The sequence below is a fragment of the Elgaria multicarinata genome, chromosome 9, assembly GCF_023053635.1.
Source record: "Elgaria multicarinata webbii isolate HBS135686 ecotype San Diego chromosome 9, rElgMul1.1.pri, whole genome shotgun sequence".
Lineage (NCBI taxonomy): Eukaryota > Metazoa > Chordata > Lepidosauria > Squamata > Anguidae > Elgaria > Elgaria multicarinata.
The window spans coordinates 32,333,201-32,405,289 of NC_086179.1; the positions used below are offsets into that span (position 1 = coordinate 32,333,201).

The 72,089-nt window shown below is 43.3% G+C and overlaps 1 protein-coding gene across 2 annotated transcripts; it reads left to right on the forward strand.

Moving 5' to 3' along the window:
- Positions 1–20,468: 20,468 nt before the first annotated feature.
- On the forward strand, positions 20,469–31,386 carry RASD2 (RASD family member 2). 2 transcript variants are annotated; one of them, XM_063134572.1, is made up of 3 exons: positions 20,469–20,776; positions 28,306–28,585; positions 30,330–31,386. In XM_063134572.1, the coding sequence occupies exons 2-3, from the start codon at positions 28,315–28,317 to the stop codon at positions 30,857–30,859; spliced, it is 801 nt and encodes a 266-aa protein (XP_062990642.1). In that variant the 5' UTR covers positions 20,469–20,776; positions 28,306–28,314; the 3' UTR covers positions 30,860–31,386. The 2 variants fall into 2 exon arrangements, with proteins under 2 accessions (XP_062990642.1, XP_062990643.1); XM_063134573.1 differs by lacking the exon at positions 20,469–20,776 and adding an exon at positions 23,432–23,454.
- Positions 31,387–72,089: the final 40,703 nt, after the last annotated feature.

The window sequence follows — 72,089 nt, forward strand, 5'->3', positions numbered from 1 at the left end:
CTGAAAGTACTCATGCCCCCCCCCCCCCGGAAAGTATCAGAAGACCTAAGCCAAAGGGAGGTGAACGATGAAATGAGCAGCCCTTTCACTCCTTTGTCATCTAATGGCACAAGTGCTTATCTGGGTTAGTTTCCTGCTTCTGTTGCATTTAATGCCAAGGTTTTGTTTTGTTTTTAATGGTTAACTTAGTGCTTTTAGCATTATACTCCTCAAATTCTTCTGTTTGACTGCTTTATTGTCAACATTTTGCCAGAGCATATTGTGTTCCTATTTGTTTGCCTCATTTGGGGAAAACTTCAGGTTTTTAAAGGAACCACAACTGCTGGGATCAAACCCTGATGCCTACCAAGCCACTAATGGGTGGCATTTCTTAAATAGCTGGGCACATATGAATGTTCATCATTTTGTTTCATGTGGCAATGGACATTAAAACTGAGAGGGGTGAATAATTATGTATGCTTCCTTGAATAAATTTCCTAATTGTCTCTTCTTCAAACAACTCTTCTGTAATAGGCAAAGCATCCCTTTGCACCTTCTCTCCTTAATTGCAGAGAGTTGAATCTGGTCCACAGAGCTTACAGTTGCTATAACAACTCCCATTCTCAATCTTTCTTCCATTCTCCCACATTTCTGGTGTGTGTACAAGACAGGAGTTATAAGAGTGATGACAATATTACTTGTCTATTTTCTTCTTTACAGTGATTATGTGAGTTCTTGGCCTCATCACGGTTAATATCTCCATCCAGCACAAAAGACTATCCCATAATATTCATTCAATCATTATATTTCTATATAGCCTGATGCTTAGTTATTTAGGATTTTGGGGGGAACATTATGAATATGGAATGTGATGGCTGGAAAGAAAGAGGTCTCGGACAGGGGTGGGCAAAGGTTGGGCAGATGTTTTGGTCTTCAGCTCCCAGAATCCCCTGTCAGCACAGCCAATGGTCAGGAATGCTAGGAGTTGAAGTCCAAAACATCTGGAGATCTACTTTCTGCCTGCACCTGATCTAGGAAATGGCAAAAGTACAATCTAGAGCAGCCCTGAAAGGCACCAGGGCAGCATAGCAAGAGGCTATTGAACAGGAATGAAGGATAATAACAGCAGAGGGTGAAAGGGTGCTTTCATAGGTGGTGTTAACCTCAGTGGTGTCAGGGCCAAGAGAATGTGCCCTAGCAATATTCTGACATCTCATGGTATGGCCTTGCCCACAAAACATTCATCTTTCTCTGCCACATTTTACACTGTATCACCAGTATCACCCTGCATGTCTGAACAGATGATGTTTGCCACATTAGCTATTTCTAATCCAAGAGATCACAAAGAGAGATGGCAGGGTGGACTGTGGCTCAGTGATAGTGCACATGCATGGTATGGAGAATGTCCCAGATCCAAAACCTGGAATCTCCAGGTAAGACAGGAAAATTCTAGCCTGAAACTCCCGAGATCTGTTGCCAATCATGTCGACAGCACTGGGTTTATTAGAATGATGCATAAAATTATTAAGATAAGGTAATTCTATATTGCTAACTGCCTTTAATCCCCCCAAATGTTTTTTTTTAAATTACATATGAGGAGGACTTTCATATAAGACTAGGGATGTGACATTTCTGGAAATGTTGAAGGCATGGGAAGAAAAGGTGTTTAATTCCCTCTGCAAGATTCCAGCATAGTTATTTCTTCCATTCCTTCTTACAATTATTGATCTAATGTGTCTTTTACTGATAGACATTTAGCAATGTACCAAGTCATGCTCATTTCCCCAAAACATGTAATGTGTGATTAGAATCAGCGTATCATAATAAGTGAAGAAAATGTACATGATTGACTGTTTGAGTGTTGTTGTATTAGAATCTCATGTTTCTGAGCTTGTTACATGCTGTAGCCGTCAATTAATGCAGTTCTAAAACCCACCCGTGAGAGAAATAGACTAACCCACCACTACCACCACATATGTTGGAACAACATGTAAGTCATCCCACTTACGTTTCTTCTTTTTCAAAGAACTCACTGCCACTATGTTTAATATACAGTAGATCCTAATTAGATCTCACTATTAAGTAATGTTGCCTTGGCTATAATTCCTGTAACTCCTGTCACCAAAATAAATGCTCTAGACCTAAATGGAATTCAGTAGCCTGGTTCCTATAGCACAGACAACCTTTCAATATGATGTTATGGGGAATTATTTACAAAAGGGAATACAATCTCACGCTTCAAACAGTAGGTTCAAATTGCTTAAATATTCTTCAGTGAAATATGCTTGGTTACCATTCCTCATAGGCAACAGAGTCTTCCCCAGCTAAGTAAGCTCATAAACTTTTCTTTCAGATTAGATTTCCCTATACTCCACCCAAACCAATTCCTTAGAGACAGAAAGAGATGCTGTACACCAGTCCTCATTTGCTTCCAGCTCTTCCTGTTTCTTCTGGCTTTTACGATGATTCAGATGTTTCAAGGACACTTGCTGAGCAGTGTCAACGGGTTTATTGGAGGACCCTTGGGCAAGATACCCTCAATGGGCCTTCTCCTACCTTCTCACCACCACTTTCACCAGCTGCTATTGCTCTTCATCCAGTGAGAGAGCCAATGAACAAACAGGCAGTGGAATCTGCTGCTTCTGCATCACCACTCCCATTTTCTGGGCCAGAGTGAGAGGCAGCAGGTTGCAGTTGTAACGAGGAGGACCAACTCCAAGGGGCTCTTGTCAGTGGGCCTCCACTGAAGCATGGGCCTTTGGCAATGCCCAATCATGCCTAACCTTGATGCTGGCCCTGTTGCTGGTGTTCCTAAAATGTATTACACTTGGTTTGATCATAAAATTATCATGTCTGGTATATCAAGTGTAAACATATAGCTTATTCAGACAATAATTATAAATTTACTTGAATTTACTTTTAAATGTTTTTAATTTTAATGTTAATTTTATGAGCAAACCAAGGCCTAATCTACACCAAGCACTATGATAGCGGTATGAAAGCAATATATAAAAGGCAGGAACCACACCAAGCAGAATAGAGCGGTATGAGAGCGGTATATGGTATGTGTCAATGGGCCCCAACAGTTGTCAGTGCACTTCAAAAGTGCTTTAAATCAGTAGTGTGGCTCCTGCCTTTTATATTCCACTTTCATACTGCAATATAGTGTAGATTAGGCACAAGGCAGGAGACAAAAAGTATACAAATACAATACAAATACTAAGTTACTTTTGTGACTTTGAATTATGTATAATTTGATCCAGAAAGGTGGAGTAGAATTTATGTGGAGGCCAGTCTATCTCTCTGCAGTACTAAGTCAGACATGTTATGTTACGATAGAAGATTAATAGAGCATCCATATTGAGCAGCAGTATGCCTCTCGTTATTAGTTTCTGGGGGTGCCTATCTCCGTCATGTCCTGCTTTTGAGCTTCCTAGTAGCATTTGGTGTATTCTGCTGGAACCATAGAGTAGTAAGGTACCTCAAAGGTCATCTAGACCCACCCTTGCCAATGCAGAAAATTCTCTACCCTGCACCCCAATAGGTGGCCATTCAGACTCTGCTTAAAAAAACCAATGTCCACCACCTTCCAAGACAGTCTATTCCACTTCTCAGACAGTTCACAACCTCAGAAAATTCTTCCAAATGTTTAGTCAAAATCATTTGAACCCAATGGTTTGGGTCCTACCTTCCGGAACAACTGTAAACAACCCTTCAGATACCTGAAGATGGCTGTTATATTGCATCTTAGCCATCTTTTATCCAAGCTAGACCTACCCAACTCCTTCAACCTTTCTTGGGCAGGATTTACACTATTGCTTTAAAATGGTTTATAACAGTATTGACAACTGTTGGGACCCGTGACACAGTCCATATACAGTTTTCAAACCATTTTCAAAGTGTTATATCCTGCTTGGTGTAGATCTACTTTGGTCTACAGCTTCCTCATCACCTTGGTCACCCTTCTTGCCTATTTTAACATACCACAGTAGCTGTGGTTGGCCTGCAATAGAGAGGGTATTGAGCATAGGAAGTTTGTATTCTGATTCTTCCTTAACCTTGAAGAGCTGAGTAGCTTTATGTAAAGTCACTGAGCATCATCACACAAGGGGAAATCATGTTTCCTTACCATCGCTTATCCGCCCACACATTTGTCCCTCATTACTTCCTCATGCTCAAGGGAGAGAAAAGAGGACATAAACAACTTGCACATGACCCTTCAGTGGGCAGTTTTGATCATGTTGCTTCTACTGCACACAGCAAGAGGTAGCGGCAACTTCCATCTCAACAAAATAAGGGTTTTTTTTGTCACACGAAGCAGGCTAGAAGGGGCGGGAGGGGTACAGGAAGCAGAGGGACCCACAAAAATCTGTGAGTTCCCAGTAATGAGCGTGCAACAAAACATTTGTCTGATGGAGCCCACTGTCTCTCTGCCTCAGTTCTGTCTGATGTGGGTGTGGTGGGGGGAGCGGTTACTTTGGTTTATTGCATCGAATTCTTGTGAGAACAAACACGATGGATATTTTAAAGACCCTAACACATGAAGAGTGCAATATAAGCCATAATAATAGTGGGCAGAACTGAGATCTAGGAAAGTGAGCTGTGATGCAAGATGAAAGCCTGTGGCGCCATAAAAGGGCCCCAGGAGTAGAGAACATCAGGGGATCCAGCGTCTTGGTTTGAAGTTCCCTGAATCCAGTGCTAAGTTTGTTCAAAGTCCTTCTATTTGGGCTATTTGTTATTTCACTTTAATGAGCATCAGTTTCACCTCAACATTGAAAACAGCATGACCTGCACACAGCTAGCTTTGGTACCCGTCCTTAATCATAGCTTTCAGTTGCCGGGTGCTGCTATCAGCAGCCAGCCAAATTACAATGCAGAACGTGCCTCTCTGTGTTTTTCTTTCTTTGGACAAGTGGAAGGAAAATGCTTTTCACAAAAGCTGATGGTGATGGAGGTTAGTTCTGTGTGGTTATGTAAGCTTTCTTAAGACATCTGAGAAAACAGGCATGCTAACTCCCCCACCCCCAGCTCTTTGAAGGCACATTTGAGGGAGCAATGCTTTTTCCTGCAGGTGAAAGGAATTTGTATTTTAGCTCCACCCCTTTTGAACATAAGAAGTACCATGCTCGATCAGACTGGTAGCTTCATCCCACGTACCTGTTTCCCTTGAATTATCCCCTACAGCGTTTAGCTGTCGTTGTTGTTGTTGCTAGCTAAATCACACCCCAGGCGGCAGCGCTCCTAGGATCCTTTGCATACCAGGAAATGGGTTTAAGGGGGGAAATGTAAAAAACCATTAAAAAAATCAATGGATGACCCAATCTGATTCAAATTTGCTATGTGTCAAGCTCTCCTTAATATCTATTACTGTGCCAATTTTGATGTCTCTATCTTTAAAACTTATGCAGATGTAAGCATTTGTTTATTTTTTCTTTAAACATATCAAATCCTTCTCCTGCGCAGGATTTGATATGTTTAAATCAAACAAATGATTCGCTCCAAAGATAGTACCAAAATAGGTCGGTTCTTTTGCCTTTGAAGTACAATTAAAGCAAGATGCATGGGAGTACTTCACAATAAAAGCAGATTATAAACTGGAAAACTTTGGAGTCCTTTGCACGCAATTCGCAGTGATTGCACAGTATAACCCTGGTGTGATAGAGCTCTGAGCATCCATCTAGTCCAGCACCACACAGTGGCCAACCAGTTGCCTTTGGCCCTGCCCTGTTTTGCCTTCAGCCCCACCCACCAGAGGAATGTGGCCCCTGAGAGCTTCTCCAAAATTGAATTTAACCCTTGGGCTGAACGAGGTTCAACTCTCCTGGTCTACAGGTTGTTATGTTGTAAAGTGAAGTATCCCATCAGAGGCTACCTCTAAAAAGTTGTGAACAAACATGATAAAAGCGTAACTGCTGTTGCTGTTTGTATCTATCCAGCTGTTGAGGTTAAGGCACTCAGGGATTGCCAACTATGTCATCCCAGTAGCTTCATTGGCAACTGAGTTTGTAACAGGCCAGAAGGCCTTGAACCCCACTTAGAGGAAATCCAGAGAGCTGTGGAAGATGGTGCCATAGAGACCGACATTGTCCTTAATAGAACTTTAGCACCAATGAGCAAATAGGAAGGCCTCTATAACGAAATCCATCAGGCCTATGGAGAAGCACATATGAAAACCCTTATCATTATGATGACAGATTCTGATTTTAAGACTTCCACAGGAAACAAAGCTTATAATTCTCCTGCTCTAGTAGGGTTGGTCATGAAAAGATTGATCAGAGTCTTCAACTGGAAAATGTATTCATTCATTCATTCCAAGTGTTTTCTAAACTGCTTTTCAAGACTTCAGTCTTCCCAAGGCGGAATCTTACAATAATAAAACAAACATACAATTTCCAATATAACAAATTATTATAACCACAAATTACCACTGATAAACAATTTAAAATACACTAGCTATAATAAAATACAGTTTCAAACATAACCAAACCCAGAAAACCTAAACAAAGTCAACAAATAACATATACGATAAAAATACCCTTCAGTTAAAAATCAGAGAAAACAAATATCTTTTAAGGTGGCTACAAGATTGAGTTTAAGCCTGTGGGATATACTTGTACTGCCAAAGCTGCCCGGATCTGGCTCTCATTGATAAAGGAGGGCAGGAGTGAGGAAGAAGGGTGAGTGTGGCTAAAACTAAAACACTTTCCCCTGGGTGCCAGTACTTTGCTGGGAGCTACTGAGAGACTGACTTACTGCTAATTGATCTGTGACTGGCAGATACTGTATGTGGCTTACTACTATGACTTGCCTATGGCTTAGACCAGTGACTAATTGATGATATGAAAGAGAGTCTTTACAACGAAGCATAAGGAGCACTTATGAAAGGATTAAAGTGCCAATGCTCACATTTCATGGCTTTACAGTGCCACAAATTCTAAGGGTTAAATATCGAAATTCCTGGATTTTAAAGATTTGCAATGTTAATTAATTTACGTAGCTGAGTCTCTTTCATGTGTATTATTAACCACAACATTAATACCAGAATACACTTTGTGAATTATCATTTTGACTTCAATTTTGTATTTTTCCTTTCACAAGCCACCTTGGGAGCCTTTTTGGTCACCTTGGGATTTTTTTTTTGGCATAGCATATTACGGATTTCACCTTTGCTAAATGTTTTCATTCTATAGTTTCAGTATATAGGAAGTCTTTGGCTGCCAATTAACAACATATAGCTGATCAGTACACTTCAAACAAAGCATACACCAAGAATTCAATTTTGGTTTTGTAGTAACAAGAATTCAAAAGGGAACAATTGTTTGATCCATTTTTCACTTTTATTAGAAATATGCTTGTAACATCACACTGTAAAAACATTTCTTGTTGTTAAACAGAGCTTTGCTGAATATTCTTAATGGCTCAACTTAAATAGAATTTCCAAAACATTTTTTGTTCCTGGGCTTTTAGTCCTAATAGCTTTAAAAGGAAAGGTCACATTCTAAGTACCAAGTTCCCCATTCAATACTGAATAAACTATTCCGCTAACAGGTACACAGGCCTGGTGAGCTTCTAATAAGAAGCTTTCACATTCTAAAACCAGCACATATTTATATGATTTTGTGTAGAAATTACCTCATGGCTAATATTATTTTTACTGCCCCATAAATTAGGGTTCTCAGTCTTAATTATCTCATTGTTCTTAAAAAAATTCTAACTAAAATTCTAACTAAAAAATTAGAACATACCAAAAAAGAAAAGAAAAAAGGCTTGTACATATACCTTTTAGGCTAGATAAGATCAATTTTGAATCATACCTTTGAGAAGATAACACACACACGCTCAGTCGTACAACAATATGCTTGAAAGACAAATGGGAGGCCAGAGGTCAGATTCTTCCTCAGCCTTGGACTCCTGACTCTGGGCAAGGTATTTTCTAACCATTGCCTCACAGGCACTTCAGATGTTTGACAGAACAGAATAAATAAAATCAAATTTATGAGCTGTATTTTCCAACTCAGTGACACAGTGAACAACCAGCTGTCGACCAGGGACCCACAAGAAGGACACGATGCAACAGCACCCTCCCACCCATGTTCCCCAATAGCTGATGTATACAGGCTTTCTTCCTATGGTACTGGAACATACAGAAATGGGCAAGTCCTTCATTCCTAGGGGGCTGGGTAAGAATTTTGCTCACTTCATGTTTTGATAGGAACTTAGCAAAATCCACACATTTCTTCATAAACAGGATGAAAAGAACTCAAGCTGAATGACGGATTCATTTATCCAGGTTGTGAGATTTGAGTACTTAGCTCTTAAAAGTCTAGGTTTGAATCCCTGTATATTCAGTCATATTTGTGATGCTGAATTGGGGTTGCCAACACTTTTTCTGACAGGCTTTGCCTATGAGGTCCATGCGACTCAGCTGGCACATTTTTAGCTTTTCTACATGAGGTCATTAATCTGCTGTGTCTACTTTCATTTCAGTCGCAGAACTGAAATCCGATCACTACACAAAGAGCTTTTCCTTTCCTGCTTTTCTGCTACATTCTTTCCTCTTTTCTTTTTTATTGTGAATATTAACAAAACAGAACAAAAATATATTGTGAAAAAGAAAAATCATTACATCTATAGAAATATCATTGTTTTTATCAGGTATACTATTCATAAAAAGGGGGGAGTTATGCATAAGTTTCAAGAAAAGCAGACCATATAGCTATGTATTTAGCCACTCGCAAGTCGCACCTATATAACACCCATTCATATGTTGATAGTGTTGTTAAATCCTCAATCCATTGCATTATGGGAGGTGAGCATTTGTCCTTCCAATGTGATAATGTAAGTCTTTTAGCTGTCATAAGGGCTCTGAAAATCCATTTGCACTGACCATGTGTTAATTTCCAGGAAACCTGTAGGTAGTTTAGGAGGACATGTACATCATTCCATAATAAAGATTGTTTCAGTACAAAGTTTATCCTTATTATAACCTCCTCCCAAAAGGGGGCAACTACTGGCCGTTGCCAAAACATATGAATTAAAGAAGCATTAGGTGTGTTACATCTCCAACAGTTATGTAAGTTAGACAAACTCTGCCTTCTTTTGTATCTGATAACGCTAGGCAGGGCTCCTGCAGCTTTAACTGTTGTGATGAAGAGGGAATTTCACCAGGTGCTGCATGCATACAAATGACACCTGCTGAAATTCCCTCTTCAGCACAACTGTTAAAGATACAGGAGCTCTGTCCTCCTTTGCATATGGTTACCCTAACATCCCTGTTCTAAGATCTCTCTGAAGCCATCCAAAGATGGTGGTTGCAATAAGAAGACCAGAGGAAACTATTAAGGGATAGTTTCTCCATTATACACAACCAATTAGCAAGATGTATTTGATTTTACCAAGGATCAAAGAGGAGGCTTTGAAACACTCCCCTATTCTGGATCCCTTACCTTTACTGTGAGGATGTAGAAAGTAGGGATGTGCTCCGCTTCTAATCAGACCGGCGAATTAGAAGCGGAGCGGGGGGCTTCACCTGCCCTTAAGGCGGAGGCGAAGAGGATTGGGGGGCCAGCGGAGCGTGGCGAAGAGGATCAAGGTGAAGGTGGATCCTTCGCCTCGATCCGGAGCTCCGCCGGAAAGGTAAGTGGGGTTTACCGGGCCCTGCCGCTGTCGCTGTCGCCCATGCGGCAACAGCGGCAGGGCCCGGTAACCCCCCCGCTGTCCTCTCCCTTACCTGCCTCCGTCCGCGGTCTGTCGGCTTCTTCAATTGAGCCCACGGTTCAACCAGGTTCAACCTGGTTGAACTGCGGGCTCAATTGAAGACGCCGACGGACCGCGGATGGAGGCAGGTAAGGCCCCCCTCTCCCTTGGTCCCTTACCGGGCTCTGCCGCCATCGCCGCATGGGCAGTGATGGCAGCAGGGCCCAGTAACCCCCCCCCCGCCCTCCTCTCCCTTACCTGCCTCCATCCGCGGTCCGTCGGCGTCTTCAATTGAGCCCGCGGTTCAACCAGGAAGTCTGGGCCGCTTGCCCAGTTCAACCAGTTCAACCTGGTTGAACTGCGGGCTCAATTGAAGACGCCAACGGACCGCGGATGGAGGCAGGTAAGGCCCCCCTCCCCCTTGGTCCCTTACACGGGCGGCGATGGCGGCAGGGCCCAGTAAACCTCCCGCCCTCCTCTCCCGGCCTTACCTGGCGCCACTCCCCTCCACTGCGGAGCTCCGATTCGGAACCGGAGCTCTGCGGCGAAGAGGAGCGGAGTATGGGCGGGGTGGGGCGGCGTGGAGCAGGCCGACCCGAAATTTTCGGATCGGCCCGTGGGGCAGAGCGGGGGGTCCATGCACACCCCTAGTAGAAAGAACAGTGTTTATTTTTTAAAAAAATGTTTGTCCTTTCCTCTTTCTTGGAAGCACAATTGGAGATGGTGCAGTGGTTTTTAATTAGATCACACGATAGCACATAGGAGGTTATTTTAGTCCCGTGCTTCATTGCTCAATCTATTTTACAAGCCAGATGGAGCCCCAGCACACGAATGTGTTTACATTGTCCCAGTTGATCCATCAGCAGCTGGAAGTGCCTGGGCTATAACAAGACACATCATAATGGAGACCAAAATAAAACTACCTGCCAGAGACAACATCACATGCACTGCCGAGAGTGGCATTGTTAGGGTCTCTGATTCATACATTTTTCATATGTCCCAGCTCATTTCTAGACTTTTTGATTTGCTTTTGCTTCTGTTTTCCCCCAGTACTCATCTGCCTTCATTATCCTTTTGCTGAGATGCTTTCAAATGATCATCTGCAAGCCTTGCAGCCTCTCTTAGCTCCTTTCTTCGCCATTTCCCTTCCTTTCTCCATTCAAATCACTACAGTTTGCGTGGAACTCTAAAGCCATGGGCATTGACCTATAGTTCTCTGCAAGAAGACATCTGCAGTTTATTTCTTCTCTCTCTCTCTCTTAAACACACAATCTTTCTCTTGCTTGCTATTAACTTTTTACTGGGTTAACAGTACAACTATTTGTGTATATAATACAACGAGAGAGACCAGCATCCAGAGCCAATAATAACAAATTAGGTATCTTGCACGTCATTGCTTGAAAATAGCCTAAACTCAGCCATTTTCTCTTTAATACCCGCTCTCCATCCATTTGTTCCTTACCACCATAATGTGTACATCCCTGTGCACAATCTGAAAAGTCGAAGGTGGAAGAAACTAAGATCACAAGTTTCTTTTGTTTGTATGGCAAATACAGGGCTGGCTCAGACAGTACATACAGACTTTTTATCATCTCTTATCTTCCCAAGTACAGACTCACATGAACAAGTGTAACGTGTGGGACAGGGAATCACAGATACATTCTGGACTGCACTGTCCATCACAATTGCTTCACCCATTATGTTTGGCTATGGGTTAATCTACACCAGCAGGCATTTCAGCCTGGAAGAGGGATGCTTCTGAATGTTCCCCGCTTCTGTGATCAGCCCTCATGAGGCACACATGACTGATGTTTACCACAATTTCAGGACTGTGTTGTGGGAGCATATGTATCCCGTTGCACTGCTTGCGCATGTGGATTGGCAGAAGTGGGTGGTGCTGGGCAGATGACATGGCTACGGGGGCAGAGATAAGTCTTTTAATGACTTGTGAGGCCTGCACACAAGTGAAGATGCACAGCAATACATGGGGGTGGGGATAGGAACTCCTAGTTGGCAGGGAAAAGAGGCACCACTGATGTTTCGGATTAGTTGTAATCCTTCCTCAGGAGCTGATGCTGGAGACAGGCTACTCTAAAAAGCTTTTCCTGTATGTTAGATATTCCCTGGAGCCCTTTTCTCCTCTGAGCGTTCTGCTGCAGAACTGCATCCAGTCAAAGAGTTCTGGTTTTTTAGTAGCCTGTCTCCAGCATTAGCTCCTGAGGAAGGATTACAACTAATCCAAAACATCGAGTATTTTGCATACGGACAAGAATTATTAAAGATTTTAACTATTTTCAACAGCACCAGAGCTAGTCTCTTATTCATTATCAGGATACAGGGCCAGTGCTACCACAGAGGCCACTCAGGCGGCCGCCTAGAGCACCAAGCTAAGAGGGGTGCCGGGCGCAGTGTAGCACTCACGCGTGTTGGCTGTGAGCTGGCCCAGGCTGGGGATTCAGCTGGGCCTGGGTGGGCGAGATAGCACCCCGCGCCTGCCCAGCTGAAGCGAAGCTAGGGACGCTGGGGTGGGGTGGGGGCTCCACGTTTGGACTTCTGCCCAGAAGCCGCCCTCCCAGAGCCGCTTAAAAATCAAAGTAGGCATTTTGGGTGTGTGTGTGTGAAAGTAGCTCACCTTGCCTAGGGCGCAAAATAGTCTAGCACCGGCCCTGTCAGGATAGGAACTCCATCAAATATGTGCTCCTGAGCAGGGATATGTTTGTATTTTAAACACACACACATGCACAATCACTCAGTGGTAAAACACGCTGATACCCATCCAAAACACATGGCAATGGCGGACAGGTCCACTCCCTCACACCTCCGATACCCATGCACACACCCCTCACAGCTGATTGACTGTTCACTGACTCCAGAACTTGCAGCGAACAGCAGCAACCTCGCAAAGGGCGGGCACACAACAAACGTTCTTCGGAATGGAAGCAAAAGAGCTTGAAAAACCATGACAAAAGCAGTCAGTGATATTCCAGGAAAACTGAGAAGTGGAGCCAAGATCACCATGGGAGCAGGTGAACGTCATGTGCCCCATTAATGATGACTGTGATACAATCCTGCAATAAATGGCTGGTGTAGACACCCCCTAAGTAGTTTAGGAAGATCAGCGTCAGATCGAGACCAAGCAGGATATGACACTTTGAAAACAGTTTGAAAACTATCTATGGTGTTAAAACTATCTATTGTGTTAACTGTTATCTAAAGCAGTAGTGTAGATCCTGCCCAGGACTGCTCATGTGGATGAAAAATGGATTGCATGAACCTGCCTGGAACAAATTGCAAGCAAAAAAATTGTATATGGTATATCTAGACATGTTTTCAGATAGCAGCTTGCTCAGAGATGTAGGGTCCTCCAAGATGAAACTTTTATCCTGCCTCATTCATGGAATTTTACCAGGGTGTCCAGAAGACATCATTTTCTACTTGCAACCCTCTCAAGGTTTCCCAGTGCGTCTTCCATATTTTTTCTTACTGCAGAAAATCTATTAAAATAAGACAGAATAGCTGCACAATGCCTTCTGACTGAGAGCACTAGACACCCTCCATTTGGACGCACCATTAGCGAGGGCTGCAGGGGATGGTCCTGTTGCATCACCTCATTGGCCCTGTGTTTGCAGCCTAACAAAGTCAAGTGCAGGAAAGCACAATGAAAACCCGAGACCTGTGACACTGGGCAGCAACAGCCAGTGGGGCTTTGGCTCAGCAGGAGCAGTCTGTCTGAGCAGTGAGAACTTGGAATTTCAGCAGCAGCTATAGCCTGGAAGGTCCACAGCAATTCTTTCTTCACCCCGAAGCCAGTTCCTGATGAAGGGACATAGAACTGGGAGCCTGCTCCAGGCAGAGAAATGGCTAGTTGCAACACTAATGATGCTCACTTCTCTTGAGAAACTGCACAGGACACAAATCGACACCCAAGTGGGTCAAAATTAAATAGAGCCCTTTTTGACTGGCTGGCAGTACCTTCATTTCAGCCATTTGAATTAACAGCAAAGAATATAGCCCTGTGCTGATCAGTTTGGAAGCAACATGGGACAGAAAAGAGGGAAGCACCTGCATACCTGAAGAAACCCTGGGACATGCAGAAGTACAGGTGCTTTAAAATTAGGACTTCCCCACCCTAATTAGGGCATGTTTAGGGCATATTTAGTCTGGAGAAGAGAAGATTGAGGGGAGACATGATAGCACTCTTCAAATACTTGAAAGGTTGTCACACAGAGGAGGGCCAGGATCTCTTCTCGATCCTCCCAGAGTGCAGGACACGGAATAACGGGCTCAAGTTAAAGGAAGCCAGATTCCAACTGGACATCAGGAAAAACTTCATGTTAGAGCAGTACGACAATGGAACCAGTTACCTAGGGAGGTCGTGGCCTCTCCCACACTAGAGGCATTCAGGAAGCAGCTGGACAACCAACTGTCAGGTATGCTTTAGGGTGGATTCCTGCATTGAGCAGGAGGTTGGACTTGATGGCCTTATAGGCCCCTTCCAACTCTACTATTCTATGATTCTATGACTTGCAACAGAATGTTGCCATGTTCCCTCACCTCCTAACAGGAATGGTCCTGTTTATGTTTCTAGCCAGCTATGGCCTTCTCTACAATACTGCATTTCATTCCCCCCACCTCCAGTTATCTGTGGGCGTTACTAGACGAGGCTGTAGCGCACGTTACCTTCTGCAGTCGTGTCGAGGCTTCCAGATGACGTTCATCAGGATCCGTTGTTATCCTGTGGTGAAGCCTCTTTATCCCATCTTTAAAAAAGCGAGTTCTAGTGCGCCTTTTCCTGCCGGCCCGCGCTAATTCGGAGTAGGTGTGGGAGGATGTGAGGTCACTGCGGTCCGCACTGGGCAGGAAAAGGCGTGCTAAGGGGAGTGGCCAGCGGCTTCGGTCAAGCCGCCTCCGCCATTTGCGCCCAGCCCGCAGCTGGGGCAGCGCAGCTGAGCAGCTTTTTTTTATTATTCCCACAGTGACAGTTTGCGCAGGAACGGAGGACCAGAAAAGTGGCTGGTGTGCTGCTAGGGGTGGTTGGGGGATGTGCGCCTGTTTTTTCTACTTCAACCTCTGCGTGGGTCACTTTTCGGAAAGGCGGGCATCCCACAGTAATGGGAAGTTGGTGACTCCTCACGGTGGGCAGCCACAGCGGCCGCATAATGGCAGTGCTGTACGCTGCGCCGAAGATGTAAAGGCTAGCGGGGACTGAGGGGGACGGTCCAGGCATGAAGGGCTGTGTGCCTATTGGTGTGGGTACGCGGCTGGAAGAGGGCCCAGCTGTTTCTGGGCTGCTGCCATGCCTACGCCCAGATGTGGGTTGGGTCCGTGGGATGGGGGGGAGGCCACAGAGGCGGTCATTGCCACCGACACTTCAGAGGCATGATGGGAGATGTAGGCACAGAGTGCCCATGCAGACGACTGACCTCGGGTCATATTACACCCGCCACGACCCCCATCAGGAAGTGACCGCATCAATGTTGACCCTCAACACCGGCACTCGCTGGTGCCTGAGGGGGCTGGTACGCAGCAGCAGCAGCAGCAGCAGCACTTCAGCTGGCACTGCCACTGCCGGTGCCGCCGCCGGTGCCGCGGCGGCATCGCTGATGGCTGCGCAAGCGATCTACGCTGTTTGCGGTCTTTTGGACTTGCGCAAACCGTGCGGCGAGCGGAAAAAAAACCCGCGGAAATCAGGCCGGTGTGGCTGCGCAACCATGCTAGAGGTGGCAGCAGCACAACCGGCGCAAACTTCCACCACAAATCTAAGGAAGGTGTGGATCATGAGGCGTCACGGCTGAACGGGGAAATCCGCTTTCACCGCTCCTCAACGACGGAACACCCGGTAGGTCTAGCAAAGCCCTGTGTCTCCCTGTCCCACCTGACACTCAATATTCTATGGCTAGTAAATATGAACAACTGTTTTCTGGGTTTCTCATACGGTCCTTAGGATTCTTCTGAGCATGCTGATATCCCTCTCTTGTTTCTCAGTGGCTCCATTTTGGCTTCAGTCTTGTTGGCACTCACCAGCTGAATTGGTATTAGAGGGAGTGGTGGGTCTTTGAGGACTTTGAATGCATGTCACAGCCTCATTCTGCTCCAGTTCCATTTGTATTTTCTCTGCTCCAAATTTATGCAGGAAGTCCACAAGACTCCCCCCCCCACATTCCCCTCAGGTGGACTGCTGAGACCAGAAGATGCTCATAATGATGGAGAAACATGGCACCTCATCACCACCACGATTTCCCAGCCGTGAGGAACCACAGTCACTGTCTCTCCCTCTCTCCCTGGACATGCTCCTGGTGGTCCCACATGGACCTTTGGCCCAATTGGAGTCCACCAGGACAAGAGCCTTAAATGGGTGGGAAGGTGCTCTTGCACTGTGTTCTGCTTGTGGGTCCCTGGTCGACAACTGATTGGCCAATCTGGGAACAAAGAGCTGAACTAGATGCACCTGTAGTCTGATTGAGAATGGCTCTTCTTATGTTCTTATGTTTTTAGTGTGATAGTCCCTTCCAGGAAGCATTCCTCAACTGGCCAACTACCGTTTTTATTGGTAGTCTGTTTAAATTGAAGATTTTTAATATACTGTTTTAATCTTTTTATTGTTTTTTCTATGTTCACCACTCCAGAATCTATTTTAGATATGGAGCAGTATATAAATATTGTAAATAAATAAATAACAACCATTGTTCTCACAGAGTCTTTTTTAAAAAAAAAAAAATATTATGGTCTTTCCTTGGATGGCCACTTACTTATTGCCCAAAAGGGAAACACGCATCTCCAAAAGAGGACAAAAGATGATACAGTTTTGAATAATATCTTCATATGTTAATAGATACTGTATGTATAGACAACAATCTCTCTCAATCTCTCTCTCTCTCTCTCTCTCTCTCTCTCTCTCTCTCTCTCTCTCTATATATATATATATATATATATATGCATGCGTGCCACAATTCTGAGGAAGAACTTTGTGTTGCTAAGCAACAGAAAATATAAAAGCAGCTGCTACAACAGGCATTGAAACATACCGTTGCCGAACCAGCACAGAGGCCTCAGGTAAGTTCCTCCGTTAAGCTCCACGCTGGGAAGGTGAGAGTGGGTGGAAGCAGCTGGGAGTGAGTGGAGCAGAGTGGCTGGGGGGTGGGATGGAGTCTAATAGACTCCCGGTTGGCCTCACACCCAGCAGGCACCCAGAGAACCGCAACAGCCACCCCGATACTGAGTAATAGAGTATTAGCGTGCAAATGGTCTGCGAGAGTCAAGCTTGTTTAGAAAGAATTACTCTGGGCTTAGCTAGACTAGGCTATGTCCCGGGGTGATACCCGGGATCGTCCCTGTGTGTCCACATGATGCACAGGGGATCCCGGGATCCCTCCCTTGCCCCGCAATACAGCCCTTCCCTTTGGCCCCGCTTTTTCCGCGGTCTCGGGCTGAGCCCAAGACTGTGGAGCATGTGGCCCTTTTCCGCGGGTTTACCCAGCTCCATGTGATTACTCGTGCAGAGCCGGGAGCCGCGCACGGGGCGCAGTGCTCCTCAGGAGTGCTGCACCCATCAGGGGTAGGGTGGGAGGAGCGGGGAAAGTATTTTTTAAAAAAACAAAAAACCTTACAGTTAGTCGCTGGAGCACTCCTGCGCTCCTTCCCCTTTAATTTTTTTTTTTTAAATGGTGTGCACGATGCCTCTCCTTCCGAGGTCATCGCGCCTCACGTGTAAATGGGGGCGAGATCTCGTGTTATTCACAATGTGAGGTCTCCCCTCCTCTCCCCTGGACTTTCAGGTAGGTCTAGCTAAGGCCTCTAACTTAAATAGAAATTCAATATATCTGATGACGGTAGGGAAGTCTGTGATGAAGTGCTCTGTGTGCCTACTCATCCTGCTGTCCAGATATTCATTGTTGTTGGACAACTTCAGGGCTCCTTCTGGCTCCCACTTCTGATGGTTCTTGGTCTTTAAACAGGATTTGGAATGCCCAGCTCTTCAAACAGAAGAGGATTCCTTCAAAGAGAAGACTGTCTCCTGTAAGGTAGAACACATGGCCACCTTAGTCCTTGCCTGTCTGTTTCCCTTTCTCTTCCCTCATTAGTGAAATTCTAAAAACTCCTGCTTAGACCACCAACAGCTACCAGATGGTTAGAGCTATTGGTGCCTTCTCATCTGAGCTGGCATCCTACGGCAGGCTTGTAGTAAAGGAAGTGATCGACTTTTGCTATTTCCCTCTAGCTTGACATCGTTTTCAGCATAAACGATCTTTGCCATCATGCAGCTAATTAAAGAGAAAACATGGGTCTACATGTGCCTTTTCTTGCATTTATTTATTTTGGAGGCTGAGCCCCATCTAGCCCTGAGGGATCAGGAAAATACCAGCTAAACAGTCAAAATCAAAACACATAGCCTGTTTACATATTACATCAAGATATTATTAATACGTTATGTCTATACCCACCATCTTCAGTTTCATCAAGGAAGAAAACGGAGATAATAAAATAGCACCTAAATAATATACATTAAAAATATTCAGTTGGATCCAGGTTTAGTTCTGCTTAGAGCAGACCCATTGAAATCAATGCAACGTAAGTTAGTCATGACTTAGGAAATTCATTTTAAATCCATGAGCCTTAATTCTACATAATGGCCCCAATCTAGACAAAGTTGTTTTAATGCTGCAATTCTATACCCACTTACCTGGAGGTAAGCCCACTTGAACTCAGTTGGACTTACTTCAGAGTAGAAATGCAAAAAAATGAGCTGAAAGATTGTAAGTAATGGGACAAGTTAAGCATGACTAACATAAGCCTCATTGATTTTACTGGAACTTAAGCATGTTTTATTTGGTCTGGATGGGGGTGAATGACTGTAGAATCAAGTGTAAGTGTTACCCTACCCTGTAACTGCCTCAATAAACTCCCCCCTCCATTTGCTCATTCACCCCAGGATAACAAATCTCTTGCTTACTCAATCCAAAAAAGAAGGGAACGGTTTTGCGTACCTCTAATCGGAGATTGGGCTCACTTGAGTCATTGAAGCTACTTCTGAAGTGTACTGGCTTTTTGCCTGGAGCACACTCTGGTCTCCTCCCAAGCAGTTTAGGGCTTCCTCACATTGCTCTACCCAGGAGAATGGCCCTGCAGTCATTCCCATACCACCAGTGTAACACAAGAGCCCATTCTAAGATTCTATATTCAGCGCCTTAGAAACGCACATGTCTCTCCTCAGAAGTGTGCATGTTTATTAACTCTTCCTAAATCATGTTTAAGGAGGATTGTAGACAAGTGCATCATTTGAGGGAGTCCTTGTCATGTTGGTTTAACATGTGAGTGAAGCACCCTGAAGAGTGGAAGCCAGTGATTCATATCTTCTGCAGTGTGGTACATCATGGAATTTGTTCTGTGATTATATTCTATACATTGAACAAAAAGTGATGGAATATGAAGTAGCATTGTCGGAGCCAGCAGTGCTGAGAAGGTGATTGACCAAGCATGCCACCAAGGTAGTCTTTCCCCAAACTGGTGGTCTCCAGATGTGCTAGACTATTTCCAATGGCCATGCAGGGTGGAAGCTTATAGGAATTGCAACCCAACAAACCTAGAAGGCTCCCGGTTCGGGAAGGCTGTACTAAGGGGGAAGGGGGAAATAGGGAGCAAGACAAAGATTAGAGAAGAAATGCCTTTGAAGGTTTCGAGTGACATGCAGGCTTTTCTTGCACTGTGAGACAAAAGTCTAGTCTTTAACAGTAATGAGTTGCAGCATGGATTTCTCATGGGGAAGCTAGCACTGGGAATGAAGTTCCAAGTCATTTATGATTGTCAGTCTAATCTAGCTCTTGGTCAGACTTAATCAGCCAGCAGGGATAAACACCCAACAGCAGCTAAACATTGCAGGAGGAGATTATCTGCCTGAAAAGAGAAATCGTAGCTCTTAACTACAGCAAAGCAGAATGTCCTTATTAGGTTCACCAGCCGGTTTGTTTCCCTGTAGCAGGAAAACACTGGAAGGGGGTTGATTCTCTTTTGGAAGGTTTATGAATTTTTAGGGTAGAAACAAAATCAAGAACCATAGTGGTGTTTCAGTCAAGTGGTTGCTCACGCATAATAACAGATTCTCAGCTCCTGTCTTTTGGGATAAATGGCTGGGGCAGGTGGGGAAGCAGAGAGGAATAACAATCCCAAATCTGTAAAAACTTTGTTTTGAATTAAAGTCTCTTCCTGTCCCTTCCAAAAGATCCCTCCCCCTTGGCAACTGTCCTTTAACAACAATTGACACTAACTTCAGGGGAGGAGTAAGGCAATTATCTTGTACAGAGAGAAACCTTTGAATTTACCAGCTGCTGAAAGAAAAAAAGAAAGAAAGAGGGAGGGAGGGGGAGCGAGAATATCTACAAGAAGTAGATAAATCACTTTTAAGCTGAAAATCATAAAAGAAATCTTATCTTTAAAAACAATCCCATGTTTATTTTTGCAAAGACAGACAAGGGCTGCTTTTGAGGAATTATTATTATTATTATTATTATTATTATTATTATTATTATTATTATTATTATTATTATTTAATCCTTTCATCCCTCTTGCGTTTTATTCCCCTCTGGAAGCTGTGCTGTGAGATGCACTCACCAGTTCCTATGGATAGATGTCGCAACAGAGCCCCCAAAGGAGTTTTTTGGATTTCGAGTTACAAGACAAGCAAGGGACAGGCTTGAGAGGGAGACTGTCAGCGCTGTTCTGGAGTGAACTGAGACCAATGTGAAGAGAGCGATCAGCTCGCTCGCGCTCACACACACACACAACACACACACACACACACACACACACAACCTCTCAGCACAGTCCCACAGAGAAGGGACAGCTACTGATTCTTCGAAGCAGTAACTTTCAGCCATGTGTGTCTTCTGGCTCAGCAAAGACTCTCGCTGAGGCGGGACAGCCACTGGAACCCAGCTGCTATCCAGAGAGCCCAGGGGTAAAGAAACCGGTGACTGGGGCAGAAAGCATCAATCCAAAAGCTCCAGCAGTAGTGGCTGCTGGTGCTGCGACTGCTTCAGTCCACTGAGTCAACGCTGCTAACTGCACTAGGATCCAGGATTTCCCGTCCAGAGAGAGAGAAAAGGTAAGTGAAGAGCGTTATATGCCTTGATACAGAATAACCATCGCCCCGAACAATAGCCCCAAATTAAAGATGGTTTTGGTTTAAAAGGAAAGTGATCCAAGGACTTTGGAGTCAGGGAAAGACTGCTGTTCTGCAGAATTTGTCCTTCTGTCTTTCCAGCCTGGCTACGCGGGGCTCGTCGCTAAAGTAAGAGAGAACAGAAGCTTGCACTAACCGACACTATAGGTGCTGTGCAGCAGAGGGAGGGGGCTGGGCACGAAACCCCAAGAAGGTGAAAACCACAGCATTTGGGCACAGGGACGAGACAAAGAGGGCTGTTGTTTTTAAAGCACCCAAACAGCAGGTCTTAGATACAACTTGTGATGTTGTTGTTGTTGTTGTTCTGATGTCGTTCTTGTGATGCAAGGAAGAAAGAAGGGGGATGTGTTGTGGCATATACTTTTAAAAAAACAACACCTGAAGAAGCAAGCAGTACAAGGCATGGAATTTCAAAGCTCTGTTGGTCCGCGAGAAGGTTTAGGGGCGGAACAGGAGTAGAAAACAGACCAGTTCAGACCCGCTGATCTCCTGGCACGTTTAACATGAAAAAGTATGCGGAGTTAGTGAGCGGCTCCATAAGGGGAGAGGCAATGGGCATTTTGGCCGACCAGTTCATTTAGTGACCTTATGATCACCATTTGTTCTCTGAGTGCCTCCCATCAAAATATTAACAAGCTGGAAAACTAGTCGAAAACGAGTATTTGGTCGAAAGGAAGCACTGACATGCAAGGTGTGGGTATGGGCTATATGGACTTTAAGATATAAGCAGGAAACAAATCTGATATTAAAACTTTTGTAGTTATGAAAGCAGATGTTTAAGTTATGCAGGAGAGAGAGAGAGAGAGAGAGAGAGAGAGAGAGAGAGAGAGGGACCAGGTGCAACACACACACACACACACACACACACACACACACACGAAAGGTGATTTCAGTGAGTCAGAAAAGCTGCACTAAGGCAGGCAAAGAGACGGTCTGCAGGATGAATGAAAGACAACCACTCTGAAGTGCACATCTCACTTGGCTTCGGACGTTCAGAGGCAATTAAAAGAATAATGGCTGCAGAAATCAAAATGCCTGAAGGAACTGAATCACTCCGCTAAAAGCAAACACGATGGAATACTCAGAAGCCCTTTAAGAATCAATAACTAGGGGAATGGAATTAGATTGTCAAGGGCAATATAAAGTGACAAGAATAAAACTAAAAACTGGTGAACAGTTGTTTCTCCACTCCCTTCTTATCTCAATCCATCTACGACTTTTCGAGTGGATGTGCCCATGCCTCTCTATAAGATAACAGGTAGCACAGTTTAGTGGTTAGAGTTTGAACATGGAGAGGAACCAGAAAATCCAGGTTGGATTACCAAATACCATTGACTTATTTGACCTTGAGTAAGTCATTCTACCTACCTGTGCCTTATTTCCCAGCTCTGGAATATGATGTTGCAGGGGGAGGCTGAAAAGGAATGGGTTTTTAAGAGGTGCAGGTTAAAACCTGCACCTCTAAAATGCAAAATGATTAATAATCATACAACCTACTTTGATTGACCTGGAATATGTTCACAACAATCGGATGTCCAAATCTATGAAATTAAAATGGATTATAAGCACCTGATTATACATGAAGCACAATTATATAGTGAATATACCGCTAGTATATCCACCAGCCCACAGACTCACAACAATACAGTCACACTGTGTATGTCTTGTGATATATGTATAATTTCAGCATGGAAATACTAGATTAATGAACTTGTGTTTTAAACTGAGCATGTAGGCTAGCAAGGATCGATTAAATGTTACAATTTTATTGATTTAATAGCTGGTAATAGCTTTAAAATGGACCTTTAAATCTTTAGGATCCACCTTCTAAGTTAATCAACATCCTCAGGCTGCTTAAATGAGGAACAGAAGCTCCTTCTACATGACATATCATCAGGGATAAAATACCTTGACACAAGAAATGCCAGATGTCCTGATATAGATATATAGATATAGATATAGATATATACAATATTTTCTAAGGTGTTCTGTGTTTCACTTACAGTTAGAGATGTATGGATTTTGTTTAATCCATTCCATCTGTGTTTCATGGACTGTTAGGCATCTTTTGTTCCATCATCAGCTCCTTGATGGAATTGCTTGTGCATGTGTATTTTACCAGAATTTGATTCTATTTGCAGTAATTTGCATTTTACACTAATGTGCAAGGGTGCAGTAGTGGTAAAGTGCACATGCACAAATGCAATAGTAGGCATTAGTTAGTGCAAATTAACACTAATGGGAATTCATGCAAATCCCCACCCCAAAGTCAAAACCTGGCCCACAAATCTGCGGAATGCATGTGACTCAGGAAAAAGCTGGTTTGCTGCAGAATCCACAGGTCAGACTCATAGCAAACTGAATTCATTGTGTATTTCTCCAACATCCCTACTCACAGCTTGATCCTAAACACTTTTATTCTGAAGTTAATTTCACTGAGTTGAATGGGAATTGCTCACAACTAAGGGAAAGTAGGATTACAATCCAGTGTTAGATCAGTGTTAGATCACAAGATGCGTCCAACCAGTTCAAATAAGTATTGTGATGCTGCAGATGCACCTGCCTGCCCAAATGTGAATCATAGAAGGCTGCTTATCCAGGTAAATCTGTTGCTGAACTGTAACAATTGTATATTTTATACAGCAGAAAGAGCAGCAGAAAATAAATCAATTAGTTACTCAGCACGTGTGCAAACTGCAGATGGAAAACCAATTATACATGTTGCTCCCAGCTCCTCCTCAAGCTTATTAAATAGTTTGTGCATGAGGTTTTGTATCCTTGTTTAGGAGATAGTGGTCAGCAAACAGGCTTCCATTTGAGGAAAGTAGCTCCCCTCAAATATCCCCCATTGCTCATAGCCGTGGGTGCAAAACTTCCCCTTGATTAGAAAAGAAGGTATATTTTTCTTGAGAAAACCATGCTGACCTATTTGGGGATGGAAAGGCAATGTGCTACTGATTAAATGGTATCATGCATAGATAGACTGGCATGGGAATTGTAGCAGTGGAAAATGTAATCAACAACCTTTTGTGAGGGTTGAGCTCAAATGAATCTGCTTCCAAAATTTCTCCTCAAAATTATCACATTTGAATGTTGGCATCACATGATTTCAGAACAGCCACCAAATATTTGATACATGTATCTGATGAATGATGATGATTGATTTAATGTTTGATTTGATTTGATAGTTGGCTTACAATGATAGAATTTGACAGCATATGATAGCTGACATGCAATTGTATGCATTATTTGATATCTTATGCCTGCTCAAATCAAATCAATCAAGAGAGATGGCAATAATTCATATATACATTATATGTCTCATTAAGTTCAATGTGACTTACTCCCATGCTAGTGTGTATAGGAGTGCAGCCCTAAGCACTCATGTTTTGAAGTAAAAATATCACTTTCAAAACTGAAATTTCACATGCAGATTTTGAATTGCATGTGAAACTGAATGGAGAGGGAGGTGATAATATTATGAGCAAATATTTGTTTCTACTAACATTTTTCCAGCCAAAGAAAAAGGGAAAAATCATGTTCAATTATTATTATTATTATTATTATTATTATTATTATTATTATTATTATTATATTCAGCTGTTGAGGGGGAGCCTAGTGTCAGGGAGTAATCAGAGTCAATCAGAAAACCAGGAACCAGAACAAACCTAGATACAGTGAGACAAGTAACTGCTCCTCGCTCTATCTGACTAGCTTGTTTCCTAAATTTGAATGGGTGTATCTGCAAAGCCCTAGCCTGAACAGGAGGTGAGCCGATGGCTAGCCTGGGTGGGTGGAGCCATTCTAGTGCCTGGGAATCCTTCACTACCATGCTCCAACCTTGAGCTATGGAGGCTCACCACATGGGGCAAGTGTGCGCAGATCTCCAGATTCCTGATTCTAGCCCCAGAACCTCCTGATTCTTGCACAAGATAATTTTCTGGTTGGTTGCAACTAGAAAACCAGATCTATCTGTTGTGCTATTACGTTAATCTACACTTGGTGTTGCTGTTGCCTCTTGTGACTAAACAGGGTTTTTTAAACAATTAATTTAAAATAATACCATTGGTTTCAGTGAAACTTAATTTTACACAAGTGTACCTAGAAAGTCAGTCCAATTCACACTGCAATTTTGAATCTAGCTTAGCCTGGAATCTTCTCTGAGGCAGTCACCATAGGGTTTTTTCCACCTCCTATGTTTTTACATAGCATTGAGTATGCTGTTGCATTATACTGAACATTACTAAATAATGTTCTGTCCTCATTCAGGGTTATAGAACAAAGCTTGTAGGGGCATTAGCTTGTGTGTGTGTTTTCCAAGAGAGACGCCCTAGGCTTCTTTTCTCAGCAATAATGACTGTTTGCTATTGATACTTAGAAAGCTTAGAAAATGAGTCAAGATGTTTTAAAAGTGTGCTTTAAAAATAAAAAAGCTTGGGAAATAAGTAAGGATGGGCAATCAGGTCTAGGAATATATATAATCCAAAACTTAACACATAAAATAAATAATGAACACACATTGGCTTTCATAATAGCCTTATTTGAGTTTTACACAGCGATGACACAGGCTGTGTGTATGTATAAAAGGTTTGCAGTAACAAGCTAACATGACAACATGGCTACTCCTCCAGACAGGGGCAACCCAAAACATTTTGTTGCCTGAAGCAAAGGACAAGAAGGCCCTCTTACACTCCGTATACAAAAGCTGACTGGACTGGCAGATGATTCTGTCTTAACACAGATGATAAGACAGCATCCTCCACTATACCTGAAGGCACCAGAGTAAATTAGGAGGCCAGCAGATCACATGGCACACACAGGTCTCTCCTCCAATGCTTTCCTTCCATCTCCCAGCATCTTCCACCTGAGGTGAATGCTTCAGTTGGCCTAATGGTAGGGCCAGCCCTTCCTCCAGAAGAAGAAGAAGAAGAAGAAGAAGAAGAAGAAGAAGAAGAAGAAGAAGAAGAAGAAGAAGAAGAAGAAGAAGAAGAGGAGGAGGAGCCACCCTATAACAAAATGCCCTCAAGGCAATTCACACAACAAAACAGGTGAAAAGCAAGTTAAAAATGAGCAATGCAATAATAAAAATCTAAAATGCCTGGGAGAAGAGAAGAGTATTTTCCTGGAGCCAAAAAGACAGTTGCATGGGTGCCTGGTGAGTTTCCTTGGGGAAGGCATTCAATAAATGGGGCATGACAACTTGCAAGCTCTTTCTCTGAATCCACCCACATAACTTCATTCAGTGGTGGCACCTAGAGGAAAACTGCCAAAGATGACTAAGGGTCTGGACAGGTACTTATGGGAGGAGGTGTTCCCTTAGATGCTCTGGCCCCAAGCCAGTTAGGGCTTTAAAGGTCAACACCAAAAGCTAATGAAGCATTGTCATTACATGATGACATCTGCCAATCCCAGGTAGCAGTCTAGCAGCTCTATTTGGACTTGGGTGACCACTAATGAATCACCAAAAAAGAGAAAATGCAAAAGCAAAAAAAAGAGAGTGTCAATTTGCATAATATTTGGATATGCTAATTTATATGTATAGATGCAAATTTAAAGACAATTCAGCTCCCATTTAACCCAGTGGCAAAGGTTCCATAGGTCATGGGGCTGGTATAAATATATGTTTTGAAAAATTAGTTTCACAACCGAGGGGAGGGGGGGACGAACAAGAAGTCCATGATTCAAAAGTGAATCTTACTGATTGAAACTGTAATTTCTCATGACTTTTTCTGACTATTGTGTCAATTTAGAATGTACACTCCAAATCACTTATTCCAGTACTTACTTCAACTATAGATGAGTAGGAACATTATGGAGAAAAATCCTTTAGGGTTTATTTGTGATGGGCACTGTCAATGCTACCACTACCACGTGTATGGGTGAAAGACAACAGCAGCAGCCTCATTGGAGTTCTCTTTCCAGCACCAGCCATTTCTCAGAACAGCTGCCTTTAATACATATTATGTTCCTTGCAAGCTTTGCCTTCCATACAGCATCCATCTGCTGCTCTCCTCTCCAGGAAGTTACTCCTCAAAAGAAGGCAACTAAAGAATGTTATAAGAAACCATTATTTATTTATTTATTTATTTATTTATTACATTTATATACCACCCCATAGCCGAAGCTCTCTGGGTGGTTTACAAAAAATTAAACAGTGAACATTAAAAACAAATATACAAAATATAGAACCATAAAAACAGACAATATCCATTTAAAACAACTATTCTGGGGCCAGTTAAAAAATTCAGCATATGCTGTTAAATGCCTGGGAGAAGAGAAAAACCTTGACCTGGGGCCGAAAAGATAGCAATGTTGGTGCCAGGCGAGCCTCTTCAGGGAGATCATTCCATAATTGGGGGGGCACCACTGAAAAGTCCCTCTCCCTTGTTGCCATCCTCCCAGCTTCCCTCGGAGTAGGCACCCAGAGGAGGACCTTAGATGTTGAGCATAGTGTACAGGTAGGTTCATGTTGGGAAAGGCGTCCCATCAGGTATTGTGGTCCCAAGCCATGTAGGGCTTTATAGGTTAAAAACAGCACCTTGAACTGGGTTCGGAAACATACAGGCAGCCAATGCAAGTGGGCCAGAGCCGGTCTTAGATGCTCGAACCTTCTGGTTCCAGTTATCAATCTGGCTGCTGCATTTTGCACAAGCTGCAGCTTCCAAACTGTCTTCAAAGGCAGCCCCATGTAGAGCACATTGCAGTAATCTAATTTGGAGGTTACCATAGCATAGACAACCTGAAGCTAGGTTATCCCTGTCCAGATAGGGGCGTAGCTGGGCCACCAACCAAAATTGGTAGAAGGCACTCTGTGCCACTGAGGCCACCTGAGCCTCAAGTGACAGAGATTGTTCTAGGAGAACCCCCAAGCTATGAACCTGCTCCTTCAGTGGGAGTGCAACCCCATCCAGAACAGGTTGAACACCCGCTATCCAGTCAGAAGAACCATCCACTAACAGCATCTCAGTCTTGTCTGGATTGAGTTTCAGTTTATCAGCTTTCATCCAGTCCATTGTCGTGGCCGGGCACCGGTTCAGCACATCCACAGCCTCACCTGATGAAGATGAAAAAGAGTAATAGAGCTGTGTGTCATCAGCATACTGTATTGAATTCCATTTGGGAGCTATTGAACTCATGTCCTCCTTGTGCCCTAGCTGGTTGGCCATTGTGTGAACAGAATGTTGGACTAGGTGAACTCTTGCTCTTGTCCAGTATGCTGTTTATGTTCTTTTGTTCTTAAGATGTCTTATTGAAATGTGATGCTATTTAAACTCCTGATGTTCCCAGTGAGTTTGTTGCTATGAGTCTTTTTTTTTTGCCCTGACTATTCTTCATCTCCCTTTGTCAAACTCACTTCCGTTCTTTGTATGTGTTTCAGGTGTTGCTGTTGTTGTTTTCATTGTTAATGATACAATGTTGATGAAAAGCTTTCCCTTTACTTATCCATTCAGATCTAAGCAATGATGAAGACTATGTCCGCTGGGAACTGCACCTTGAATGTGCCAGCCAAGAACTCCTACCGCATGGTTGTGCTGGGAGCCTCCAGGGTTGGCAAGAGTTCTATTGTCTCACGGTTCCTCAATGGCCGGTTTGAGGACCAGTACACGCCCACTATTGAGGATTTTCATCGCAAAGTCTACAACATTCGGGGTGACATGTACCAGCTAGACATCTTAGATACATCTGGGAATCATCCATTCCCTGCTATGAGGAGACTTTCCATACTGACAGGTTAGAATTGTTTGTGTTAGGTTTATCAGTGGCTGTCTATATTTGCCCAAGTTAAGATAGATAAGTTTTGGGAAGGAGGGGGAGGGCCCCAGTCCCAGGTTTAAGGTGTAAATGACAGGTCTACGACATTTATTTATTTATTTATTTTGCCAAATCCTCCCCTATTTTTCTTCAGCATAACAAGCTACACTTACTGTAATTCCCTCTTCTATGCAACAAAGCAATCCTGTGTAGGGCTGCTCAGAAGTAAGCCCCACTGAATTCAATAGGACTTACTTCAAGGTAAGCATGCATAGGATTGCAGCCTTACATTTGGTTTCTTAGCCGAGTTACTTTTCTCTGAGCCTCACCAAGTTGACTTCTGTAAAATGGGCTTTGGTGCAGAAAACTCTGGGTTCAAAGGAATGGTTTTGTGTTTTGGGACTCAGAGCCTTCTCCTCCTTTGTACAGTGTTTCTTGGACAAGTCATTTGCCTTTTAGCCTCATCAGTTTGAATTGTGTGAAAAGGATGTTGACTGGCCACACCTACCACAGCAGCCATTTTGTGAATGGCCACACCCTTCAATGGCAGCCATTTTGTGACACTTTCTCAACAAAATGTGCCCACAGCTCCAAAAATTTTGGGGACCCCATGGACTGGCAGCAGCTCTCCCTAGTTTCAAGCAAGACTAATTCCTAGCCCTACCTGGCAACACTATGGATCATACCACTGAGCTATTGTCCTTCCCCTAAAAGAAAAAAAAAGGCTCCAGTGACAGAATTGAGAGCACATCTCTTTTCACCTCCTGTCTGTGCAAAAATGTTGTAGAGAGAGTCACATAAGCAAACCTTGGGAACACGTCTCTAGGTGACAATTGTTACTGTGTAACTGTCTTCTTCGAGAGTGGGTGGGCAAATTGCTTCTCTCATGCTCAAGGATTTTTAAACAGATCTGTGTTTTTCTCTGAAAGCCCACGTTTGCCTCTTTCTATTGATGGGATTTATATATATAAAAGAATAAAGTTTTAGCTGAGCACTGAGTTGTAAAAAGCATTCAGCTTGTTCTTCAAATGTTGTAAGCAGAGTTGCTGTAGGTCTCAAAGTCAAGTCCCACTTCTGAGACGAAGATAGAAGTCATTTAACACACATATGACTGTAGCAATGTTGTGCTGAGGCCTGCTATGGAGGAGGAGGAGGAGGAGGAGGAGGAGGAGGAGGAGGAGGAGCCAAATGCATCAACTCAATTTTGCCACACCAATATTGTGCATGTCTCTCCCAATTAGTAGCAATGGGTGGGGAGTTGACCCAGGGAACTGGTACAGGGAGAAAAGATTAACCCTCCTGCCACAGCACCAGGCCCCTGACCAATTGTGTTCATGGGGGAGGGGAAGAAGACTGAGGCTGCTTTTACACTGTGAAAAGGATATTAGGAGATAAGATCATGGATGTCCCAATTCTCATGTAGTTTGGCTCTTATTCATAGGGCAGCAGATGCAAACTTCATTTTGTTTCTGTAGTCATGATGATGCTAAGATGCTTAAAATGCAAAACTACATGTGCTCAGATTATATTATTATTATTATTATTATTATTATTATTATTATTATTAGTCAACATTGGCAAATAATATTGTTCACCATTGGAAAATCTTTAGTTCTGCTATATAATATCCAGAATAAACAAGATGTTTACTGTTTACTACTTCTACATTGGCTTTATTAAACCACTTGCTTTCAATGGTTTTCTTTTCTTTGGAATATTGCAGGGGATGTTTTCATCCTCGTGTTCAGTTTGGATAACAGGGAGTCCTTTGATGAGGTCAAGAGGCTCCAGAAGCAGATCCTTGAAGTCAAATCATGCCTGAAGAACAAGACCAAGGAAACAGGTGACCTGCCCATGGTGATCTGTGGCAATAAGAATGATCACAGTGAACTCTACCGTCAAGTGCGCTCTGAGGAAGCTGAGAAACTGGTCTCCAGTGATGAGAACTGTGCTTACTTCGAAGTCTCAGCCAAGAAGAACACCAATGTGAATGAGATGTTCTATGTTCTTTTCAGCATGGCCAAGCTGCCCCATGAGATGAGCCCTGCCCTTCACAGGAAAATCTCTGTTCAGTATGGTGACACCCTCCACCAAAAGTCCTTCAAGATGCACAGGGTCAAAGAGACAGATGCCTATGGCATGATCTCCCCCTTTGCTCGTAGACCCAGTGTCAACAGCGACCTCAAATACATCAAATCCAAAGTCCTCAGAGAAGGACAAACAAGGGAGAGAGAGAAATGCACAATCCAGTGAAAGAAGCTCCACTGAGGTGGAATCTATAGTGCAGTGCCTTAAAAAAATGGCTGCTCGGAGAATGTCATGAGGCCCAGGTGATGACAGCAGATTGCAGTCATGAGAATAGTGCTTGAAACTACTTTCTTAACACTACCACACCATTAATGTAAAGAAGTAACTTAAGAGGTATTAATGTAAATACTTGAAGCTGCCTGGTAGGTAACTACCATATGCAGCACCTAGGACTGCATCTTTCCTTCTTTCTTTCTTCTTTTCTTTCTTTTTGTTAACTACTTTTCTATTTGTTTTTCTCTTCTTTGGAGAAACTGGGTGTGAAAAGAAGGCTGAACCTCAGCTTTGTACAAGGAATGAGTGCAAGATTGTGTCTGACCTGAATAGTTTTGATCCTATAATGCAGTTTTCGGTAACAAGATGAAGTCTGTGTATCATTTCCCTCCAACCCTCCATCAGAAATATGACTCATGATTCAACTTCCTATCTTGGTTCAATAAATTGGGGGAGGCTTCCAAGTTCGAAGACAATTTGTGTGTGTGCGCACACACACACGTAATGCATCGATGTGATTTGTCCTTAAGTAGATTTGTTTGGTCTGGAAAAGGTTTGAACATTTGGGAGTTGAAAAAAATACACTTTTCTGTTGCAGTGGCAACTCTTCATAGCATCAATGCAAATGTCATTTTGTTTAATTTTGTTTTTATTTCTCAATCAAAACCAGATGGCAAATTGTCTGTTTAACCAAAATGTGAGTTAATTGGCAAGTATGATCTGGAAATGCCAACTGTGCTCCAGTTGCATAATGTGTACAGTAAATGAAACTGAAATCATCACACCTGACATACGATTTTCTTTTCCTAAAAAGAATACATCTACAGACTTGGACACATTTTACTATATACACTGCTAACCCCACCTGCCTCCCATTCCAATTACTATAGTAACAAATAAATGTTTCTGGGTTTGTCTTTGTGTTCATAGCCACAATGGAATTGCAATGCCAGGTTTCATGATCCCAGATGTTTTGGACTACAACTACCATAATTTCTAAACATTGTCCATACTGGTTGGAGTTTATGGAAGTTATAGTCCAAAACATCAGGGTGCACCAGGTTGCTCACCCCTAATCGATCCAGTAGCTTACACCAGCTTTCTCACAGTAAGAGTGCAATCCTATGCACACCTACCTAGGAGTAAGCCAAACTGAACATAATTGGACTTAATTCTAAGTAAGCATGCACAGAATTATGCAGTAAGGCAGTAATCCACTGCAGGTTTATTTGGAACAGGGGTGGCAATGCTAAAGTTTCTTAACTGGGAGTAAGCCCTGCTGAATGTAATATTTTCAAGTACACTTATATGGCATAGTGCTGCTGTAAGTCAGTAGAGGGTCCTTACCTTGGATAGCTACTTTAGAGTTCTGACTGGTTGTGACTGAAACCCGGAGTGGATTCACTGACCCACTGGCATTGGAACCACCAGCCTCCCTTGTAGTAAGTACCACTAGAATCAGTGATTACTTTTGAGTAAATATGTGCCGGACTGACCTACAACTGGCCCCATTCTAAATTGTCCTAGTGTTCAACTGGCTGGGAAATTCCTGATCCCAAGATCTAGTTCATTTAATCATACAAAAGTAAGGTGCAAAGTTTACTTCAGGATGGGCTGTCATATTCAGTTTGGATGTGAGCACAGAGTGCAGAGCTGGCCCAAAATAGTTTGCTGCCTGAAGACAAAGACAAGACAGCATCCCTCCATTCCACAAGCAGAAGCCAACCCAAGCAACAGTTGAATCTTACTCTTATACTGGCAATGGGCAGCATCTCCCACCACACCTGAGTTAGCTCTTACCACACCTGGGGTGCAGGGTGAGCAGACTGCATAGCACCCACTGCTCTGCTCTCTAGCACCTCACTCCTTCCCCCAACCCCCCAACAACTTCTACCTGAGGTGGCAGCCTCACTTTGCCTAATGGCCAGCCTTGTCCTAATGAATGACTGCTTAAGGGGCTTTGTTTTAAGAATGTGGAACATATTTAAAAACAACACAGTATAGTATGAATGGTTGTCCTTCATTCAAATCCATGTATTCATAGCAGAATTCCTGTGGAGAAAAAGAAGAGTGTCCAAATGAGACCTGTCTATCATTAAAGCCTTATTTAAGATTTTATCTGGCACCTGAGGTAAATTTCACCATGCACAAGTCATGTGACATCTTCCCCCCCCTTTTTCAATGGCCACTTTTCCTCTTGGACAGCTTCTCGCTCACAAATAATGAACATTCAGCTGAGCACAACCTGTAATTTTGTACGCCTCGGATTTGCTGAGGTGGTTTGTGCCCATTCACCATGAATAACGAACTGCCTCATGTAAGAATGAGGCACAGTAGCCTGCAGCAACTTCATCTCTCCCTAATTCTCTTTTGTACCCAATCCAGAGGTCCCTTGCCTCAAACTCTCTTCTATCTTTCTTTTTCTTTCTGTTTCATCTTTTGTTACTCAATGTGGTAGAGCAATTGTGTGCACTGATAATAGACATTTTAAAGAAATAAAATACCTCAGACATGAGTATGCTGTGTGTGTGTGTGTAAGTGTGTAAGTGTGTAACTACAGGGAGACTTTGCTCTTCATAGTGTTGACACACTGTAAACAATGTGGATATCCTATAGCAGTCCTTGAATATACTACACATCCATGTTGTATTATACCTCATATTCTATACATATGTAAATAGTACTATGCATTTTGCTTGACATTGAGAACTGCACTGGCGCTGAAAGAATGTTCACTGACATCTGGCAGGTAACAAAGATTGAAGGCTTTATGTAGAAGTTCTTCACAGACAAAATTATCTCCCTTTTTATTCCTCATCCCCAACACCTTGCCTTGCCATGTAAAATACTGTATTGTTTGATTTCTAGTGCCATGGCAACCATCTGTCAGCCTTCCTCAACTTGGTGTCCTACAGTTGTGTTGGACTACAATTCCCATCATTCCCAGCCAGCACGGCCATTGGTTGGGGGAAGGTGGATCTACTTTATTTTCAGGTGACTCAAAACTTGTATAAATATATACATATTCTTTCCAAATAAACCTGATTTATTTATTAGCTGTGTCCTGGGTGTTATGCATTTTCTCTAAGTGTCAATAAGTAAACGAACAGTGGGGAATTATGTCCCCAAATGTATTTTCCAATAGGGTCAGAATACCAAATTCTGGTTGTGGAGTGGAGAACATCAGAAAGGCCATGCTGGATCAGACCAAGGGTCCATTTTGTCCAGCATTCCATTCACACAGTGGCCAACCAGCTGCCCATGGAGAAACCCACACGTAAGACATGAGTGCAACAGCAACCCACACACAAATACACCCCTGTTCCCCAGCAACTGGTGTATATAAGCATACTGCCTCTGGAATTGGAAATGTTGTAGTCTAAAATCAGAGGCTTTGAACAATCCAACAAGACTCAAAAAGAGGGAGAGAGAAGGACATGAAATCTGCTGACAACCCCATTTATAGTCAGTTGAGAGGTCCTCAACAGTAAAAGATGCTTTCTCATCTCACCATCCTCACTATGGACTGATCACATATCATGCCACAAATCTTTCTGCCAAATAGGAATTATTGTCCTGCTACTCCTGATGGTTACTAGGAAGTGGCTTGCAGGGAGATCTTCTTCTAGATTTATTCTTTCTCTCTTTGGATTAGAATGGAGGAGCTAACCATATCACACACATTCATCTACAAAACTTAGAATGCAGGCAAACCTAGGAGATTGGGGTGGGGTGGGGAAATATGCCATCGATTTTCATCATTATTGGGAGCCGGCTACAGGACATTGGATTTGTTCCCAAAAGCAAAGCAGAATGCCTGTGGTGGGAAAGAAGAAGGGAGAGAGAGATCTGTCTGATGGCTGTAGAGATCAGGTGTATCCAACACCATTTTACAAGGGAGGTATGTCATTCATCATCAGCAATGTCACAGGCATGATCAAATAGGTAACTGCGGCACTCATGGAACTGCATTCTACATTGAATTCCAAATCCCTGCTAGCTGCAGAAAGAATTGCATTTTTTCCACCAACAATCTATATCTAAATCTATAGATCTAGATCCATAGAAAGAGAGAGAGAGAGAGAGAGAGAGAGAGAGAGAGAGAGAGACTGGTTAGGCCCTGGTTAGGCCTCATCTAGAGTATTGCGTCCAGTTCTGGGTTCCACAATTCAAGAAGGACACAGACAAGCTGGAGCGTGTTCAGAGGAGGGCAACCAGGATGATCAGGGGTCTGGAAACAAAGCCCTATGAAGAGAGACTGAAAGAACTGGGCATGTTTAGCCTGGAGAAGAGAAGATTGAGGGGAGACATGATAGCACTCTTCAAATACTTGAAAGGTTGTCACACAGAGGAGGGCCAGGATCTCTTCTCGATCCTGCCAGAGTGCAGGACACGGAATAACGGGCTCAAGTTAAAGGAAGCCAGATTCCAGCTGGACATCAGGAAAAACTTCCTGACTGTTAGAGCAGTACGACAATGGTATCAGTTACCTAGGGAGGTTGTGGGCTCTCCCACGCGAGAGGCCTTCAAGAGGCAGCTGGACAACCATCAGTCAGGGATGTTTTAGGGTGGATTCCTGCATTGAGCAGGGGGTTGGACTCGATGGCCTTGTAGGCCCCTTCCAACTCTGCTATTCTATGATTCTATGAGAGAGAGGGGGGGGGGGGATGGATGGATGGATGGATGGATGGATGATTGGAATGTTGGGGAAAATGTGACATCCCCAAAACAGAAGTACTATTGAGAAGAGATATCTGGGATCCATGCAAGACAAATGAGTGACAATATCACTTCTTTTTTTAAATGATTGTCTAAAAAGACACCCCTGTCCTATAAGCAGGCAAGAGGGTCTGATCTATGAACTGAACTGGATGAATAGTTTCCTTTCAAACGTTGATTAAATGTGATACAGATACATATGACAGATATTGTCCCCCAGTTTCCATAGAGACCTTCTCTTTTCTTTGTTAATAGTAAAGAATATAGCGGTCGCCCTGCTTGCAGCAGGTGAGAATCAAAATTATTGCTTTGCACAAGCTCTTTTATCTCTTGCCCCACAGAGTGACTTTAAACACTTTTGACTTTTGGGAAAAGCATGAGTCATTTATACTTCCTATTTCACATACACACGTACACCCTTTATGTCATTAACATCTAACATAAAAAGAGCTCTGCTGGATCAGACCACTGAATAGGGATGGAGAACCTTTTTTATAGGGGTCAAATTGTGATTTGGGACGGGTGTATTCCAGCAGTGTGCGGGTTTAATGACACAGGGAGGGGGGCAAGGATAGATGTAATTCTTACCAATTTGGATAGTTTCCCACCAAGCATACAAAACAGCTCAACTCTAAGCAAGTCTACTCAAGAGTAAGCTCCAATGCAACAGCTCTCAGGGCTGCAAGAAAGAACAGAGCTCAATTCTGTCCAGGGTATTTAGACTTTAATTGCCTTTTAATGCCCTCTTATCTCCAATGACTTATCAGAGATAGCAGAAGAAACTTGCCAGCCATACGCCTATTGGGTCCAAAATCCTAACCAGATGCCTAAAAGAAGCCCAGAAGCAGGACGAGCACAGCAGCACTTTCCTGCTCATGTGTGCCAGTAACTGGCATTGAAAAGTATGCCTTCCTCTGGTATTGAAGGTATAGCTGTCATGAATAGTAGCCCTTGATAGCCTTCCATTCCTCAATGAATTTATCTAAACCACTTTAAAAGCTGTCCAAGTTGGTAGCCATCACTAAATCTTGCAGGAGTGAATCTCCTAGTTTAACTACATGATGTATGAAAAAGTCCTTCCTTTTGTCTGTCTTGAATCTTTCTCCATTTAACTTTATTTGAATTAGTATTATGGGAGAGGGAGAAAAATGTGAAGGCACTCTTCCTTTTGTAGGAACTAAATGGCTGGCATTTAAGAGCTGAAATCTTTCATTGGTATACTTCATCAACAAACACTTTAATTGCAAGTAACCCCACCCTCCACCCTAGTTGTGTAAATGAGGCTTACATCAAGCAAAGACTATAGGACATGAGGCTCTATTAAAGTGATGTCCCATTTCAGTGCCTACCACTAGCAGAAACTCTGGAGAACTAGGAGCACCCACCCCACCAGTGGAGCTCCAGTAGAGCTAAGGACAGGCATAGTCAGGCACCCCAGTAGGAGCCCACTAATAAGAACCCCCATAAAGTTGGTCTTCCTCTTCACCATTGCAGTGCACTTTTTCTACATCCTTTCTTGCTCTATCAGATCCTTTTTAATACACAGTGACCAGAATTCCATGCTGTATTCTCAATCCAGCTGTACCATTGTATAATACTGGCAGTTTTATTTTCAATCTCTTTCCCTAATAATCGCCAGCATGGAATTTACCTTTCTCTCTTTCTTTTTTTACTTCGGCCACACACTGAGTTGACATTTTCTTTTTGAAGTCCCAGAGTATTCACCCGTTGCTCAACTCAGAGCCATTCACAATAAACAAGACAGCCGTACTCATAACACTAATATTGGAGTATTGCCTTGGGTGCTGCTGAACATCATGTTACTGAAAAGTTAATATGAACTTGAAAGCTGGGAACACAAAAATAATATTATGGAGTCAGACAGATGGTTTCTTTATGAGGAGGTACTAAATATGTACCTCTTGCTTCCACAGAGTCTGAGAGTGGAAGAAGCAATGTAATATGGCAAATATGAAATGGCTGAAAACCCCAAACAAGGAGAAAAGTCAAATACTTTAGGCTATCACATGTGGAATTCTGAGATTACATAAAGTTAAAGGACTAAAACAAAATATACAAGGCCAACTGCATTTTTCTTCCCAAATACACTGCTTCAATTAAAAATAGTTTAGAACTTAAAATGGAATGGTGATTCCATAAATGAGCTGGTTTCTTTTACTTTTCTTTTTTAAAAAGATGGTGGTGAATTAATTAGATGGCCTCTTTTTCCCCTCTTTCCTTTTTAGGATTTTCCTAACAACATGATTGGGTTTGTTGACTGGAATTCTATGGACAGGGACTGTCTCGTTTTGTTTTTATTGCAATATGCTTAGCACACATTAAACAACATAGCAATAATAAATGATGATGAATAATGAATCTCTTCTGACTCAGCTATAACTGTGCTCTTCTCCTGAAAGACAGGCATGTTAGTTTCTAGACATACAAATAGGTTTTGAGATTGAGGATTAGTGTAAGGATCAGGGCAGAAAATGGGTGTGGTGATGGCCACCAGGTTAGACCATGGAGAGGCAGAAGGTAGATTGGGATCTCTGGGTGATTTGCAGTAGATCGCCAAGGATTTCTGCCTCCCAATTGTCCAACAATAGCAACAACTAAAAAGCTTTCCTGTAGGAAAATTATTATTCCATCTAGCCCAGTATTTTAGATACTGACTGGCAGCAGCTCTCAAGGGTTTCGGGCAGGAGTTCTTCCAGCCTTAACTGGAGATACTGAGACTCGGATCTGAGGCCTTCTACATGCAAAGCAGGTGCTCTACCACTGAGCTACAGCCCTTTCTTTTTGATAGCTATTAGTGAATATATATGCTTCCTCCAAGTTCAGAGACAGCATGACTCCAAATTACCAGATACTGATGCCATACCATGGGAGAGACCTATTGCCCTCATGTCCTGCTTTTGAGCTTCCCACGGGCATCTCATTAACCACTGACGGCAACAGGATACTGGACTAGTTAGGCCTTTGGTTTGATCCAGCAGAACTCTTCTTCTGTTCTTATGATGGAATCTCAATGAAACTCTCCCAAATGGCCTTTTATTTCATATCATTTCATCTTTCCATTTTTTACTCTTCTTTCAGCCTTATTTTTCTTGTTTCTTCCCCCTTCCTTCCCATATTCCCACCCACACCGATTACCTCATTAAAAAAAGGTACATCTCCATTTGGTTTTCAGACTGAGAAACAAAATCCTCTGAAATACTCCCTCTGGTTGGCACCTGAAAGCATCCTCAAGTGAAGCTTAGCAAGCTGTTGGCAGCAACCGACCTCTTGGATTAATTATTTATTCAGCAAGGCTTAGATGTATACTTTGTTCATTATTCAAAAGCATCCTATGAATGATTTATACAGATGCATTGCATCTCAAAATGAGTGAAATGAGACTGAGAACAGTGTGAAGCAATTAAAAAAACACTTCTTTTGTAAAACAAAAAAAGAAGAAATTGCAGGAGGCTATGACAAAGTAGCAGCAGGCAAAATTAGCTGCAGGAAATATACAGCAGTGTGTGCTGACTGAGTAGGGGAAGAAGCAGGGAAGGCACAAAAATGGGAATTGGAGGCTGTGTAAAGATGGATACGGCTTGAACAGTGAACTGCTGTGGAACTACAGTCATTCCTTTGTGGGGGAAGTTCCATAATCCTAAAAGAATCTAGTTTATGAGCAGCCAGAGGCTTGTCTATGTGCTCTATGCACTCCATTGTGGCTGCGCAGTTGTGCCTTGTTGTTTAGATGACGCAGCTACCAACTCGCAGCCACATCGTGCTCTTCCCCACAAAGCTGCGCATATTCGATGTGTCATTTTACTGCGAGTTTTTACATTGCTCTGAGGTTACCACAGTTATTTGTTCATGTGTCAGTGGTGGCTTCAGTTCAGATTAAAAGAGTGGGCATACTTAGGGGGGCAGATAAGTATGCAAGGTAGCCACAGGACTACAGGGCAGGGGGCAGGAGGTGGGCTTGACAAGCCCCAGGTGAGTGTTTAGTAATGGCCTCCAGTATCAGAGGCAGTAACTCTGTGTGCACCAGTTGCTGGGGAATGTGAGGAGAAGTGTGCTGTTGCCCTCAGGTCCTGCTTGTGGGTTTCCCATGGGGAGCTGGTTGACTTCTATGTGAACAGAATGGCTCTTCTTATGTTATATTCTCCTTTCTCGTTGCATGGTGGCCCCAGTTTAAATTGGGGCTGCACATGCTTATACTACAGTAAATAAAAAGCTAACGTTCAGCATTGCAATTAACATAACAGGTAGTTTGGCTCTCAGGCACAAAAAGTTTCTCCATTTGAATCCTGACTCTTCCTGCATATTTTAATTTAAAAAAAATCCAGGGGTGGGGGAGAAGTGAAGAACAGTCAGTTGTCTGATTGGGTTGCTATCCCCCTTCCCCATCTCTCTCTCTCTCTGTGTGGTTCCTCATTTTCTCTTCTTCTCTCTGCTGCCTTCTTATCAGCCCACAGGAGCTGAACTTGAAAACCAGTGGGCTGAAAGCACAAGTGATGTGTCAATTTCCCACTCCTCTGTTCGTAAAGGGTAGCTTTATTCAATGCATTAATAAGTTGTTTCCCCTTCTCTGCATCTCCCCACGTTACACCTTAATTGCTTAATTGTCCTGGCTGGGACTTTTAAAAGGAGTTGTTAAAATGGAATCGAGGGAAGGAAATATAATTGTAAAGATGACAGAGCAGCCAACGCAAGTAGAAGGATGGGGTTTGGGGTTCAACCTCTGAAATGTCACTGCCCATAACAAAAGCACACCTCTTTAAAAAGGTGGAAGAGTAGAACGAAGGGAATCTACGCCTGTAGAGATTGTGCTAATCTTCCATATTTCTAAAAACAATGAAAAAGTCTGACTTGCTCTGGGGGGTTGTCTATACGCAGGGAAAGCTCCATGATGGCTGTGAATCTGTGCTGCATCAGTTATACAACGCAGGCACAGCTGCACAGCCACTGTGGGACTTTCCTGCAAAGTTGTGCGCTGAAAAAGTAAGGGATTTAACCCGACATTTTCAAAGGAAGCAACATCAGGATAGCTCTTCTGCCTTCTGACATCGCTCTGGGGCCAATTCAGGTCCAATTTGGGGGCAGTCCCTGGTGCAAGGCGACCAGCAATTGGCTGAAACTTCTGGTGACACTCCAGCCAGAGCATACTTTCTCTATAGTCGAGATTGACATGCACTGGCTACAGCGTCCAGTGCGACCTGATTCCTGCCACAGTAGCTGCTAGGATATGCAGCTGCAGCGGCAAGAGGCTAACCACAAAACAAGGAGAGGTAAAGGGTCTGGTCAAACATGGGTTAGAGCTCACTATCGAGCCTACTCTGTGGCAGTGAGGGTGGCAAAGAGACAGTTCTTTTCCACCAGCATTGCATCTTCTCAGTGTCATCCGGCGGAGCTTTTCTGGGTGGTTCACGGCCTGTTACACTCTGGGCCAGGGCATGAGATAGTTGAACCCTCGGTAGCACGCTGTGACGAGTTTGCACAGCACTTTGAAGATAAAGTCGCTCAGATTCATCATGAATTAAACACCACAATTAATGCAGTTCCACTAGTAGAGGAGTTCAGAGCGCCGTCCAGTTCAGTTTTATTGGATGAGTTTCAGTTATTGAGGCCCGAGGATGTGGACAAGGTGCTTGGCCAAGTCCGGTCGACCACCTGTGTGCTTGATCCTTGACCCTCATGGCTCATTACATCAAATAAGGAGGGGATCGCCGGCTGGGTCCAGGAGGCTGTAAATGCCTCCTTGAGAGAGGGAGTGGTGCCGGCCTCTTTAAAAGAGGCGGTAATTAGACCACTCCTGAAGAAGCCTAACCTGGACCCGGAGGATGTTAACAACTACAGGCCGGTGGTTAATATCCCCTTCCTGGGCAAGGTGCTTGAGCGGGTGGTTGCAGGATAACTCCAGGCACTCTTGAATGAAACAGATTATCTAGATCCATTTCAATCGGGTTTCAGGCCTGGTTTTGGAACAGAAACTGCCTTGGTCGTCCTTTGGGATGACCTCTGCCGGGAGAGAGACAGGGGGAGTGCGACCCTGTTGGTTCTCCTGGACCTCTCAGCAGCCTTCAATACCATTGACCATGGTATCCTTCTGGATAGGTTGTCTGAGCTGGGAGTTGGAGGTACTGTGTTGCAGTGGTTCCGCTCCTACTTGGATGGCCGATTCCAGAAGGTGGTGCTGGGGGATTATTGCTCTGTGCCGTGGCTCCTAAGCCATGGGGTTCCACAGGGCTCTATCTTATCCCGTATGCTGTTTAACATATACATGAAGCTGCTGGGGGAGGTTATCCAGAGATGTGGACTGAGGTGTCATCAATATGCGGATGATACCCAGCTCTACCTTTCCTTTTCATCAAACCCAGGTGAGTCAGTGACTGTTCTGAACCAGTGCCTGGGCACGGTAATGGACTGGATGAGGGCTAACAAACTGAGACTCAATCCAGACAAGAAGGAGGTACTGTTAGTGGGTGGTTCATCTGTCCGGCAAAGTGATGTTTGCCTTGTCCTGGACGGGGTTGCACTGTTCCTAAAAGATCGGGTCCGTAGTTTGGGGTTGCTCTTGGATCCAGAACTGTCACTTGAGGCACAGCTAATATACCAGCTGCGCCCTTATCTGGACAGAGATAGCTTAGCTACAGTTATCCATGCTCTGATAACCTCTCATTTGGATTACTGCAATGCGCTATACGTGGGGCTGCCTTTGAAAACGGTTCGGAAGCTTCAGCTGGTACAAAACAGGGCAGCCCGTTTACTAACATGGACTGGCCGGCGAGATCACATTACGCCAGTCTTTTTACAACTTCATTGGCTGCCAGTCCAGGTCCAGGCCCGATTCAAAGTGATGGTATTGACATTTAAAGTCCTAAACGGTTTGGGGCCAGGTTATTTGAAAGAACGCCTCTTCCCATATGTACCTGCCCGGACCTTAAGATCATCTACAGGGGCTCTTCTCCGTGAGCCCCTGCCAAAGGAAGTGAGGCAGGTGGCTACTAGGAGGAGGGCTTTCTCTGCTGTGGCACCCCGGTTGTGGAATGAGCTCCCCAGAGAGGTCCACCTGGCGCCTACACTGTACTCCTTTCGTCGCCAGCTGAAGACCTTTTTATTCTCTCAGTATTTTAACACTTAATTTTAACTTAAATTTAAATTTTATTGTCCTAACTCTGTATTTTAATCTTATATCAATTTTGCAGCGTGGTTTTATCCTGGTTGTGCTTTTTATACTGTATTTTGTATTTGTGCTTTTAACCTGTTGGTTGTTTTATTATGGTTTTAATTTTTGTGAACCACCCAGAGAGCTTCGGCTATTGGGCGGTATAAAAATGTAAAAAAAAAAAAAAACATGCGTGGTTCCACAGTCATGTGATGGGCGCATCATGATTTCATTAATTCTCCTGGCTCCGTAGTTCCCCATAACCACCCTGTCCCCATGCTCATGTGAACTGGCCCATTGTGCAGATGCCCCATAAAAATGAGTGGTGAAATAATTCCACACTTATTTCAGAGGAGTATCCTTTGCCTTGAAAGGCAAAGATCAATACAGCCGCAATTGTTCAATTGACAGAGCCTATAAACACGGGGGTGAGAGGTTATCAACCTCCCTGGACATTTGCTAAACAGGCAGGATTGAAACTATTTACAATCCAAAGGTGAAATTCTTCACACGTCCCAAATCCCATTTTAGATCACTGGTGGGTTTATCCTGGGAATGGATTGTAAACACATTAGCACTCAAGCGCAATTTGAGCCACTGAGAAGCTTAAATTTCTTGTATACCATATTTAGCTTGCATTTGAATCCAAACATTTATTGAAAACATGAGGCAATTAAAACATAATAAGATGGTAGATTGTTGATAAAGAAGCATTGGGAAGAGAGATGAGAATAGTTCGCCATTTGATTGGCTTGTACTATATACATACAGAGTTCCAGAGCTATTGTGGCACATAAACAGAAGGACAGTTTGTTCTGATTCTGGTGGCAGATGTCCAAACAAATAAACACATACTTTTATTTTAAAGGAATAAAAACAAAGACTGAATACAGGAAAGGGGTGTGTGAAGCACATAGAGGTTTGCCCAAGGCAAAAAGGAAATGTGATTGATAGAACCGAGACAGAATTTTAACAGAGCTGAAAGTAATTTGTGTGAGAGGTGCTTCTTTTGTTCCCTTATTACCTCTGATCAAACAGGCTTTGCAGGGTTTTGAAATAAAACAAAGCCTGCAAAACCTGTTTACCAGAAACAGAAATGGGATCAATGGGAGAACTTCCATTGGCTCAATTTGGAATTGGGCTCAGCTAATATGAGGTATTTTCCAAATATCATCAGGAGTATGATGTGGCCTGAAAACCTCACCCCACCCCTTGGCAAAACTATCATTCATGAGCCTCCTCCTGTCCCCACCCCTTCCCTTAGTTAGTGTTGGTAGAAGTGACCGAGAGGCTTACATGCAAGGCATCCATTCCTCCCTGGTGCCTAGAATACAGAAACAGCAGGGTCCCAGTTGTCAGAGACTCGGGGGCATGCAGTTTTCTGTGAACAGAACAGACAATATAGAGCTAAGATGGACCAGTCACCTCTACTTGACAGTTCCGCTTTTTAAACACACTCAGATCATGGTGTGATCATGACTACAAGGATAAAGTGGCATTTGCTTCTGTTGCCTTGATTCTAAACACATTTACTCCTTGAGAATAAGCACCATTTTGTTGTAGAAAAGAGAGAGAGAGAGAGTTTAAAGTAAAAATAATAAAAGGATCATCTATAACCAGGTACATGCCCAGCTGGCCACCCTCATGTAGAAAGGATGCTGTGGTGACCACCATCAGCCTCAGAGGACTCCAGCAAGTCCATCCGAGCTGGTGCTGACACTCAGCCTGTTTTTGCTGACCGCTTTCTGGGTGGTCAGTAGACACACACACACACTCACACAGTCATGACTCTGGATTTCAGCATTGAGGTTCAGCCCGAACTGCACTGTTATCAACTATGTGAAACAGCAAGTGAGGGATGCATTGGCCTGTGGGCCTTGGTATGAGAAAATATGCTCTTATTTTCATCTGTTAAATGTAGAGGGACATGATCTGCAAGACAAATGGAAAACCTGTGGCCTTCCCGATGCTGCTAGACTAAAACTCCCATCATCCATGACCACTGGCCATGCTGGATGGGGCTGATGGGAGCTGGAGTCAAACAACATTCGAGGGGGCACAGATTCCCCACCCCTATTCAATGAAATTCCAACTTCATGTCTTTGGCTAATCCTAACACCCATCATAATGTCTGGGAAGAAATGGCAGGGTCTTTAAAGGAAAATGTAAGAAGTGGTTGGGAGGATATAATACATTTTCATTTTTTTTTATAGGGTTCATGCTCTGCTTTCTTCATTAAAGCCACTCATTGGCTGTGTTTGTACTATCAGGAAAGGAAAATAAGCCACTGTGGTTTATTTTCCTGCCCTGCACATGCCTGTCGCACATCATGTAAGTACCACAATTACTCTTGCCAGGCACAGCTCATCATGGCATCCAAATCTGGTGAGGGTGGGGGCTGGGAGTGTTGACAAACCACCCCATACCCATGGCTTGTTTTAGAGTTGCAGGGTGGTTTGAAACCCACCCCATTGCTGGGTTCTGACAATACAAGTGGTAATTATGCAGCGTGCAAACAGCACTTGCGGAACAGGAAAATAAGCTATGGTGGCTTATTTTCCTTCCCGAAGCATGCAAACCCATTCAATATAAAGCAATGACAAATGCCATCACACCCGGCCTGCTCTGGCAAGTGAGCTGTCTTTCTGGTGTTTAACATGTGCTGTCATTCCTGTTTTCAAAAGATACACGCACGTCACTGTGAAGCGTGTGATGTTGACAGAAAAGGTTTATTTAATGCCTGCTAGTCATGTTCCTGAGAGCAGGTGTTATAGCTTCTTTGTGGAAGAAGAACAAAAGGCAAGTAGAACCAGGCACATGGAAATTAATGTAAGTTTCAATAGGACATCTTTTTTCCCCTAATCCTTGCCCCACTCCAAAAGACACTTCACTTAAAGCTCCGTCCGGCAAGCATTTTATTGCATGCTCATTAGTGGGCACTCAGAGTTTTCTCAGGTCCCTCACAGGACGTTGTCTGCCTCCCAGACGCCTTCCGCCCCTTCTGGCCTTCTTTGCACAACAAAAAAAGCCTCTTTAAGTCCGATTTCTTTTAAACTCGGAATTGCTGCTCTCCTGCTGTGTGCAGGAGAAGCAGCATCATTTGAACAGCGGACTCAATGGGCCTTGTGCTTGTTGTGTACTTCTTCTTCTTGAAAGAGGAAGTAATTGAGGAACGAAAACACAGGCGGAGAAGCGAAGGTAGGGAGCGTGTTAACCCCCGGTGTGATGGAGCTTTTACTCAGAAACCTTAGACCAGCCTTTCCCAATGGGGTGCCCTCCAGATATGCTGGAGTGCACCTCCCATGATCTCCATGGCCTTTGGCCACACTGACTGGAAATGCCATTTATTTTGGCTGGTGGCAGCAGGAATGTGCCCCTCAAAGTTGGTGGGTTGCACCTTGTAGAATCTGTCTCTGCTTTCTAATCAAATGTTTTATTTAAGCAAGAGCCTTTTCTACAAAGGTCTCTCAGGCTGTGGCCTCTCTCGCCTCCTGCCAGAAGCAGTGTGTGTTGCCCTTAACTACTTCCTGGTTCCTCCCAGGAAGCGCAACCCATTCCAGCTGAATTTAATAGTTCTTTTATATTATTACACTCAGGGGCATCCAAGGGGTGGAAATATTCCCCTGGACTGCCTGAAATTGCTCAGCCCTGATTTACATGATCTCCCAACCTCATGGAAGATGTGTTTTTTTACTGCAAGGGCCTCCGGTATGGCTGGAAGAACATTGAAATGATCCAAGCTGATGGGACGGTACCATCACAAGGGCCTTTCCATTGGAATCAGCACCCTCCCACTCCAGAGGTTATGCTGACTCCATACTAGGATCCGTACAATATGGATTTCTCCTAGCTCTCAGACCAGCATCAGTCCAATAACTGCATTTGTCATCGTCATCCGAAAATTTTATATTCAACCATAATCAGCACTGAATTAAATTACATAATTGGGAGAGGAATGTAATTGTATTTGGTTACTCAATAAGCAGAGGAACAAGGATTGTTACTGTAGCTGTATCCTCCGCCCACATGGCTGGGTCATTTAAAAATATGCTCCCAGCCACACAGCAACTAATCAGAGATAACGATCTTGCAGTGGGTAGAAAGAAGCATGTTCCACACTCCAAATACTTCCCACCTTCATGCAGGAAGTATCTGAATTTCCCAGAAGGCCCCGAAAGTAGAGTCACTCTGCAGCATTGTGGGAAATGTAAACATGAGGTCCCAGCCACCGCCACCCCTTATCAGTGCTGGAATAAAAAGAGGACAGGCGTCAGTGGTGGGCCCTGCCAGAGTGCTGAGGGCCCAGCATCTGCCTTTGGGGTTTTTGTGCTGATACCAGGAATTAAGATAGTAATAGTTAGATTACTGCAAGGCCTGCCTGACCATGAAGTAGGCTGAAGGAAGGGATGGAAGAATCTGTCAATGTCAGTTTCTCTCCTTTTCTCTGGTCTTAAGTTCAGTTCATCCTGAATCTTGAGAATTTTTCAAGTCTTAAGTTTGGTTTGCAATAAACATTGAGAATACATATTTTTAAAAAAGTTTGCATGAAATCCGCATGCATTTATTGTGTGCATTTCTCCTAATGCATGCATTTTTATATTGAATTTTGCCTAATATTATATTGATTTTTTGGGGGGGTCTAATTCTATATTCAGGTTGTTGTTGTTTTTAAAAAAACAAACATCAATTTTTGAACATTATTTTTGAACATTATTTTCACTAACGTACACATTTTTGTGTGTACTTTCCCCTTATCTATGCATTATCATATGCATTTTTCCATTAGGGAACTCCACTACAAAATTCAGAGAAGTGCAAATTTCAAAGGATAATGGGGGTTTGATTCATGTACTGGTTTGAAAATGCGAAATTAACATGAAAACAAACTTCCCCACTATCCCTAGCTAAAGGCTTTTGTTTGAACAGTAATTTATTCTGCAGCTTATGGATAACAAATGATGGCTCTAAAGTCAACTATTCTTATTGATTTATTAATAGAGCTTCAGCTATTGGGTGATATGGAAATGTAATGAATAAATAAATAAATTTTATTTATATCCCGTCCTTCCTCACAAAGAGCCCATGGCAGCTAACAAGGTATAGAAAAAAATTACAAGAACAATATTAAACCTGTGACTAAAATCACAAATATATAATAAAATACAATAAAACCATCAACACAATCAATCAACCAACCAATCAAAAGCAAATATAGCACTTGCTTATACCAGCAAAGACTCCAAAAACAAATCTGTCTTTAACTAGCACCTAAATGTCCCCAGGCTCTTGCCTCCTTTTGCAGTGGGGATGAACCTAGAATGGTTGTGTTCAAGTGATATCATCTTGTCCAAGATGGTGGCACCCTAAAGAAGTCACTTAAGATAGGCTTGCATGGCAGGCATATAACCATACCCAACTTGGATGGTCTTTTCCCTTCTGTTTTTGCTGCTGGTGGAGACAGACTTGGTGTAAGGGGCAGGGGTGGCAAAGGAATAGGCCAATAGATCATTAGAACCCTTTTGCCTTGAGAAGGAGGAACAGAGACTAAGGCTGCCTGTGAAACAGTGACTGAGGTAAACCAGTGCCACCCTCGGGGACATTTATTCAGAAGGAACTCTGTGAGAATTACTTTTGAATAAATGCCCCCAGAAGCTAGTACTAGTTTACACTGTACCTCAGCCACTGTACCAAGCTGACTGGGGAATACTGGGAGATGTAGTCCAATCCATCCAGAGGGCTCCTATTTGGGGTAGGCTGCTGTAGTTAGAGTCTACTGACAGTTCCTTCTTGTGTTTGAAGTCTCCATGAAAGAAAGTTTCAAAAGTGACCTTTGTGTGGTTATCTGCCTTCCTAGCTATCTGAAGTAAAATTAATCAGGACCCAAAAAATTCTGACTCATGTCTGCATTGACTAAAAAAAAAAAAAAACACCAGAGAAAAGCAGATAATTTGGTGTCAACCCCACAACTGAAATCATTCAAGGTCCGACACGATTCTTCCTTGTTTTCTACAATGGGCTTCTATTTATCTGGTATTGATTAAATGTGGTTAAATTTAACTCACTCAGGGAGGAGGCCATTCACTCTTTTTGAGCCTTTCTTTTTTAAATTGTTTGTCCCACCCTATCTCTGCACATGGGTTACATCATTTTATTGTATTTATTTTTGTGGACACTACGAAAACAGGACTCACTTAAATAGACCTTAACTCCTTAGTTATCTGCCAAGAATTGTCAATCACTGCAGTGTTAATAGTTTCCCTCCCACACAGCTGATTAGTGTCACTCAAGCCACAAATGGTAGGCAGACTGCAAAAACAACAGGCATTGTAGTGGGGTGGAAGAGGGAAATATCAACTCTGTACACTGCAACTTGAGAGATACCTTGTAGGTGGAAGAGAAAGAGAGAGGAGGCGTGGAGAACACTTTCCACAAAGTTTCTGAAATTTCTATTGTTAAAATTTGGAGGTGGGGAGAATGGGGGGATGGCTAAACATGTTGGCTGTGGGATTAAATATGGTTGACATTATGCCTGATGACTGTGTATTAGGCTGAGTGATTTGATTAGAAATCAAGAACTAAATGAGACATAGCTCCACTGCACATGTCAGAACACCTTGAGCAACTTTTAAGTGCCAGGCTAAAAAGGCATTTGTTAAAAGAGGAATGCTATTTCTACAGGCTTACACTGACAAAGGGCTATAGGAAGAAGTGCACCCTGGATCTGATTAACCCCTTCCAACTCTACTATTCTATGATTCTATGGTTGTCCACCCCTAGATAATGATTGTGCACAATTGAACCAATGACCTAGGGAAGTCGTGGGCTCTCCCGCACTAGAGGCCTTCAAGAGGCAGCTGGACAGCCATCTGTCAGCTATGCTTTAAGGTGGATTCCTGTATTGAGCAGGGGCTTGGACTCAATAGCCTTAGAGGTCCCAATTCTACAGTTCTATGAATGGCTTATTAAAAGGTGCTGTGCGGGGATGATGCAGATTAGGACACTGTGGGGCAGGGGGCTTTTACACTTTCTCTCCTACTGTCTACCTGATGTGGGTCAAGTTCACACACACACACATACACACACATAACCCTGCTATTTGTATTAGAAATTAGAAATGCAAATATCAGGAGTGGGAGGCATTGTCTGGTTTGAGGCTGCAGCAGGGGGGAAAGGATTTTAAAAAAACCATATATCAGGGTCCTGATGCAGATAAGGGGTGCTGCAATTTAATTTTAAAAAGCTATTCATTCTGTTGGTAATTGCACGAATGGCGTCACCCATTCTGGTTTGGCCCATATATATGCCTCTGTCCTCAAGTGCGCTCAGGATGTATAGACTTTGGAAACACAGTATAACATGCAAACCATCTTCATTGAAATGGTTCTTTGTGATATGAGAAGGTTTTGCACTGGTGTTTGATCCCTCAGTGTTTGATCCCTCATGACTGTCTCTATATGTAACTCATCACTTGATGCTACATCAGCCTTCCCCAACTTTGTGCCCTCCAGATGTTTTGGATGACAACTCCCATCAGCCCTAACCACATAACCACTGGGCATACTGGGAATTGTAGCCCAAAACATCTAGCATGTACCGGGTTGGGTACACAGACATCAAATGTTACAGAAAACATGGAAACTCAACTCACTCTTACGAATATCAATATCACATGGAATTTGGCCCAACTGAAATCAGTGGGACATCCATAAAAGCGGTGAATTGATCTCATTGGCTTTAACCAGCACAGCACCAGTAGAGCAAAGGCTACACTATGTCATAGGTTCACAAAAATGTGCTTGATGGCAGAAATGCACAATGAAAAGGCCACCGAAGCAGCCTGTGTCGAATAATGCTGTGATTTTGCAACTGGCGGTCAGCAGATTGTTTCCCACTGGTACTTAGCCGCTCGGCTTCCAGCCGCTCGGCAAAAAAGTTCTATTCTCTCCTTTCCCCCAGGCAGCAAAAAGAGCTTTTGCCTCCCAGCAGTAAATGCCTGAGGCTGCCATTCACCACTGAGTTGGATAGACTCTGCCAGCAATGCAGCCCTTCCCACTCAGCAGGGAGAGACTACTTGGCAAGAAGGACTGCAAAACGAGGAAACGGAGCTGTGTATGCCTGAGCCAGTTTGGCTTCTTATGGCCAGGTAGGATAGAATGTGTACGGGAAGACTCGGCTGTATTTAGCTAAGATGGGAGCTTGCTTATTTATTTATTTATTTATTTATTTATTTATTACATTTATATCCCACTTTTTTTTCCTCCAAGGAACCCAAGGCAGCATACATAATCCTCCTCCTTTCCATTTTATCCTCACAACAACCCTGTGAGGTAGGTTGTGCTGAGAGTCTGTGACTGGCCCAAAGTCACCCAGTGGGTTTCCATGGCCGAGTGGGGACTGGAACCCGGATCTCCCGACTCCCAGTCCGACACTTTAGCCACTATACCACACTGTCTTTGGTTAGCAGCACCACATCTCAATGGATACTCAGTCATTTGCTCCAGCCCATGGGCCACACCTGGCCTGCCTGGGCTTCCAATCCAACCTCCCGGGGTTCCCCAGATGGCCACGCCTCCTCAACCTGACCCCTCCCCTTCCCCAACCACCAATCGTTTGTGGTTTCCCAGCTTTTGTGCAGTTCCCCCCTCCCCATTCTAAAAGGTTGAGATGCCTCTCCTAAGGCTGAGTTACTGGCAGTGTGAGCATTAAGCCGCAGTAGGCTTGCATTTTTGACACTAGCCCATTTTTCTTCAGCCCTGCCCACCCCTAGATATGCCCAAGTGCTTTTCTGAAACTGAATTTGGCTGAAAGAGGTTCCCTGCCCACTGGTTTACTGCTTGCCATGCTTAATTAGTGTAGCTGCTGACCCCCGCTACATGTTATGATGCAAAAATACAAAGTACTTAAACTGAGTTGACCTCATAACCCCAAAGCAAGTTTAGGGCATTTTCATGGGACAATAAGCGGTTGGGAAATGGTGTTTAAGACCTCATCCATCCAACCAAATCTTCCCATCACATGCCCTTGAATTATTTTAAACCCAGCCAATTACAAGACTAGAAATAAGACCGGCTTGGAGTGGGGGTGGGGAGCAGGGAACTAAGGAGAGATGAATCTGTCTGCTTTTATTTCTCCCACATTCAAACTTTTTACATTTTATGTTATTTCCATCCCATTTACAAAGGCATTTGTGAACTTTAGTAACCGTCCTCCCTGATTACAGATCTTTTGCAGAGACACTCCTGGGGTGGATCTACACTACTGCTTTAAAGCGCTTTATAACAGTTTTGACAACTGTTGGGGCCCAGGACAGACTGCATATACAGTTTTCAAAACGTTTTCAAAGTGCTTCAAAGCGCTTTAAAAGCAGTAGTGTAGATTCCCCCCCCCCCAGGTTGTCCCACATGAGTCAGAGACATGCTTGGAAACTGCCAGGATAAGGGACTTTAGTGTGGCAACTCCCATACTATGGGGTACCCTTCCAGGTGGGATCAGGCAAGCACCTACAGAACTTTATTTTTGGCATTTGCTGAAGACTTTTCTTTTCAGGCTAGCATTTCCTGATGGCTGAGTAAATTCCAGCCACTATTTTATTCATTGATCTTTTTGCTATTACTGTAACTCTGTATTTTGTGTTTTAATTTATTGTGCACCACTCTGATATCTCTCAATGTGGATGTATAAATGTTATGATAAATAAATGCTAGCAAAAGTGAACTGATCAGTAATGTTAAGCTTGGAAATTTAAAATGAATCTTAAGAAAATAGTTTCCTGAGATCCTCTTACCTGTTTTTTCCCCTCCACGAGCCAAAGTTATGCTATTGGGGGTGGTGGGGGTGGTGGGGAAGTGAACTGAACAAAATTCTCACACATCTGCACCATCTAAATTGAATAGTTACACCTATTTCCATCATGGAGAAGACCATGTTGTACCTGCCTGCCATACAGCTGTTAAAGATGAGACACTTGTCAGAAAAAAAGAGGTGGCAACTTTAATTCAGCACCACAGTCATGGCTCAGAGCACCTCTACCTTAAGGGAAATCACATTGTTTACCCACAGCTGTTGTGCTTCCTGGTTCTTTGGTGCTATTGACATGGCCTACATTACACAGGAGAAGATGGGCGACAAGGGATGGCCCTGCTTAGGCCTCTCAGCTACACCAGCCTCAATATCAATAAAAACACTGTCTGAACCAACTCAGGAGCCCTTTCATCAATTGATACATTCCAGGACTGAGTCCTGTCATCGGAAATAGATTCTGTCCTGAGTACTGAATGGCTGTAATGTTATGTTATCATGATACTGATCACGGAATACTAAGCTTAGGAATTAAAAGTGAATCTAAAAAGCCAATATCCTAAGAAACTCTATCTTATTTCCAAATCCCCAGACTGACAAAATTGAGCTATACATTGAGCTATACTGTGTGTAGGTTTAACAGCTTTGGTTCGGGGACGGGGGGGGGGGGGGAATCCTGTCCCAGTTCTGCAAGGTACAAAGTGGATCAATGGTGCCAAGGGTAAGCTGGCTGTCCCCATTAGCATTCATACTCTAACTTTGCATCGCTTTTGTGATGCAGATATAACTAGCAAGAACACTCCCATCAGAAACCCTAGTCTGGTACAGAGTGCTTGCACCTGAGTGTTTGAAAGCCAATTAGCACCTCTGAAAAGCTTTATGCAGCCTTGGATGCAGTATAATTGCCATCTGTAAAGAACACAGACCGAGAGGGGCGGGAGAGCTGGACATAGGGACATAAGAGTTAGAAATAAGGGTAGAAAGCTCTCTGAAGGGGGTTTGTAATTTATTATCATCATCATCATCATCATCACCAACACAGTGTATCTTTGGAGCCAAGAAAAAAATGGCCTTAGATGAGCTTGCACAGACACCTGGAGGTTCATTTGTTTGTTTTAACCATAACCATACAATAATCTATATTGTATGTCAGGGTACAGAACCTCAGGTAGAAATCTGGCCTGCCTCATGCCCTAACACAGCCCTGCAAACTTCACCACATGGCCCTTTTCCCCAACCACTGATTGTCACACAGTATGAATGTAATCCGTATTGTTGGTAAAAAAAAAAAAATCATTGGGATTCATAGGACAGCAATTCATAATGATCTGTGTATGCTAAGTATAGAGTGATTATTTCTATATCTGCCATAAGCCAGTTTAAGTGCACAAATGTGTTCTTGGAACTAGAGCAAAAAGGATGGGTTGGTTAATTCTTGGAAGGAAAAGTGTTCATTAATGCATGAGGAGATAAACCTTTGCAAGGGTGCTTCTAAAGTAAACCTGGCAGCATTAGGGAGAGGCCCTCCTGAAATCATGAGTAGAAAGTATGAAGCCCAAAACACTCAGCTGAGGTGCTGACTGGGGCCTGTCCCTACAGCCGCTGTTTTCTCTCTTGGTCAGCTGAGTCATAGACACACCTGTTCTTAAGCTTAAATAGTTTTGGTATTTCCCCCACCCCACCCTACCTCACCCCGTTTGCCTTTGGCCCAGCACTCTTTGGCCTTCAATCCTGTCCACCACTGGACTGCGGTGCCTAAAATCTTCTCTAGAATTAAATCCAGCCTTCAGGCTAAAAGAAGTATAACACATATCAGGATAAGTCTCCCTGGTGTGGATCTCGAATCAGACTCGGAGCCTGAAGAAGAAAACTAGCCAAGACAGGAAGCAGGGGAGGAAATTCTCCAAGACTCCAGGAGTCAAAGAGGACTCTTCCCAGGAGCTTATCGAACAGGAGGCCCAGGCTTAGAGATCATCTTCCCCTCCCTCCCCCTCCCTGAGAACTCAGTGGCCCTGTTCAGACAACACGCTAAACCATGCTGCTTAACCACAAAATGGTTAACAGAATGCATAATGCATTCCATTAACCATTTTGTGGTTAAGCAGCATGGTTTAGCGTGTTGTCTTAATGGGGCCAATCTTTGTTGGAGGGGGAGGGAGCCTCAGAATTGACAGATTCCAGAGTCTGCCACAGGGTCAAGTGGGTGGAATTGAGAGGAGGTCGTAGCCAGCCCACTAATCTAGCCACATGGCAGAGGTTACAGCTTGAAGACCCTCCCTGAAGGAGGGATTCAATAAAAGCCTGTTGGACATAGCAGAAAACTGTCTGTTTAGTTAATAGGCAACTGTCTTGCTTTGTTAGGCTATTTAAGCTTAGAGGCTATCTCCTAACATTCCCAATCCCTACAAGTGTGAAGATGTGCCTATTTACTGAATTGTTGGCACATGCAACATATCCTGTTGTGGTGTGCAGTCATGAGAAAAAGCTGCACCTGCTGAAATTGCAAACCCTAGGTTCAATCCCTGGAATCTCCACATAATGGAGAAAAAACTTCTGCCTGAAACCTGCTGCCAGTCAGTTTTGACAATACTGGCCTAAATGGACCAATGGTTTGAATCATTATAAGGCAGTTCCCTATATTCCTTCCTCCTCCTCTTCCTCTTCCTCTTCCTCTTCCTCCTTCTTTTAATGTGCCACCCTATGATCTCTCTGAACAAGTGGAAGGTTCTCTTTAGGGCAGGAGGCTGGGCTGCTCCTTTGGTCTTTGTGGTCATTCCAATTCTATGACTAATGAAGACTGTAAAATGCCAAGTTCATGAAGCAAGGTCATCATAGACTTGAATGTGGGATACTGCTGGAGAGGTGATAATGATGCAAGTGGATTTGGTTACTACAGGAGAAGTGTTTGTTTGTTTGTTTGTCAGGCTTATATGCTGCATTCCCATTGGCATGCTCAAGGTAGCTAACAAAAATGACCATTGCACAATTCAGGGCAAAATCGTAACCACTGTAAGAATCATCATACAGAAGTCAATACTTGATGGAGTGCTGGAACTGGCCACTCCTTGGCCATTATCAGTTAAAGGCACTCTTCCCCAATTTGGTGCCCTGTTGGACAATTCCCCTTCTCAGCCAATGGGGATTGAGGATTGACACCAGGGGCAGTTAAAAGTGTTCCAGTAGAAGTGATAGAAAAAGGGACAGCTTGTTGGGTGGGTGGGTGTGGGTGGGTGTGGGTGTAAAAGGTAGCAAAAAGTTGGGATTCTTTTAATAACTGGCAACTGGGGAAGAGATTTATGCCAAGAATAACATAGACTGTGAATGCTGCTATTCCATCTAGAAGTTAGTACAGCAATACAGCAAGAAATGGAATATGAAAGAATGTCCATCACAAACTTCCTACATAAACTGAGCAAAGAAAGTAGAATGTACATGAAGTAGAGATTCTGATTAACTTCATTTGGGGTGGGGGACAATGGACCACTGTTGGAAATGTCCAATCAAACCAGCACCATGAGATCTGAATGCTTCAGAGTTCATTTGGCTCCATCAAAGATTGCATAAAGATTATGCTTTCACTCCTATTGCCTGAGGGAAGATGGTTTACAGTTGCCGAAGACTTCTGGCCATCATTATGAAGAATTACTATACTAGCCATGGTAAAACAGAGTCCGTGATGGTGATTCACCAGCAAACCTCTGGCTCTTTCACAAGTCCTGCCAACTACTATGTCTATCTAGGTCATTGCCTTAGTGCTGGGCTGAGCTGTTTATGTGACTCCTATCTTGTCATACAAGCCTGATAGATGTGCCCTGTTGTTTCTGGTTCAGCCAGAAGCAACTTAATTGCAAATGAAGCAGACAGAATCGAAAGTCATGTTCACTATCGGGTAGCTATCCTGGTCATCTGGACTCAGATTCCTGCAGTATTTAGTAGGTCACTAGCTTAACTGGTGAATCAGCCAACTGGCCAGTGTGAAGCGTGAAGTAACCCATGGGGTAGGTCTTTCTCTGCCTCTTCCCTCCCAGCTGATAGGAGGAATGGGTGTCATGCCTTGGGCTGCCAGTGTAATATTGTTTCAGCATAAACCTCTTAGCATGAGCTCCACAAATCATAAGATCACCCCCAGAAGTAGTGCAGGCCAACCTAATGGATGGTAAATCTACTAGCTGCATCTTTTCCACCATGAAGTTGACCATTCTGGAAAATGTTATTTCTTTTGAGAACGAAGGGTGTTCCAAATGGAAGCTCTTAGTGCTACTAAGCAAAAGACATCAGGCAGCTAATCCATCTTCCCCCATGGTAAGTAAAAAGACAGAAGGTGGTGGGAAAACACAGGGAGATTATGAATAGAAGATGATGATATCTACTCCCCCTACAAAATTTTGTGAATAAGGCGGGGGGGTGCATAATAAAACCCTCATCTTGAGGCTCCTTTAATTACAAAGATGAAGAAATTTAGGAAGGGTAATAGGCAACAGAAGTAATAGGCAACAGAAGATATATGTGGGAAACATCTTGCCCGCTCTTAAGCAGTTACACTGGCTTTGGGACCATTTCCAAACACAATTCAAAGTGTTGGTTTCAAGCTAAGGTGCTTCCAGATGGTGAGCTCTTAGAGATACCTGTTAGAAGGCATGGTTCAGCCATGGTGGAAAAACATGGGAGGGTTATGAGTGTCTGGTCATCACCCACCCACCCTAAAATTCTGTGAATGAAGCAGGGCAAGGCATGATAAAAAGCCTCATCTGGAATCACCCCAATAAAGCCCTAAATGACTTGGGACTAGGTGGGCTGAGGACTGCCCATTCTCTCGTGAGCCTGCTTCAAGTCCTGTCCCTTTCTGAAGTGAGGTGGGCTGACAAGAGATAAGGCCTCTGCTAAGAACATAAGAGGAGCCATGCTGGATCAGACCAGGGGTCCATCTAATCCAGTATTCTGTTCACACAGCGGCCAACCTGCTGTTGAGCAGGAACCTACAAGCAGGGCTTGAATGCAATAGCACCCTCCCACTCATGTTTCTCAGCAACTGGTATATATAGGCTTACTGTAGCACACAGCGATCAGGACTGGTAGCCATTGATGGCTGCCTCCTCCAGGAATTTATTCAAGCTCCTTAGATAAACCACCTTATAGCACTCTTCCTCTGGAATTCCAATTCCCCATGAAGTTTGTCTGATCCTGTCTTTGTTTCCTTTTCATTGCCAAGGGAAAATCATTTATATTTCCCCAAGCTTTTAATGTGAAGTGATAATATGGTTTTATTCAGGAATTTTATTATATTGCTCTGCTTTATGCCATTTTATTGTGATTTTATGTTTTATTATTGTAATCGTAATTTTCTATTTTACTGCAAGCCTCTCTTAGAGCATTTGCTGAAGAGCAACCTATACATGTTCTATACAATATAATATAATGTAATGTAATATAATGTAATATAATATAATCTATATAAATAAAAATGTAAATGTCCGTTCGAAACAGACATTATATCTCCGAAAGTTCTTCACCGATTGCTTTGAAATTTTGACACAACGTTGCATTCGAATATGCAAGCGTTGTTATGTAACTATGTTCTATATGGGGTCAAAGGTTTGTCTTAAAATCGAAGAAATAGGCCTCCTCAAAACCAGTCCTGCTGATCATTGTGACATCGCCAACCAGTAGGCCAATCCGCTGCCTCTGACTCCTCTCCTATTTGCATGTTTTCTCACAATTGGCTGAGTGAATATAGATGTCACACCTGTGACAGTTACACGTTCTGAGGAAAGGTAACTGCCAGGAGTTTCCGTTAACCCTCTCACCGTAAAAACATCCTTTTTTAAAAAAACCAAACAATCTGCTTTACTTCATCCAAATAATGCCTCACAGAAGATCACACTTAGGTCATCGTACTCGCGGAGCGGAAGCACTGCGACGAGAAATTGCAAATAAGACTGAGGAAGAGCAGGCATCAGCAAACGAGAAAAAAAGAAAAAGAATGCCTCAAATACGTGCCAAGGAACCAGCCAAGCAACGTTCAGCCAGACTTGAGGATGCACGGTTGCGAGCACGGCAATCGCGTTCTACAGCTTCAGATCTGCTTTGTTCTCAACAGAATGAATGCGACAGGCTGAGAGTGGCTGAAAGACGTCAACGAGAAACAGCATATCAGCGTCAAACACGACTCCGTGGTAAACAATCACACGATTACAATCGCCTTGCATTCCGGTACAACCCAGCTGATGATTATAGTTTGAGGCGGCATGTTCTCATCGGCACTGTGACTGAAGTGTGTCCTTATTGCAAGGCTCTTAAATTTAATGGAGAAACAAAAGGAATGTGTTGCGCTGCTGGAAAAATTAAACTGCCTCAACTTGGAGGACCACCAGAGCCATTACAAACTTTGCTTGCCGGATATACCGCAGAATCAAAGCATTTCCTATCTAACATCAGGAAATACAACTCATGCTTCCAAATGACGTCGTTCGGCGCAGAAATCATCACAGCTCCATTTATGCCAACTTTCAAAGTCAAAGGACAAATTTATCATAAAGCCGGCTCCTTCCTTCTGTTTCAAGATAGTCAACATAAATTCCTACAAATGTATTTCATTGGTGATGGCAATGATGAATTGAATGCACGCTGCGGAATTTATACCGGCATAAAAAGGGCCATCGTTTCAAAACTGCAACAGCTACTTCACGAAAAAAACAATTTAGTACATTTGTTCAAAACAGCAATTGACATGATGCCATCTGATACACACAAGATTGTTATTCATGGTGACAAAACGCCTGCTGGAGAACATGTGCGAAGATTCAATGCTCCAACTATAGACGAAGTGGCAATTGTTATAGTCGGAGATCAATCTTGACAGGACCTTTCAAAGGTGAAGATGTCCTCATTCCTCGCATTCCTATGATTCCAACAGATATGCCATTTCAATTTAAGAGATTGCAATTCCCAATTCGATTGGCGTTTGCAATCACCATCAACAAAGCTCAGGGGCAAACTTTAGAATTGTGCGGTTTAGATCTAGACACAGATTGTTTCTCACATGGACAATTATATGTTGCGTGTTCTAGAGTCGGCAAACCAGACAATCTCTATATCTACACAGACAATGGAACAACTAAAAATATTGTATATCCACAAGCATTGTGAAATTAAACATATTAGAAACATCCGCTTTGTCTTTTCTTTCTTTTCAATTTAACCAGACTGAGCCACAGCAAGATTGTTATTCATGCTGACAAAACGCCTGCTGGAGAACATGTGCGAAGATTCAATGCTCCAACTATAGACGAAGTGGCAATTGTTATAGTCGGAGATCAATCTTGACAGGACCTTTCAAAGGTGAAGATGTCCTCATTCCTCGCATTCCATTCCTATGATTCCAACAGATATGCCATTTCAATTTAAGAGATTGCAATTCCCAATTCGATTGGCATTTGCAATCACCATCAACAAAGTTCAGGGCCAATCTTTAGAATTGTGCGGTTTAGATCTAGACACAGATTGCTTCTCACGTGGACAATTATATGTTGCGTGTTCTAGAGTCGGCAAACCAGACAATCTCTATATCTACACAGACAATGGAACAACTAAAAATATTGTATATCCACAAGCATTGTGAAATTAAACATATTAGAAACATCCGCTTTGTCTTTTCTTTCTTTTCAGTTTAACCAGACTGAGCCACAGCAACGCGTGGCAGGGTACAGCTAGTATATAATAAATATAATATAATCCTGGGGGGCCAATTTAGCTCTCATGGTTTTCTTATCAGCCCCCTGGTATAGCTGCTTTTCGGGAGAGTCTATGGGAAGGAAAAGATTTGGCTAAAATTGGGGGGAGTTGAGGGTGGAGCTAATGGGTTTAATTAAAGCCCCCTTCCCCTATGAACAGAACTGGGGTCTGTCTATATGCAGGGAAAACCGCAGTGGCTGCAAATCTGTGCTGCGTCAGTTATATGACGCAGCTGCAGATTTACAGCCACTGCGGGACTTTCCCGCAAAGCTGCAGTTTGAAAAAATTGGGGACTTGCCCCAACATTTTCAGTGGAGGCAAGGTCAGTATGGCTCTTCCACCTCTGATCTTACTCTGGGGCCAATTTGGGGGGAGGGGGCAGCTCTAGTACCCAGATGACCATCAGAGGGTTGTAAGTGATGCATGTTAGCAAATTGTTTCAATTCTTTGCATATTTTAAAGGAAAGGCCCTTGTTCCAGAACATTACAACCCTCTGGAACATAATGGATTTCTTTTTATTTCAGAACATTGACTTGAGCAAGCTCTAAGGTCTACAACCTTCCATTAAATAAATAATATCGCAAGGGTGTTATACCTTAACCTTTTGAAATATTGCTCTGGGCTATCCTAGATAGGAAGCACAAGGCTACCATCTTGTGGTCAGTTGTTTTTAAAAAGGCTTGCCTTTGTTCCTGATTTCAACAGCAGAAGTACATGGATATACATCACTTGAGATGCAAGCTCACTGTAGAGGCACACTTACTTTACCCGTTCTTACATCACACGGCCACCCAGGGTTAAAACTAACCCTGGGTAGCCATAAATGAGTGGGAGCAAGCCAGCATCTGACTCTCAACCATCCAACTGCTCCTGCTGAGTTAAACAAGCCAAGGAAGTGCCTTGGGTTGTTTGTTCTTGGGTTACAAGTCTGGGTTGTTCAACCTCCAGTTCCAGGTTCAGACATCATGATTATTATTATTATTATTATTATTATTATTATTATTATTATTATTATTATTTATTTATTTATATAGCACCATCAATGTACATGGTGCTGTACAGATAACACAGTAAATAGCAGGACCCTGCCGCATAGGCTTACAATCTAATAAGTTGTAGTAAACAATAAAGAGGGAAACAGGCACAGGGAAGTGTAAACAGGCACCGGGTAGGGTGAAGCTAAACAGTATAGAGTCAGAACAAACTCAATATTTGAAGGCTATAGGGAAAAGAAAAGTTTTTAGCTGAGTTTTAAAAGCAGTGATTGAGTTTGTAGTTCTCAAGTGTTCTGGAAGAGCGTTCCAGGCGTAAGGGGCAGCAGAAGAAAAAGGACGAAGCCGAGTAAGGGAAGTGGAGGTCCTTGGGCAGGCGAGAAGCATGGCATCAGAGGAGCGGAGAGCACGAGCGGGGCAATAGTGTGAGATGAGAGAGGAGAGATAGGCAGGAGCTAGACCGTGAAGAGCTTTGAAGGTCAGCAGGAGAAGTTTATATTGGATTCTGGAGTGAGTTGGAAGCCAATGAAGAGATTTCAGAAGTGGAGTGACATGGTCAGAGCGGCGGGCCAAGAAGATGATCTTAGCGGCAGAGTGGTGGACAGAGAATCAAGAGATGGAGCTAGCTAAAAAGACATATGGTTGCTAGTTTTCAAATGGAGAGGCCTTCCTTGACTGCTACTCACTCCTGGGGAAGACATGTTAGGCAACACTAATTCAAAGCCACTGGTGTAAATACTTTCCACACTTGCTAGTCTCTAGAGACTAATTATTTCAAAAATGAAACAACCACAAAGTAGCACATCCAGTTTATATTTTTTTTATAGATTTAAAATCCTGTGGAAGACTCCTGTTACTTTCACAGTGCACAAGAGGCAGAAATTCAACAAGTGTGGTTTCCCTGAGTAGAAAATGCAACAATGGGAATGCTTCACCTGTTGAATTTTTACCCTGTCCTATCACTGTCAAGATGCAAGTGCCCTGCCAGAAACAAGGTGACCGTGCTATTCACGTCTTCTTTGTTGTGCAGGAACTGAGCAGCTAGTAATACACAGGGATTTCCCCTTTTTGCTTGTAGTGGTGGGGCGGGATGGAGCTTAACAAGTGGGGAGCAGCTGCTTTTGCTTCAACCTCCAGTCTGGGTGTAAAGATTTGAATGCCTGGGAAGAGAAAGTGAGCTCCCTATTAGGCCTGCCTGCAGCAGGGCCATTAAAGCTGTTTGCAGTTTAGATTAGTCATGGAACCAACCCGAGTTAATTCTGAAGAATCCAAGCTGCCTCTTTACGCAATGCAAACACCCACGTCTCTATGTGGGTACCCACTCACCCTCTATTTCAGGTGCTCATCTGAGGACCAACTGTGGCTTTCAGAACAAGGCTGCAGTGACTGCTGAGATGTAGAAATCATGCCTTAGAAGGAGAGATTGATTTTAGACTGTGCATAGCAGCATTTCCTCTCTCTCTCTCTCTCTCTCTCTCTCTCTCTCTCTCTCTCTCTCTCTCTCTCTCTCTCTCTGAATGCCTGTTGAGGGAAAGAAGGGAAGAAGGTTAAATAAAGGAGAACAAGAATGGAGAAGCAGAAAATATTCATCACAGCACCCTTCTTGCTCTCACTCTTTGCTTTGTCTATGTTGTAGCTCATCACTGTAGATTTAATATCTACATTGTAAACTGCCCAGAAAGCTTCGGCTATGGGGGGGGGGGGGGGAGGAGGAGGAGGAGGAGGAGGAGGAGGAGGAGGAAGAAGAAGAAGAAGAGCCATAGCCAGAAAATAAGCCACATCCTCCACTCCCCCTGCCCCCCAAAAAGAGACCACAGCCAGGGTAAATTCCAGACTTGCAGGAACAGCTCAGCGGCTCCTCTTAGTTGTCTTCTTTCCTCATAAGAATTATTCTGTACTTCTATTGTTGCAAACAACAACATGCCACCTTATCTAGTTAAGTGTTGGTGAAAGCTGCTGCAGGCAATCATGAATCAGGAGGACAGGGCTTCTGCTGTAGAGAAAAGGGAATTTCAGCAGATGTCCTTTGTATGTATGCAGCACCTGGTGAAATTCCTTCTTCATCACAACAGTTGAAGCTGCTGGAGCCCTGCCCTATTTTGTATTTGGTCACTCTAGTATAGCTCCTGCAGCTTTAACCAATGTGACGAAGAGGGAATTTCACCAGATGCTGCATGCATACAGATGACACCTGCTAAAATTCCCTTTTCTTTCCATATGATCACCCTAACAAACAGTAATAGAAACAAGTCAGTAACAATTAAGGGTGCAATCCTATACGTGTTTAGACAGAAGAAAGTCTTTCAGCTCCCAGGATTCTCCAGTCAGCATGCTGGGAGTTGTTCAAACGCCCCCCCCCCAAAAAAAAAGTCCTACATATATACCATTGTGCCTTAAATAGCCTAAAATAATTTGTGGAAGGAGCCTGTCCCAATTCTATGCATTTCCTAAAAAACAGCATTGGGGGTGGGGTGCAAATGGGAGAGAGGGAGGTTGCTGGCAGCCTCCTTTAGCAGAAAGAAACGAAGAATCTGACATTCAGGCCAAATCAACTAGCTACACTTTTTTTAAAAAAACAAGCTAACACACCCTGGCTTACATTTGCTCCTCTGCCTTAACAGCTGCTTGAGATATGGAAATAAAGCAAATAGGAGCTTTATCTGGATGAATCTTCCCTTGCTTACTTTATGTGCTCAAGGTACAAGTCAAGATGTTTCCTTTTCTTAAAGTGATAACACTATTGACCATACGGTCATGGCACACAAGGTTAAGTGTATGTCATTAGGGTGACCATATGAAAAGGAGGGCAGGGCTCCTGTAACTTTAACAGTTGTACTGAAAAGGGAATTTCTGCAGGTGTCATTTGTATACATGGAAAACCTGGTAAAATTTCCTCTTCATCACAACAGTTAAAGCTGCAGGTGCCCTGCCCTCTTTTAAATCTGGTCACTCTAGTATAGCTCCCGCAGTTTAACTGTTGTGATGAAGAGGAAATTTCACCAGGTTCTCCATGTATACAAATGACACCTGCTGAAATTCCCTTTTCTATGCAACTGTTGAAGATACAGGAGCCCTGTCCTCCTTTTCATATGGTCACCCTCGTATATGTGACCCAAACTCACATGAGGGAAATGGTGGATTTATTCATTCCATATCCACCTCACAGTCCTGCTCAAGTGGTGTAGTAAAGGTAGGGTGACCATATGAAAAGGAGGACAGGGCTCCTGTATCTTTAAGAGTTGTACTGAAAAGGAAATTTCAGCAGGTGCTATTTGTATATATGGGAAACCTGGTGAAATTTCCTCTTCATCACAACAGTTAAAGGTGCAGGTGCCCTGCCCTCCTTTAAATCTGGTCACTCTAGTATAGCTCCTGCAGCTTTAACTATTGTGATGAAGAGGGAATTTCACCAGGTTCCCCATATATACAAATAACACCTGCTGAAATTCCTTTTTCTATGCAACTGTTAAAGATACAGGAGCCCTGTCCTCCTTTTCATATGGTCACCCTAAGTAAAGGCAGACTAAGTTGTAGTTGCAAAGTGAACAGAAGGTGGTGCAATAACACAATTGCTTCCCATGTGCATCAGATTCTGCCTGGATCCATTCAATCAACACCAATGTTTTTTCTGACAGGATTCTTGAGCTTTTAGCAACAACATAGTGGCCAATCATACAAACGCTTATAGGAAAACCCCAGTGCCCTCTGTGCTGCAGTGCTAGGGGAAAGAAGCAAGGGAGGGGGTGAGCTATTTGTAATGGAGCTAGGGATGTATGGGGGGGGGGTCCTTAACCCTTCCCCAGCCACAGATTTCCCCAGCATCTCCTCTCATGTCACATCCCTTCTCTCCCCCTTCCCCCCCCCAGCATTTATTTATTTATTTATTTATTTATTTATTTATTTATTTATTTATTACATTTTTATACCGCCCAATAGCCGAAGCTCTCTGGGTTGCAGCTGCATTTTTGGTCCTGCAACCAGTGGAGGCTGGTGGCTCTGATGTGAGTGGGGTGATGAATCCACCCTGGGTTTCAATCAGAACCAGTCAGAACTCTAAAGGAACTATCCAAGGTGTATGAAGCAGTCATTGAATGTAAGGGCAATTCAGAGATATTTTAAATAAATCAATAATGGAGGAAAGTAGCTGGCAGGGAAAGGATTAAGCGCACACACGCACACCCTCCTCACACCCCTGCTCCAAATCTCCCCCCTTCTGAAGCTGTTCCCCCCCCAAAAAAAAACCCCTAGTAATTATAATGCATTCAATTAAAAAAATACATTTGCATAGAATGTAGTTGCTGGACTTCAAGAGAAAGACAATAGTTTAAAACTACCACATCTGTCTGCCCATTCTTCTTTCCTTATTTTAGAGAAAGCCCTGTGTGTGGTCTAGAATAGAAAAACGAGAGAGAGAGAGAGAGAGAGAGAGAGAGAGAGAGAGAGAGAGAGAGAGAGAGAGAGAGAGAATAAAATTTCATACCTTTTAAAGGAATGATTTGATATCATTTTAAAACCTGTTTATTTATTTTTTAAACATGGCAGCTTAGCTAGTTGATATTGAAGAAACTTCAATAATTGAAGGGGTCTTGTTTTTGTTTATATTTTTTAATCCTTTGGGGCTCAGTTGTGTTACCATATTAGAGAATGTTTAATGCAATGAAGTATTAATGATGGCTTTTCTTTCTAACAAGTGCCAATGTTTGTTTTGTTTGTACATTTCCCACTCTAAAAAGCTGTTCCTTTCCTTCCAGATTGTTGTAAAAAAAAAAAAAGTTTAACGGAGGTTTAAATGTAACCCGTGAATTACATGATAATTAAAATCCTGACTAATTGAAAATATTTACTCAGTTGACAACAACTTCCCTCGCTCTCCCTCTCTCTCTCTCCCCTCCAGAAATTTTAGTTTGATGTTACTTACAAAACAGCATAGTTTTAAGGATGGTTTTGAACAGAACTGTCAGATCTGTGCGCTAAGCATCTGATAGGTATTCTCTTTTATACATCAGTGAAGTATTTTGTTCTGCGGCGTTTGTTTCTTTGCCTGTTTGTTACAGATATTTTAATACCATCCTTCAATCAGAATCCCAGGGCAGTGAACAAGAAAGAACGACGCCATGAAAATGAAAATGCCAAAAACATAAAAACAATTATATTGTTTTGAAAGATAGGCTTGCTCCTAACAGAGGAGATATGTGGCAAGACAACAGGGCAGCTGCCTAGGAAATGTTGGTGTAGCGGGCAAAGTTGAAAGGAGATTGTTTTTATGGACTGAAAAGAAGATTGACTTTCCCTACTGGTGTACCCCTTCTTTATAAGGGTTCCCCCCCAAAAAAGAATCTCCTGACACAGGGGTAGGTAATATATTTGGGCCTGAGGCACATTTAGCAATTTAAGACACTGCTGTGGGCACCTCCATAAAATGGCTGCCATAGCAGGCATGACAAAGGATAAGAAGCCTGACCAATAGACTAAGTACAAAGCAGAAGCAGTGTCTGAGCCCCAACACATTAGATTCCTTTAAATCCACACTTTTCAGTGCCAACAGAAACCAATTCATTGTTTCTAAAGAGTAGGAGGGGTTGGGCATCTTGGTGGGTGCCCAGCAATGTATCTGAGGATACACTGGTGCCCATGAGCCCAATGTTGCCTACCCTTACCCCCAATGGAGGCTGGTGGCTCAGTGGGGCAGTGAATCCACTACAAATTTCAGTCACAGCACCTTGGATTGCTACTGGTTCTGACTGAAACTCGGAGCAGATTCACCACCCTGCTGATATTAGAGTCACCAGCCTCCACTGGTTCTATCGAATGTAGAAGCAATTGTAAAGCATGGGATGGTGGTTGGTAGAGAAGTGTGTGCTTCACAACTGAAAAAATACACATGGGCATGGCCTCCCATAAGACTACTAAGCCTAGGGTCTAAAATTACCTGGCTGCACCCACTGATCACGGGTAAATTGTTTCCCATGTTTGGTAAATGGTTGGATGGTGCCACCATAAGGCTGGCCCAAGACGTTTTGCTGCCCAAAATCTTTTCTTCTCTCATTTTTACATTCATGTTTTTTTCTTACCATTGCATCACATCATCTCCCTTTTTAAAATTATTATTTCAAGTTTATCCAGTTCCTTCTTCAAAGAGCTGAAGTCAGTGTGCATGTTCCTCTTCCTCCCACTTTCATTCTGACAACAACCCTGTGAGGTCAGTTAAGGTGAGAGAATACGACTAGCCCAAGGTCATCCAAAGAGCATTGTGGCTTGTTGGGGATTTAAACCTGGGTCAGAGTGCTAGAATTAGTCACACTGGCTCTCATTTCCTTTTATTGCAGCTCTTGACACTGTTTTTACCCCTTCACAAAATCCATGATGAGTAGTCATATCCCCATGCAGGGAGAGAATGAGAAAAAACAGAGTTTCTCTAATGTATCAACCATTCTCAAGATAACTCAAGAGCTCACAAAGAGCTGGAGAGACAGGACTGCTCGCACGTAGACCGCAGGCAAGACCTGGCTGTTCATGGATTCATGCCTAGTAACTTTCCACGCCTCTGAGAATACAACTGACCAAGTTTAACCCACCAATGGCATTCCAGTTCAGTTCAGCGGCAATGGCAAGTAGATGATTAAGTGTGGACAGAAGGGAAGGAGGAGTTATAAGAATTATAAACACTGGGTTTGGATGCATGCAACTGGGCTGATGGAAGCAGACTTCCTAGCCTGCACTTTCCCATGGCAGACCCTCCAGCCCTCTGAAAATGCTACCCACAGGGTCAGAGGCCCTACTGAATGGGATGAACAATACTTAGGGATGGATGAATCTGACAATTATGGTTTCTCTCCATTTCTCATTATTCCTATCTTCTTTTTCTTTTCGCTTTTCAACTACGAACCTTGGAGAGGAAAAAGACCTTCCCCCCCTCTCCCTCCAGTGTTTTCCACTTTCTCTTTTTTTCTCCAGTTTATTTACTTATTTTACAAGTATTCAATCATACAAATAATTAAGAAATAATAAATCATTCATATTCCATTTTACAAGTTAAAAAAATCAGATATAAAATGTGCACTATACAACCTCATAATATCCCTAATAGGGAATGTGGGTTAGCACATTATTGGACAAGTACATAATTAAAAAGGTCCATTTTTCAACAAAAGAATCATAGAACTGTCTGCCCTCCTTTACTCTGATTATAATATTTACTATATTTATAATATTTACTATAAACTCTATAACCCATATTTTAATCAATTCAGTCTTAAGTTTGGTTCATCTTGAACTTAAGGTTTCTCCATTTTTAATTTCAGTTCATCCTGAATGTTGAGGGGTTTTCTTTTTTAAAAAAAAGAGTTTGCATGAACATTCGTAAGCATTTCTGTGCATGTTTCTCCTAAGGCATGTAGACATATATATTTTTGCAAGTAATTTTTCTAAAATAATGCCTTTTGGAATGTTATTTTTCCTAATTACATATTTTTATAGGCATTTTTGCATTGGAGAAGTCCACTGCAAATTTTGGAGATGTGCATATGTGGAACAATAACTGAATTTCAGTTCACATAGTGGAATGAATTTCCCCCCCATATCTTGGCTGTATGTGGGCGGGGTGGGGTAGAGAACCATTTCGATATTCTACTGTGGAGGTCAAGAATGTCTTGTTGCAGCCCTGTTGAAAACAATGCTTCTATTGCTTTCAGTTATCTCAAGGCTATTGTCTTTTTCCAGCTTCATTCAATTGAGCTAATCAGTTACAATGATGGGGATGTAACTGGCTGGCCTTCCTTTGTTAGGAGGAGATGGTTTGCTAATAGTCCAGGATGGCTGGTTTGAAGTTTCTTCAATATGAGAAAATGGTTGGGAAATAGTTGAAGATTGCCATCATAACTTGGAGGAGGTGATTTCCCACCCCCAGGTAAGGGGACAAATGGACAATTTGACATTTAGGAGCAGAGAGAGTCAGAAAAAGCTGAAGGCAACTCAGGAGTGAAGGACCCCTTTGTCTACCTGGTGGTCTCAGGTGTTGTAGCAGATCTGCTGCCCTATATGACTGCATGTGGTTTGCCTCTACCTATGCTCTCCTTCTATATTTGTAAACAAAACATGTCTTACAAGAATGGCATATGTCTCCAGTGTTCTCTCAGCCTAAGGAAACCATACTAGTGTGGTGTAGTGGTTAAAGTGTCGGACTGGGAGCTGGGAGATCCAGGTTTGAGTCCCTACTCAGCCATGGAAACCCACTGGGTGACTTTGGGCCAGTCACAGACTCTCAGCCCAACCTACCTCACAGGGTTGTTGTTGTTGTGAGGATAAAATGGAGAAGAGGAGGCTTATGTCTGCCACCTTGGGTTCCTTGGAGGGAAAAAAGCGGGCTATAAATGTAATAAATAAATAAAAAATACCAGGTTGTGGAGTTGATCCAGTAATTTCTCACAACTTGGGGAAATAGAGAAAGCACAACACACAGTTGCTTTAGGACCAATCAATAATGGCCACCAGTAGAAGGAGAAGTTCCACTGGTTCCAGGGAACATGTAATTCTTCTTTACAAGACTCCACTAAGAGCCAGGAGAGAATAGGGCTACAGGAGTGATGCTTCAATGTGACAATGGATTGTCAGCAGCGCCAAAGGAAGCACTGAGCGAAGCAACAGGGTAATGCTGCAATTTGCAATCAAGTAAGTGCTAGGAATTGGGAAATTTTAAGCATTTATGTGGAGGGGCCATAGCTCTGTGTGATGGAGCATGTGCTTTGCATGAAGAAAGGTCCCAGGTTCAATCTCCAACTTCTCCAGGAAGGGCAAGTAAAGGAATCCTTCCTGAAATTCTGGAGAACCACTGCCAGTCAGTGTCGACAACACTGGGGTAGATGGACCAATGGATTGACTCAGTATAAGGCAGCTTCCCATGTTCCTATTTTCAGCATCCGCTACCATGGGGCAAAGTGAGACAGCTGCCTCAAGTGGCAGATGATGGAGGGGAGCAAGTGGCAGAGTGGTGCTGGAGGAGGGAACTGTGATTGTCTCACCAGCTGCCCTGTGTCCCCTAAGCCTTCTGTCTTCAGGTGTGCTGAAGGGAGCCAGTTCTGAAGTAAGATTCAAGTGCCGTCTTGTCCTTTCTCTCAGGCAGCAAAAGATCTTGCCCCGGCCCTGGTGGTTTGCATTTATGGATGGTCTACCTTTACTCACTTCCGTCTCACTGAATAAAGTTTGTTTTTCTTGTTTGAACTCACTAATTAATTGACATGCTTCTGAGAGGTCTCTCTTCAATGCCTGTGGCACAGAGTAATGTGAGAACTGGCCTTTAAGCCTTGCTTAGGCAGCGTGAGGGTGGTTTCTATTTCCACTTGACATTTCAAGCTTTGGGATTTGCACAACACTTTGCCAATGTGTCCGCGTCTACAGTCCACAGATACGAGGCCAAGCACTTTAACCCTTGACAGGGGGTGTAACAGGCTGTACTTTTCAGCTAGTGGAACTTTGAACCCCGCTTCTTCATGTATCCATCCTTGCAAAAGCCGACTGAGGTGGAGGAAGAGAGGGATGAGAAGGATAATGTTATCGTAATGATCTTGTTGTAATCTCAGCTTGGGCTCCATGCCCACTGTGTTAGAACTATTGACGCATATTAAACTGACCTCCAAAGAGACTATGCCAGCAGAGGCTGGTGATTCCAATGTCAGTGAAGTAGTGAATCCACTCTGGGTTTCAGAACCAGTCAGAACTCTAAAAGAGCAATCCAAGGTGCTTCGCACTGGAGCAGATTCACCATCCCACTGACATCAGAGACCCCAGCCTCCATGTCTTGCAGGTAGGGCCTGTCCCAAAGACTTAAAACTTTGAGAAGTTAATGTGGAAGAAGGCACTCTTTCAGATAACTTGATCCCAAGTCGTATAACCAGCACTTTGAATTGTGCCCAGAAACAGGCTAGTAAACCAGTGAAGCTGTTGAGACATGGGAGTCACATGCTCCCTGTAACCAGCCCTGTCAATTACCTGACACCACATTCTGGACCAGCTTGAAGAGACATGCAGAACAATATTATTGCCAGGGACACAGTTATGTCTCCATCCTATGACTGTAATATACGTTCAAATGGAGAAAAGACCCCAGCTCTCACACACACCTTGGAGGGAGGGGTCTTCACAGCATCAGGTTGGTGCTGCCTCCCTCTCAGATCCCATGCTTTCTCTCCCAGGGTGGCATCAGGTACCAAGAAGAGAGCGTGGGGTTTCTGGTTGGCCATCCGGGACCAAAGCCACCCCCACCCTCTTCCTGGTGTAAGGCGACCAATCGCAGGTTACCTTCCACCAGGCAATGCCCGGCCATGCCTCTGCTGTGACTCCAGAGTGAGGCAAGGGGCTGTCTTGATGCCATTTTGTGCTTCCTTGCCTAACCCCAGAGAAAAAAGCCAGGTTAGGCCTCTCTGTTAGACCATGAATATCTCATCTCTGATTTTACAAAAAAAATTACTGCCCAAGGAGCTTGCAGGTTTTGTTTTGTTTTCTCAATAGAAATTCACTTTTCTATTATATAAAAAAGGACATTTCAGGATTCATGGTAAAACACTCTATTTAAGGCAAGGTACACTTTAAATTCTCCTTTTAATAATGACTCCCAAAGTGACGTGTTGAATTCCAACCTTGCTGCCAAGGGGATCGTCTGTCAAAGTATATCCTCTCTGCTGGGCTTAAGGGTGACATTTTCAGTCAAACCTGCCTTTTTACCAAGAAAGGCTTCTGACAAATATTTCAGATGTAGAACTCAGTTGCATAAACTGGCAGTTCTTC

Coding starts and splice junctions, on each gene's coding strand:
- RASD2 (XM_063134572.1), top strand. CDS start 28,315: ATGATGAAGACTATGTCCGCTGGGAACTGCACCTTGAATGTGCCAGCC. Junction 28,586..30,329: donor GAGACTTTCCATACTGACAG/GTTAGAATTGTT, acceptor GGAATATTGCAG/GGGATGTTTTCATCCTCGTG.